This window comes from Juglans microcarpa x Juglans regia, chromosome 8D (assembly GCF_004785595.1).
Source record: "Juglans microcarpa x Juglans regia isolate MS1-56 chromosome 8D, Jm3101_v1.0, whole genome shotgun sequence".
NCBI lineage: Eukaryota > Viridiplantae > Streptophyta > Magnoliopsida > Fagales > Juglandaceae > Juglans > Juglans microcarpa x Juglans regia.
Window position 1 is genome coordinate 16,743,007 of NC_054608.1, and position 51,381 is coordinate 16,794,387.

Sequence of the window (51,381 nt, forward strand, 5' to 3'; positions counted from 1 at the left end):
AGAAATACCAAAAAAGAACTTGAAAGGAAAATTGTCTATATTAGTTCTTCGTGCATTAGAGAACCAAGAAATATGCCCCCAATTGTTGCAATGCAGGTTTGGGGGGTGATATGAGAATTTTGTGTTTTGTTTGAGAGTTTAAAATATTGTTTTTTAATATTATTATTATTTTGGGATTTGAAAATTGTGAATTGAGATTTGAAAAAGTTGAATTGTTTATTATATTTTGTATGGGGATTTGAAAAATGTGTAATGATGAGATGAGATGAGATGAGAATTTTGTGTCCCATCCCACCCCCCAAACCTACCTGCGATGCTTCATCAATTCGGATGATTCAACTAAGCCACTTAATGTCATTCTGATGTCTGAGTTCATGGATGTCGTAGTAGATTCGCCTACAAGCGCAAATGGTATTGGTAAATATAATGTTTAGTCTATGTTTACATGACTAAATTATATGAATTCATTTAGGGAGGTATTTGATTCTCCATTTTTGTTATAATATGGTGATTCATGTAACCTTACCTACACTAAAACATGAGCACGGACTAGCTAAGTGCACCTCCTTTGAAAAACTTCAAAAGTACGGAAAGATTTCTTTGAAGATAAAAGATGGTGAGAGAGCACCTTGTTACGATCACTATATGATGTTTAACAACAAGAGTTACATGGATACTAAAGCACCATGGTGACTTAAATCATGCTAGTTGGCACGATGTACCAAACAATGAGAAAGATGAATTGGTTACTCGTGTTCAGATAATATCTCACCAAATCCGTTCTTGTCCCAAAAGAGAAGTTGACTTGAAAATGCCTTAATAAAAAGGTAATATGTAGATACATTTTATTAACTTTTTGCTTTGGCTTTTATTTAGGCTGACTTCATCCTAGACTAGTCGAAGAAGAATATCGTATAACAATAACAAATGCACTGGATTCCTCTAATTTAGTTAGAGAATTGGATAAGCGATTATTGGAACCGATTGAACTTAGCCTATTAGTGAATCAACTCACCCTTTTTGGCAACCAGCTCCTAATTCACCTTAGCAAGTCTCGCTTGACTTTGCTTAAGTTGGCAAGTCTCCCCAAGCTCTCAGGCTTGATTCATGAGGCAAGGGTAGGCGTTTACAAATATTTCTTTTTCATCATGGTAGAAACAATTGCAACCTGTCTTCTAGTTGAGCAACTAAGCATACATGGCCTTTCCGAGATGGCCAATCTTCAGAGTCCTTATACTCTTAAAAATGGAGTCTTGTTTCGAAAGGGAAGAATATATGTACTAGACCAGGCTACCTTCTAGTAGAAATCCTTCCTTTGGTGCATGATGCACCTTCTGCTGGACACTCACGTTTCCACAAAACTTTACATAGGGCTAAAGTTGATGTTTTTTTTTTTTTTTTTTTTTTTTGGCCTGATATGAAAGTTGACATCAAATACTGCATTCGGTGTGGTGAAGTTTGTCAAAGGAAAAAGGAAAAAATGTACACTCTCTGGGTTTGCTACAACCCTGATCCATATCTATCCAGGTATGGACATACTTTCTATGGCTTTTGTCAAAGGCTTACCACACTATAAAGGCTTTTCTTTGATCATGGTTGTTGGGGATCGTATGTCAAAATATGCACATTTTGTGCCATTGAAACACCCCTATATTACCACAATTGTTGCTTCTTTGTTTATGTCTAATATCAAGTTACATGGCCTTTCTAAAACTATAGTTTTCAACAGAGACCCCATTTTCGCTAGTTTCTTTAGGCTTGAGCTCTTTCAGTTGCAATGTACTACATAGGCTAATAGCTCAGCCTACCATTCTCAAAGCGATAACCAAACTGAGGTGGTTAACTGTTATGATCTTGAGGGTTAAAGATTTAATCAAATTAGTATCCAACAATTGTTATCAGAGCAAGGACCACGTCATGAGTTCAAGTCACGAATGGGGTGACCTGTAGGTTGGATTAAAATTTCTTGGTACTATGTATGGGCATGGTGTTAAGTCATTGAATATTGATAGATGAGTAAAGCCGTCAAAAGGGAAAAGGCTACCATCGGGTCAATGTCAATAGAGTGGGCCGCCATGGACGTCGGATTCAGAAACATGATGGAATGTTATAATCTTGAAAGTTAAAGGATTAACCAAATTAATATCCAACAGTCTAATGACTTTTAGATCAATGATTGAGTTTTTAACATTAACAAGACTCTAGAACACTATTTGTGCTACTCTAATGAAAATCATAAGCAATTGGTTGAATGGCTTCCTTTGGCTGAACTGTGGTATAACACCTCTCGCTACTATTTTACTAAGACCACCCCTATGAAGCAAAATATGGTATTCCATCCCCTAATCTACAGTCTTGCATTCTTGGCACCACCCATAGCCAGGGTGTTGAAGACTTATTGTTGGCTTGGGGCTGCATCCTTTCAACTACACAAGAGCATATGAGATTTCATTATGACAAGCACAAAACTGAATGACCATCTGAAGTAGGAGATTTGATTTACCTGCATCTCCAGCCTTACATGCAACAATCTTTGGCACTACGACAGAACTTGAAACTTTCCCTTTGCTTCTATGAGTCAGTTCATATTCTCCAACGCATTGGTCAGGTGGCGTATAAGCTCGACCTTCCCTCGGAATCCTGGATCCACTCTGTCTTTCATGTTTCTCTTTTAAAGAAGAAATTAGGTCACTACAATATTTCCTAACCCACCTTGCCTCCTATTGATTCTAGCAGCAAATTGCAACTTGTACTTGAGCAACTTCTACAACATTGCTATTGGAAGTCCAAAAATCGTGCTACCGTGGAAGTTTAGGTGAAGTGGTGTGGTGCTACGGAGGAGGATGCTACTTGGGAGCCGTGTTGATCTTTACAGGAGTGTTACCCGCACCTTGTGGGCAAGGTGCTTTAATTAGGGAGGATATGACATGTGTTGAGGGAGTGTTTCAAACAAGATTGGACGATAGTGTATTGAGCATTAGAAGAAACGACAGCTTATTGATAACAGAAGATGAAAGTAACTTGTTGTAATTGACAACTAACGTGGGCCTTGAGGCCTATAAATACATGTACAATAAGAAAGGATGAATAACAATAATAAAAAAGTTTATTCTTAAGTCAGTGTGTAAAATATATCTAATAAAATATCTACATGACATTATTTCATTTGAAAGATAAAATTTAAAATTAGAATATTACAAATCAAATCTCTTACTGTTTAAGTGACATGGATGATGTGCTCTACAAAATATAATAACTTGGAAAAAATATTCAAACTCAAATCTCTATTTGTTCTATTTTCTTTCTTAGTCACGGGAGAGTGACGATCTCAAATTCTGTCTTTATCATTCGTAGGTCCACTTAGGGCTGCAACCCAACCAAACCGCACAGTATCTGGGCCTGACCCGAACCGACCCGCAGTGCATGCCAATTTGGTCTGACTCAACCTGCTGAAAGTCGAGTCCGATGAGCACATCCCTTCTTCATCTTCTTCCCTTTTTTTTTTTTTTAATGTTCTTATTTTTCAAAGATGGCAGTGTTTCATCAGACAGAAAATTTACAAGCTCTAGATTTCTTCTTTTCAACGAGAGTTCGGAATTTATGCGGATGCGAACAAGGCCTGCAACCTATGCCTCTGTCTGATCAAGCAAACTCGATACACCAATGCAAGAATGGTTCTTGAAGATGTACTGCAGGATAAACTCTTAGGGTCCTCGGATTCCAAGTCAAGAAAACATGCAGAGGAGCTACTGCAGGAGCTAGAGCAATACCAATCTCAGCTATCTTCTTCGAGCCTGTCATCAATATTAAGTATAGAAGATGATTTCAAGGAGGGGGTTGAACAGTTGATGAACCAACGGGCACCAATCAGATCAAGGAGACTTCCCATCTTTGAAGAGATCTCTCCATTTAGGAATCAATTAGCTTGTTGATTCTTTTTTTTTCTTTTTAGTTTTTCCCCTCTTCGTTTGTGAGAATTTGTGTGCGAGCGTCAGGATGGTGGATAGATTCACTTGGATCAGGAGACATGAGCCTTTGAAAGTAGCTGTATATTTTTCTTCGCCTATCAAGAAATAAAAATCAACGACGAGCTGGTTCTCAGGCAAGACTTCCTGTCGCAGATCGCTGAAGAAGATGCATATATGCGGAGAAGATGGGTTAAAACCGACATTTGACAGGTTCGACCCGCAAATACATTTGGCCTGCATTTTATCGGTCGGGTCGGGTCGGATTATTCGGACGGGACGAGTTCATGGGCTTTCTACCCAGACCTAGGTCCACTACACACATGCAAAGCATTCCTATCAATAAAATCAGAAACTCTAGGTTTAGCAACGAGGGATACAAAAACCCTCCTAACTTTTTTTCTCCCTCCTGATTAGATAGCATCACGTGTCAATATATTCCACAAAGACCTATGCAAAATGCTATTGCAGATAGAAGCACTGATAATGATGAAGTCTGTCATACGTATCCATTTGTATACACAATTGTGCAATCTCTATATATAAATTCAATAAATTATAATAACACGTTTGGCACAAGTTTGAAGACCAGCACATTTATCATCATTCTGTATATATACATATATATATATATATATATGTATATTGGAAAAGATAGGATTGTATGCTACTGTTTAGATGAGCTTGTTGATGTTATTAGCGTTCGGTACATGCCGATCGAACCAAATGCTACCCATCCATTCAGCTAATCGTGCTGCTTGCTTAGCAGAAGTGGTTTTTACTTTAAATCACTTGGTGTTTGCCATACATTTATCTATGAGCTGAGTTTCTTCGTTACTGGCAGTTTCTATTAAAAAAAAAAAAGAATTGCAACATCTTTTTTCTAGATTTTCATCTTATTAAATTCAAAAATATGAAAATTATAAACTCTACTATGTACCAAATAATTATAGTTTTTCTCATTTCCTATAATAGTTAGCATTTATTTGAGTTCTATCCATTTATTACTTGAAAAAATCTTAAATGTAAGTTGACCGTAGAAAAATGATCTCTCTAAATGGGTTGGTTGAGCAATAACAGCTTACAAGGTATTGCTGCCTCTTGAAAAAATGACTATACACTGGTCAACTAATTTTGTCACACAATTTGGTGAGAATAAATTGACAAGACAAGTCTTTTGAGAAGTATAGACTAGGTACCAACTACATATTTTTTTTCTCTCAATTTTCCACCCTACCAAACACAGAAGGTCAGCAATAATTTCATAAAATATATTTTCAACCAAAACAAACGCAACAAAAGATTTTGAGCCTTTCGAGTTTCAAGATGAATTTCACCTCTTGATATTTATTTCATAGACATTAGTTTCCCATTGACAATATATATTTTTCCCAAGTACAAAATTTCCATATATTTTATAATCTCCCTTAAGGTGTATGAAAAGCATACCACACACTGTTACCCAGAAATACAATATTTTTTTTTATGTCGGAAAACCTCTCCAAGGCAGGACCCTTCAAACCACCCCTGCAGAGTAAACCCCAGTCCCGTGCACCCGCACCCTCCGAAGTTTTCCTACACGGAACTAATTAAATCGCTAGCTTTTCATCAGGAGGTGTAGCTCTAAAAGATTGTTTGCATCTATGAGATATTGAATCTTGGACCTTGAAGTGAGTGATATCCCAAGACCAAACTCTTCAACACTTGGACCAGCCCCTTGGGGTTTGCCAGAAATACAATATGATAAACATCAGACAAATTTAACGAATCCGCACAAAATACCTGAACAGTTCCATTCTATCCATGCAGTAGGACTACATTAAGCAAAAATCATCATGAATTCTTCTAGATCCAACCTTGCATCATGACAATAGTAGTAACTACTACATTTCCCGTGGCATTTGGGGTTATATGTATTTAATGGCAATGATACTGAAATAACCAATGAAAGACTGCCCACCTTAAAAATAATATGTAATATATTGAATATTTACAGCAATAACCCAATTCTGTTCTAGAATTAATGTACGTAGAACAGAAAACTTATAATTGCACTTAGAATACAAGGTATAATTCCTGCGTTAATATATACAAACTTCATAGAAAAAATAATGAATAAAAAGAAGAAGCCTTCTAAGTGAAGAGAACAGTCATCTATTCCATCACAAGCCTGGATGGCTAGTTGCTAAATCAACAGAATGGAGGAAAACTACTGATTCGGTAATCAGCAAGAACTATCTATCTTATGACTAATTGCTTAGATTTCCTTCTGAATGCTAAATAGGGAGAAAACCTCTTTCCTACGTGTAAAACAATCCCTAAAGCCTAAGATGAATGCATATCAGGCTAAAATAAATGCTATACGGCAATATTTGCAGCTTTGAAGATTGCAGAGATTATTTACTTTTGATGCTGGACGAGAAATTGTGCACAAGGATACTCGGACAAGAATGTTGGAAGTTCAATATCTGAAGTATCGATAGCGGGAATCGCAATATCTATATCTTCAGTAGAGAATGGAATGCTGCAATGTGAGAAAGAAATTTAGACTGAAGTATATAAAGAAGGGGCACAAAATTTAATAACTGAGTTGAAAAAAAGACAATGACAAACATTAAATTTTGGTAAAATAAAATTTTTATCAAAAGGAGCGAATTATCCATTGCTGAATTATTTCTTTTTAACAACAATTATGTTATACATACACTACCCATATGATTGGAACAGGCAAGCATATTACCTCAGATCATCATCCAATAAGAAGGAATTGGAGGTCAAATTTTGATTGTCTTTGTTCAAGATTTCCCTCATTTGTGCAACCACCTGCTAACACAAAGGATTTAAAAGTGTATACAATGCATATTAACCAAATTTACTGAACTAGAATGGAAAATGAAACTTGCCTCGTTTGACACACTCTGAGTACCATATTTGTCATCCCAATACATGGTACTTATTCGATAGATTTGCCTAACAGTTAATGCCTGCCCAAGGATCACAATTTCAATAAGTTGTTTATAACCCAAAATGGTTTTTCCAAGTCAAAAGAGAGGACGAAATGAAGAAATAGATGAACGAAATGTGACATATTACCGGACAAAGATCCTGCCTTATCTCTTCCAAAGATTTTTTCCTCTTCTGATGTATTACCTAAAAAAATTCAGTGACGCATTAAGTGTAAATAGCATATCTGCAAGCTTTTAAAATTAAAAAACCCATCACTTATACCAGAAACCCAACAGCTTGTCTGATATAATTTAGCTCATGCCAAGACGTTCCTGCAAACTACAGTTTAGAAAAAGAATCAGGCCCTTAAACGTATAAATTCAACTACTGTAACAGCTCCCATGTCAAATCAAGATTTTATTTACCTCTTCTTTTGCACATACTATCCACTTCTCCAGTTCTGCTAGACCAGATTTCACATATTCTCCATTTGAAAATGTGCAACATTCACGTCGGAGGAGAAGACTACATCAACCCCGACCAAACAGAAAGAAAACCAACTCAATACACAAACTAATTATTCACCCGAGGACATAACAAACAACACAATAAATGATGATTACCTGTTGAAAAGTGAGATATTGATGAAAGAAAAAACCTGGGTAATTAGCTTACGGATGAAAAATGAGGGTACCTGAATGAGCATTTGTCAGAAGGCAAAAGAAACCAAGTTCTTAAATGCTGTACAAATGTCTTTATGATGCAACCAAATTGTAGGAACTCTTCGACATCTAAACTTGTCTGACAAGTTTTAGTATCCTTCACTTATTTTAGACACTTCCCCATCACAACTCCGACATGCAACAGAAGCTGCCAAATATTTATTACTACGATTCTAACACTGACATTTGAAAAAGAGAAAAACTAGCACAATCCAGCAGATTCCAAATCAGAAAAAGTGCAACGCAACAAAGGTATAATGAGGGATGAGGCAGAGAAAAACTACTGTCCAGCAGATTCTAAATCAGAAAAAGTGCAAAGCAACAAAGGTTTAATGAGGGATGACACAGAAAAACCAATACTGTCCAGCAGATTCTAAATGAGATGAAGTGCAATGAAACAAAGGTTTCATGAGAGATGAGGCATTAGATCTATACACACATTGACTTCGACCTTTTTTTCCAAAAAATGAAACAACCTTTAATTAATGCAGAAGTCTTCACAAAAGCTTTTCTGCCAAGTACACATTGACTTAGAATTTATGTCCATACAGAGCATGGCTTTACATATGTTCAAATAGAACCTTAATTGTCGTGTTCCTACTTATTTGTGTTGTTCCAAACCAAATATTTTGCTAAAATATTTTTTCAGTGTTCTGCACCTGCTTGTCATTTTTTACAGGTAAAAGAGATTTTATTAATACTAATAGAAGAATAGGCATAGCTCAAGTGCACAAAGACGTATACAAGAGAAAACTTTAAGTTAGAACTAGTATATGGAAACCATCTTCCGCACAACTGCAATTTGCAAGATGCCACAGAGACCCCTCCAGATGGCAAGATCTAGCACCCGCCCAAGCATAACCCATGGTAGCCACACTTTGCTGAAGAAATCATCCCACGTGGCCCTAGCAACCTCAGAATAAGGCAAAAAGTAATCACTATCTCTATTTTTTCTACGCATGCAGCACCAGTCAATTACGACGATCCAGCCTTTCCTTAAGTTTGTTCATTGTCAAGATCTTCACTAAAGAAGTTGTCCATACAAAGAAGGCAACCTTAAGAGGCATCTCATTCATCCAAACGCTTCTCAAAGGAAAATGATTATCATCCCGATTTGTGATGACCTCAACAATGGAGAATTTTCCTTTCCTAGGAATCAAAATTTTATCTACCTCTTCGTATCTTATTCCTATGGAGTACAGTAAGTTGAAGAATTATGAGCAAACAATTCCCAATCTGATGATAAAATGCCCATTGGTTTGGGGGCAGAGAAATTAAGGGGGCAGGATCGTCCCCAACCACAGCGCCACCAGCAGGTACTCTCCCCAATCATCCCATTTCAGTATACAATTGGAAAGCACCAACACCCTTGCTCCAATTTTATTTTCTACCGTGTCTAATCCCACACGTTGGACAGACCTTAGCTTAACCATTTCTTCCAATTCAACAAACCATGCACAAAGTTCCTGAGATTGGGGAGTATGAGGGCCAGAAACTCCCGCCAAAAATACACCGACAAGCACTTGGTTAAATTTGCAATCTTTTGCTTCATCACACATCTGCATCCTCCCTCACCAACATGGATTCTGGCAACAACACTGCCTAGGCATCATTGCCAGCTGACAAACATTTCTGTGTGAACCAAGGGGGCTGCACAATCAAGAGTGTTTGCGAGAAGACACGAGGTAGATTTCTGTTTGTATATTGATGAACTGACACCATCATGATCATGTAATGTACCTATGTCTAAGGTTGATGCCCGTGCATAAAACATCTCATGTGAAAGATATGAAGACCATATTCAATCAAATTGTCTTTGTAAATAATTGCGTTTAGTTCTTTGAACTACTGTTGTGCTAAAGCATGTTATCTAACACAAGTAGATATAGTGAAGAACAGACAGAAAGTGAAAATTATACTCCCAGATGTGTTTATCAAATAGACAGATACAAACAATAAGCATATATAAAAACAATACTGACAAAGGGAATGTTGCTTTGAACATACATGATTACAACGTAATCGACTCATAAGAGAATCCAAAAATTTGATGATATTGTCCCACTGGCTACTAGGTAGTTGCTGAGGAACACCTCCAGGTGATCTAGATGATTTTCCAGCATGTACTCTTGCTTTGGGTGCCTTAATAATTGACAAAAGAAAAAAAGACAGAATGTAATAGGTGACTTGCAAGATTTTGCAGGTTATCATAATAACAAAAAAAAGGGGCCAAGTAAGATCAATCGTATAACGTCAAGACTAAGCCTTGAAGAAACTGAACTCATATGATGATAAGAATATTTTTCCACCAGATTTCCTCAAAACATAAATGATAAATTCCTGCAGATGTCCACCCCCTTTGTCATTAACTAAAGAAATCAAAACTGCAAAACAAGCCAACCTAGCAATACACTAAGGGATTGCTAAAAGTTTATTTTATAGCCTTCTAATAATCTAAACTTCTGAACACAACTCAATTAACCAACTCAGAAAGATAAGCTCATGTATGGTGAATTAAAAATAGATAGCACATGTAGCCTAATGTTAATGTAAACAACTAATGAATATCAAAATATTTGAATTGGAGTAAAGCATATCAATACCACCAGGAGCTGTACACCTTAGCTTTGGGTGCTTTGTAAATTCATTACCATATAAAATAATCACTACATGAAAATACTAACAAGTAATAGCCATTTGCAGCCATCATTTTAAACACAGTTTTCCATGTGCGCACTGAAACTGTCACTTAGATTATGTATTAAGCACCAAAAAATAAAAATGAGAAAATAAAATAATAATTAAAAAGATAGCTGACATATGACACACTTTGGCACGTATCATTCTACATCAAATCCAACATAATGAGAACAATCACCTGAATGCATGAGCCCAATAGTGGAGATAATTCTTTTTTCAAATTGTCACGGATCAGACCAAAAATCTTCTCCACACAAGCAGTCAACTGTTGTTTGAATAGAATAGCAGGATATCTTGCTTCTACATGTGAAATGCCATCCTCAAATCCACCAATAAATTTGAAAGGAGATTTCAGACCCTGAAAACAATCAGATTTATCTCATATAAAAATTATTCACCATGTACAAATAGTACAGCAATATTGAAAACCAGAAACACACATGTCTCTATGCAAGAACTAATTAAGGCAATGAGAGACAAAACTTGTCTTGATTCACCATTAAAGGTACATGAAGTTCTAAGCTAAACATAGAAAACTTACATTTACAAATACAAAATCAACTCCATAATACATCTGTTATCCTAAAAATGCATGTCAAACATTCGAGAACCAGCATGTCAATATCTAAAAATAGAATAAATGAATAATATATATCTTTAATCATTAGTAGAAAGACAAACTACTAAGTGACTTATAAAAAAGTATCATGATATGCACATAATGGAGTAGCAAAAAATGCTAAAGTTTTGCCCCAGGCAATCAGACTCTCTTCTTCTTTAAAATAAAAGATAGCATATATAAATGGAAAGAATTACAATACCTCAGTCTAAGCCATTAAAATGTGTATTGGTTGAAACCTACCCAGTTCAACTGTTCCTGTAAACTCTTTAGCCAGATGCGGTCTTTCTTGTCTTTACTGCAGTCCTTCCAACACCCTCCCCCATCCCTCCTCTTCTCTTACATCTTTCTCCCATATCTTTATCCCATGTTTCTTTCTTGTAAATGAAGAAATAACATCTTTCTCCCATGTCTTTTATAAATTTGTTTTCAATTAGTCATTTTAAATTCGGGAGGTCCTACTTAATAAATAACTACCCGGAAAATAATAAGTCAACAAAGAATTTGTTATCCAACACCCAAAAAATAAAAACAAAATACATTAATCATATCGACAAGCTAACAACTCGAAACCAATTTTGTTGCTAGATTGGCTATACACACACATAACTTAATCGCATACAAAATTTGCTATAAGGCCATGTTTGTCAATATACACACACACACACACACACACATATACACATAATCTCTTTCAGAAGATAATGTACTCATGAATATTCCCCAATGTTCAATGTAAATATACGCATATATAATCACATAACTTAAACACAAAATTTGCTATAAGGCCATGTTTGTCAGCATAAACTCACATGCCCAACCCTGCTAATTAACCCAGAAGACCCGGCAGAACGCTGAGTAGTTGTGGTCAGAAAACCATTGGATCTTAAATTTCTCTGAAGGAGGCATAAAAGTGCCGAGGCATTGGACAGCCAATATGGCAATGTAACAGTCTCATCCCCAACCTGAAACAATGTTGATACCTCAGTTCACAAATCTTTGGAAGCAAATACATAAGATGAGCCCCACTCATCATTCAGGATTGATAAGATTCTAAAATAATTATCAATCCTGAATGATGAGTGGGGCTCATCTTATGTATTTAAAATAATTGTAGCTATCTAATTAAGTAAAGAAAACAAAATAGGTAAACCACATTGTAATATCAATCGGACTAATATCATCCCAGTTTATAAATAAGATTAAAAAATGAGAATTGAAGCAAGTGAACCACCTTCAGGACTTCATTAATTCCCTCGATTATGAAGTCAAAAATTTGTGTCCGCTCAGACTCAAAAGCATGCCAGTGAAGAAGGCATTTATATATGATGCATGCTGCCAGCGGTTTACCATCTTTAAACCCCAAGTCTTCTTTAATACACCTTGAAAGGAATTCATAATTCTCCTGCACCTCAAATGTATATTTCAAGCCCCATGAGTGACGCGTAAAATTAAAATTTTCATTGTTTGGGAATGTTATCTATACTATAAACAGTAAGCTGCAAAATCTAAATCAGAAGGCTACAGGAAAAAGAGAGGAAACCTGGTGCCTCTCCACAGTTAATTTTGATCGTCGTGACTCAGACAAACCATGTGAAAACGGTGCAATTAGCTTTGTAGGTGTGGGTGATTCCTGCATCAAATACAACGTACATTAAAAGAAAAGAAATAATAACAAACATGATGCAATGTGGATCATCTTCAACAAAAACTGATAGAGATGTTATCTTACAAACACAGGCTTCCGGTCAATTTGGGGAAGAACAAGTGCACCAGAGTATTTCTGCCCCATTTAGAAAAATCACAGCTTTAGAACAACGGTACATAGCCATTCAAATAAACACACTGAAACAAAGCTGAAAATACATTTGTTGTGAAACAGTTAATTAGATGAAAAACCCACTTACCTCTGAAAATGACTTTGCAAAACCAGGACGGCTGTGCTTCGGAGACACACTCAAAGCTTTTTGTCGTAGGACATGATTCTCATCCTCTAAAAGTGAGAGCTTCTCCTCAAGACTATAATTCAAATAAACAATGTGATTGATATAATCAGGATAAAAGAGCACAAAAACCATTCAAACTGAATAAACATAGAGGAAAAAAATTAGTTAACATTGATGTCAAGAGTTTTTATAAGCGAAATGAGATAATGAACAAAAAGCACAACAAGATAACAAAGTTCCAATCCAAAATTCTAGTTTTATCAAGCACAATAAAATGTGAATTAAAGTTTGAAAAAACATAACCAGAAAGGCTTCCATCAAATGAAACAAAACCTTTTAACATTCTGTTGGAGCTCAGAACACTTATGTTCAACTTCCTGCAGCTTTTCTATGCTTTCAATACCATCTTTTTTAGCCTTTACAAGCTCAAGTTCCAATGCTGAGTTCTTCTTTTCCAAGGCATCCAAAGCGCTCTGACAGAAAACAAAGAAGCAATTTTCATGGAAATATTTCTCCAAATGAAAGCAAGATATGGCATAACTGGAAAATAGGAAATGTGATAGACTTATTGAGGATCTGTGGTTGCAGGGCAACCCGATCTCCCCATGGTGGCCAGAACCGGTCCACCTTTTCAGTTTTATAATTTAAAACTGTTTTTTAACTAAAAAATAAATTTATTATTTCATAAAGAATATTATTTTTTCAAAAAATAACTTGCCATGTGGCACTCTACGATTGGTTGACATGGTTTCTGTTAACGGTGATGGAAGGAAAAAAGAAGGGAGTGTCTTATTTCTAATAAAAGTGTACCACCGGGGGGGGGGGGGGGGGGGGGTTATTGCTAAAAGAAGGCAAAGGTGCTAGATCAAAATAATCCAAAACTCAAGGGGTGTCCCATAAAGATTTTGTACTTTATATAACAATATGTACGAACTAGTACATATGCTGTTATTTTGACCTAAAAGTAATACTTTTGGCTCTAAAAATTGATATTTGTGCTAAAACAATATACATTTGTGTCAAAAAACCAACCATCCCAACATAAAAGGGCCAAATCGAATACCCCTATAAAACCGAACCTAACCAAAAATAAACCAAAAAAACAATCAATTCAATTTTCTTGATAAACCGGTCGGTTTTGGTTTTGATTATTACAAAACCGACCAGTTCAGTTTGGTGCAGTTCGCCAGTAAGCTTAAAACCAAACCAAACCGATTATAGCCCTATTCATCATATGCCTGGATCACATGCTATGGGCAGAAATATGGTATCAACTGATCCAGAAAAATATAGTCAAAATCATAAGCAAGCACCATCATTAGCTGCTTTCATTTGAGTTAACAAATTGTTAAGTAATTTAAAAAGGCTTAAATGGCTCGACCAAGATCATCCTCAATGGCAATACAAAGTATTTGGAAGGACCAACTTTTGCAGGAATGCTCATCTTAAAAAAGGAACCATTAGTGTAACCAATGAGGAAGAAATCAATCAAAAACAGGACTTACTTTTAAAAATGAATTTTCCTTTCGCAGTTCAGCTGTTCCAATGAGTTCTCTTTCCATAGCAGATTTCTCTTTCATCGAAAACTCCAATTGATTGTGCAGCACTGCATTCTTGTTGCACTCATTGATTGTTGCCAATTTAGCTGCATCTAGTTCAAGGTTCAATGATTCCACTATTTTCTGAAGTTTTGAAATTTCTACCAACTTGGACTCTTCATGAGAAACCTGCATTCCAAAGTACTCCCAGTAAGGATTGTACTTCTAATCAGCCACATGACCCGTCAACACAAAATCATATGGTTTAATACAAAAAAAATAGGGAAATAAGTTTGTTATGGCAAAGCTAAAAAATACTATCATGTATTACTGGCCTCTTCCAAATGGATTCTCTTTTTTGAAAGGGATAAATACAAAATCAGTAGGTTTTCACATTTTACAAATTGAGTCCTAAGTTTTCAGCTTTTGCAAACTTGATACTTGAACTTCCAAAAACTCGCAATTAAGTATCTCTGTCTATCACCCATTACAAAACTAATAGAAAATTGCCACATGGCATACTAATGCCACATGTCAATTTTCGATTGGCTAACGTATGGCATCAATATGCCATGTCAGCCAATCAAACGGCAATCTACAGTTAGTTTTTATCAATGTTATGAAAGTTGAAAATTAATAGAGAATTGCCACATGCCAATTTTCGATTGGCTAATGCATGGCGTCAATATGCCATGCCAGCCAATCAAATGGCAATCTCCCGTTAGCTTTTGGATAGATTCCCAAGTGAACGTTCGGGAGATAACAGGCTGCAACCAGCAATGACAGAACTCTCTGAATGTATTTTTTACTTAAACTTGGTGGACCTTCCGCTCATGGGGAGTACTTTCACGTGGTCTCGATTGGATAGATTTTTGGTCTCACCGGAATGGGAAAGTCATTATCTGGATGTATGTCAAAAGAGACTGCCCCCATCTCTGTTTGGATCATAGGAGGATGTCGGTACTTTAAGTTCGAAAATATGTGGCTGAAAATTGAAGGCTTTGTGGACAGGATCAGGCAATGGTGGTCCTCATATCAGATTCATGGTACCCCTAGCTTCATATTTGCAAGTAAAATGAAAGCTCTAAAAAAACATTTCAATCTTTTGGTGACATAGGGGAAGGCAAGAAAGTCAAGTTGGAGGAGATTCAGGAGTCAGAGAGGATACAAGAGGAAAGGGTTCTCTCCCAAGAAGAGCTATCTCAAAAGACAAGGTTGGATTGGTAATATATCTATGATTACTACCTTATCAGATTCTATTTTTAATTTATAAACAGGAGTGATCTTAAACTGTTTAGAGGGGAATATTTTATTAGAGGAGATTTCTTGGCACCAAAAATCAAGAGCATTGTGGTTGAAAGAAGGGGATCAAAGCATGAAGTTCTTCCACAGAACTGCTAACTCGCATAGGAGAACCAATACCAATGAGATGCTGAAAATAGATGGTGTGGAATGTAAGGAAGGCCAGGTGATTCGTGAACATGTTGATTTTTTTGAACATTTGCTTACACAACAAGAGGGGTGGCGGCCAAAACTTGATGGCCTCGATTTTGAGTCTATTGAGCAGCATGATGTTTCTTGGTTGGAGAGGTCTTTTGAAGAGGCAGAGGTGCATAAAGTAGTGAGAAAAATGGTAAAAGACAAGGCACCAGCTCTGAATGGTTTTCTATGGGCTTCTTTCAAACATGTTGGGAAGTAGTGAAGGAGGATCTAATGAAGGTGTTCCAGGAACTGTTCTCAGCTGGAGAATTTGAGAAAGCCTTAGCGCTACTTTTATTGCATTGATACCTAAAAAGGTAGGGGCATCGCAAGTAAAGGAGTTTCGACCCATTAGCCTAGAGAATGGTGTGTATAAAATAATCTCCAAGATGCTTGCAAATTGCCTACAGGGATCCTTTGTAGAAGATTGTTACAACCTTCGCCTAAGGGAGGTATTGGAGAAGATTGTTACAAAACCAAAAAATGCATTTGTAAGGGGTAGACAAATCCTAGATGCAGTTCTTATCACCAATGAATGTTTGGACAGTAGATTAAAAGCTGGCACTACAGGGATCCTTTGCAAGTTGGATATGGAAAAGACCTATGACCGTGTTAACTAGGACTTTTACTGTACCTACTTGGGACGTGCTGATTTGGGGAGAGATGACAGTCGTGGATCAGATGGTGTATATCAACGGCAAAATTTTTAGTTTTATAAACGACGGTCCAATTGGCTTTTTTAGTAGCACCCGAGGCTTAAGACAAGGGGACACGTTGTCTCCTCTTCTCTTTGACCTTGTCATGGAGGCGCTTAGCAGAATGATTTCAGTACTGGTTATTAATGGCTTTATGGTGGGTTTCCCGATTGGTGGCCCCAATAGGGGTACTATTAACATTAATGTTTTGTGAGGCAAACCAAAACCAGATTCGGACACTAAAAGCCCTCCTACTCTGTTTTAAAGCAGGGTCCAGTTTGAAAGTAAATTTTGACAAATTAGAAATGGTGCCAGTTGGCTAGCATGTTGGGATGTAAGGTTGCCTCTCTCCCCATGGAATACCTTGGCCTCCTGTTGGGGGATGCCTCAAGAGCTATTCCAATATGGGACACGGTGATCAAGAAGATAGAGCAGAGATAGAATACGTTGTTTAATTTACCTACTTACTTCCTATCTCTATTCCCTATTCCTGCAAGTGCAGCATCCCATGTGATTTCTTGTCGAGTGAAGTGGGAGATGAATTCAAATTCCATCTAGTCAATTGGAACAAGGCATGCTCCCCAATCTCCTCCGGTGGGTTGAGTATTAGAAATATTAAAGTTTTTAATCGAGCATTACTTGCAAAATGGTTGAGGAGATATAATAAGGAACTAGAAGCACTATGAAAGTCGGTAATTGAGTGCAAATACGGAGGTTGGGGGGAGGGGGGTACTAGAGAGGTGTGTGGGGCTCATAAAGTGAGAGTTTGGAAGCACATTAGACGAGGATGGGGGGTCTTTACTCGACATACAAGATTCATTCTGGGCGAGGGCACTAGGGTTAGAATATGAGCTACATATGGTGAGGAAATAGTGCTCCAAATGAAATATTTCCTTCTGTGTTCTGGGTGGCATGTGAAAAAGAAGTTTCAATGGTTGATATGATATCAGGGGAACAAGTCCAATGGAACGTCAATTTCAGCAAGACAGCCCAAGATTGGTAAGTGGGCAGCTTTGAGGATTTTTTCAGCCTAATGTATTCCATAAAACCGAGCAACCAGTGAGCTGATGTGTTGTGGTGGATACCGGCAAGTAAAGGTAAATTCTCGATTCGCTCTTTTATAAGTCTCTCACACACTTGCCAAATAATCAGTTTCCATGGAGAAGGATTTGGCAACATAAGGCGCCTCTTAAAGTGGCATTTTTCACATTGCCAGCTTCCCTAAGAAAGATCCTGACAATAGATACCTTGAAGAAACGCAGGGTGATTATAGTGGATTGGTGCTGCATGTAAGAAAACCGGAGAGACAGTGGATCATCTATTACTACATTGTAAGACTGCTAGAGTGTTATGGAATGTAGTGTTCAGCAGATTCGAGGAAGCTTGGGTTATGCCCGCTACAGTGGCTGCACTATTGGCAAGATGGATAAATTTGAGAGGTATTCAACAAATCAAAGCTGTGTAGAAGATGGTCCCAATATGTATTCTGTGGTGTCTATGGCAGAAGTGCAATGAACGGACGTTCGAAGACAAGGAGCGCACAATAGAAGAATTAAGAGCTTTGTTTACTAGAACTCGTACATGGGCCATAACTGTAGACTTTAATGGCCACGACTTTCATGACTTTCTTGTCTCTATTGCTTCAACATAGATAGGCATACCTTTGTATATCATTTTGTGTACTCGAGCTATGCCTATCATTATTCAACAAAAATGTTTACTTATAAAAAAATAAAAAAAATAAAAAAAAAAAAGAGATTTTTTATCAATGTTATGAAAGTTGAAAACCTAGGCCTCGATTTATATCAGCCTTAACAATTAAGTTTTTTTCATCCTTTTCAAGATAGGGCTATTACTTTTTTTATCGGTAGTTAGGGTTCTTATATACTTCCTTCGTACTGCCATTTCACCTGTTCCACTTTACAAACTTTAACCAGTAATAGATCATCAAAACCCATTATTAAATGCTGATTGCCAATATTGTGAAAAAATTTTATTGCCTATGACAACAACTAAATTACTAATCCAGAAAACAAGATGCATCCAACAAGAAGCCAGCACACATCCAACAAAATGTATCTTTTTTTAGTCACTAAGCCACTGCATCATATATTAGCTATATCTTTAAAGATTGTCAGACATTTAAATTCATACACATGTTACAGAAATTGGAACCAAGACAACATTTCCATCTAACTTTTGAAGTGAATCCATTGCTAACAAAGTACCAAGATAGATTTTCACAAGCAGAACAGCAATAGGACTTTCTGATACAAACTTTTCAGATACCGACAAAAGTCAAGGTCTCATCCAAAACAAAAATATTGAAATCAAAATCAATACCCGCAATCTTTTCTCAAGCTGCAACCTCCATGTGAAGTCTTCTAATTGCTTCTCGAGTTTACTTTTAGCCAAACGCAAGGCGCCAGCTTCATTAGCCTCCTGCAGAAAGTGAATGAACAAAAGGCTGAGAACATATAGAACTGATGATGTATGGAATTACTTTCAGTAAACAATAAAGTCTCACTTGTTTACGTCTCCGGAGCTCTCTTTTTGCCACTTTCTGCCTCCAAAGACATTGTAGGGCAATAATAGAAGTTTGGCGATGTTGGTAAGCAAAACGAACCTTGCACATCCTCCAGCGAGCCTTAGAAATGCATATTATATGTCAATACATATGAGAGTGAACTCAAAGTACGCAGACAACCGGACAATTGTATACAATATCAAGGCAACTCAAAGATTATAAAGACAACTTCACCAGATTTTATCAACAACACAACAGCCTGAGTTGCACTGTATATTGAACTTTTGTTCACTTAAACACAAGTTACAATCATGACTGCCAAGCAAGTCTCATATTTATTAAAAACAATGAGATCAGAACAAGAGCATTGCATGTGCTCCCATAATTTTTTTCCAAAGTAAGGAATAATCTATGCAATTTACCAAAAAAACTAAAATCTGCAGTAGGACAGAAGAAAAGAACACCAATATAATCCAAGAAATGGAAAATGCAGCAAAGTAACCATAAGATCACTCACACACAAATGGATATTAAGAATGATTTACGGATTTCAACAACTGCAAATTCTACTACACAAAACATATATATCTTCAGTTAGGTTTACCTGAATTAGAGTGGCAGCCCTATGTTTCTTTTCGTGCAAAAATTTTTTGCGAGTTGAGAAACCACGAATGTTGGACTGTATGATAATTGCAGCTGAACCTAGTTTCAGATAAGAACGTCTTAACAATGAACTGCGCACATATTTCTGTATTGAAATAGCAGCTGCTGTCTCCCGTTTTGCAGTATACATCTTTCGAGCAAGGCATCCTGCACAAATATTAGCCATTTGGAACTGAAACAAAAACGAATTTTATGCAATGAAGTATGTTTGTGTGAGACTATGAAGCTAATTATCGTTCCACTCAGCAAAACAAACAAAAACACAATGATTCATGATAAATGCAATTTAGACACCACACATAAAATCAAGAACCCACAAATTATGTGCAGCGAAAGAGCCTTCCACCACTATTAATAGCAATTTAACAACCTCTCTCAATGCAAAACCGGTGTGCAGTAAGTCAGCAAAACCATATTTTACCTCAACAGAATAACTTTTGTAAAAGTGTGATAAAAGCAACTCAAACTCTTTTATGCCTTAATCCGACGATAAAATAAATCACTAATATATGATGACTACCATTTCGTCACCAAAACTACAACCAGTTTTACAGCCACCCTCACATAGTTGGGGCCCAACAGCCACGTGAAACCTACAGCAGGCAGCAAAGTGCAAAATGGACGTGAAAGTAAGACCATCATTAATGCAAGAAAATAAAATAGCACAAAACAAAAACCAATATTTAGGTAGTGATGACTACAAGATGGCCATGGTGAAGTTGCTTGTGCTGTAAAGCAACAGAACTATGCATTTTAAGGAACAGATAATGCTGGCAGAGTGCAAATTAGTGACATAAGTAATGGTCATTTGGTAGTAAAGGTGGCATTGGAGGTGTGGAGATAGATGTGATGCAAACAGTAACCAAAAAACTGCCAATAACAAGTATGTTGCATGTGACCAAATCATGAAGACGTGACACAAGCCTTGGCGATATTGATAATGGGCAATCAAAACACCATATTTGACATGCTCATCATCAGCTCCACTTTCAACCTCAATCCACATAATGACGAAGTCCATGTTAACAAGGTTTTCCTTTCCTTCTATCTATGGCTGGGAAAAGGATGGGTAGGGATTTTCCAGGTAGAAAAGCAACCAATAACGAACCTAAAATTCAACGAAAGAAAGATGTTAAATCAGATAAAGAAGGTCCAACTAAAGCAAGTATACAGAACCTCTACAGTATGCTTGGAGAGCAGATGCAGCAGCTCGAGTTGAAATAAAATCTCTGCGAGATATATATGTTTGGAATCGACGCTGAATCCGTTTTGCAGCATTGTCCAAAATCTCAGCCCGCCGGGAGTCTAGAATGCCAATTTGACCAGCTCTAAGAAACACTTTTGTCCTGCCCAACTGCAAAAGAAAAAAAGAGATTTGTATACATTTAAACTAGTGCGCACATGTATCGCAAGAATATTTTGAGAACGGGTTCACTATTAAATTTTAATCATACCTGAAAATTCTCAAGCTTCAACTTTCTTAGAACATTCTCCGTCACAGCTTTTTCTTCATAACTGTAAACACATACGGAATGTTTCTGAAAGGAAGTTCAGAAAGAGAGAGAGAGAGAGAGAGAGAGAGAGAGATGCGAGAATGGACATAAAGATAACCACATGATCTCTACAGAAGGGGAATATATAAGCAAATAGAAATGTATAGAGAATCTTTGGAATACAAATGAGAACTAAGGTGGAGTACTATAAAAGAGACATTATTAAACCCACCTTCCATCCATCAGCTCAGGAGCTAATAAACCAAAACGATCTATAAACTCCGAATAGGTCCTTCGAGTAGGATAACCAGCCAAACTTATCCGGACAGCCTCTAAAACACCCTGCACCATCGCAAGCCATCATCAACAATTAGAGTTGTAATTGCCCAGTTGATAAGCACTACATTAATAATAGCTGTCATCTTATCCTCTAAGCTACAAGCCCTACCCCTTCCCCACCGGATCTATTCTAGAGAGGACCCTAAAATTTAATTGTGTTGTGTAATCGAATCTCTCTTTTTATTCCGAGTTGAGCTGAGAATTGAATATTCAAGCTATGTTAATTCAATTTTGTCTTGAACACAAGCCAAGCTCAAGCTTACTAACGAACTAAATTTTACGTTCAAAATTGATTTATTTATTCGTTGAACGTGTTCAACATTGTTATAAAGTTACTTATTTATTATTTTCTTGAGCGAAATCAATTTCATTATGAAAATCTTGTGCATTTTTATAAATTTGTAATGATAATTAGTTATTTGTATACAAATCCTATGACTGAACTTCAACAACAAAAATAATATTTGTATACAAACATTTTTATACATTCAATACATACATGCACACATGATTATGTATGAACTCTTCCATTAACTTTATTTGATTCTATTAGTTTCTATACCAGTGATGAGAAATCACTTAAACTTTCTTTAATTGGGGAGAATGACCTCTTCAATAACTTTTATAGACCTTTTGGTGGGCATAAGTTCAGAAAAACGCATTATGAAAACCAAAAGACAAATGAAACTTACTAATGCAATTAGATATAATATTAATCATTGAATATCACAAGCTCTAATTACATATTGGATTTCGGGAGAGAAATGACAAGAAGATATAGGAACATCAATTTGGAAGAGATGATGGAAGCAGGAGTTTATATTGGTCATGGTACTAGTAAATGGAATCCTAGAACGGCACCTTATATCTCTTCAAAGCGTAAAGGTATTCATATTATAAATCTTATTAGAACCGCTCGTTTTTTATTAGAAGCTTGTAATATAGTTTTTGATGCAGCAAGTAGGGGAAAACAATTCTTAATTGTCAGTACCAAAAATAAAGGAGCTGATCAGTGGCAAGGGCTGCAATAAGGGCTCGTTGTCATTATGTTAATAAAAAACAGCTCAGTGGTATGTTGACGAATTGGTATACTACGGAAACGACACAAGTTTAGGGACTAGAGAACGGAATAAAAAATAGAGAGTTAATAGCATATAATGGGAGTAAATGAATTGGTTAAAGAGGAAGAAAACTCTCCTGAGCAGAACCATATAATCCTCTTTTTAATTGTGCATAGAATTGAAGGGTCTTTCTCCAGTAAATCAAATAAACTGAACCAAAAATAAATGGTTACAAAACTTTAGACTTTCAAAATTGTTTGAAGTTTAATTATTAAATTTATGAGAGAAATGTGATCAAGAGCAAAGCTCCTACTTTGAAAATTATATATGTTATAGACAAAAAATGTTCTCATTGTAAAGTTAAAAACAACATTATAAAATGACGAATATAAAGTTATACGAGCTTATATAAGTCGAGCCAAATTTAAGAGTTCAAAAAATTTCCTAACCAAGGTTAAATTTTCGTTCAACTTAAACGAACCAAACTCAGGTTGAATTTATACGAGTCGAACCTGACCTGTTCATGAACAACTTAGTTCATTTACGGCCCTGGCATCAATGACAACGCAATTGGAAAATATAATTTCAAACTTATTCAAGCTATTGAGGTATTTCACAAAGAACAAATTGCTACAATATTGAATAAATTATTAAAACCATTTTTTTCTATCAATCTAAAATTTTGAAACAAATAATAATATAACATGGTATCAAAACGAATGATTATGAGTTCCCTAACCCAATCTGCTTTTTAATTAAAGTTAAAAAAAGTCATGTGATCTCCCCATCTATTGAAGGGATAGAGGATTGTAAGAATAATGATTAATTGATTAAAATTCTTTCCTAGATGAGCAGTAATTAAACACAAACATTTACTAAATAAATCTTACAAAACTAAACACAAAGCATAAGGAATCGTTGTCCAATACAAGTAAGCCACAACACTGATGTACATTGAAGACAAAGACAAGGTCAGACCGGCACTAGGTAATCATACTACTCTCTTCATATTGGGAGAAAATGCTAAACTATTGATAGAGAACAAATGTTACTCTAAAACAAAGATGAGAATCTTGCCAAATTCATATTTCAACTCAAGCATATTCGCTTTCTTGACAAAGTTTAAGCATGCTAGTTTTTTGGTGATGAGTCTAATTTTTTAAAGGTAAGATAAAGGTGTATTAATTGAAAAAAGGGGACAACCCCAGTACAAGGAGTATTTTAAGTTGGCACTCTTTACCAATCATGTAACTAACTCAAGTACAACGATAACTCTTCATTTACCAGGAAAACACCAATTTTCTATTTACTATTAAAATTTAAATGGAAAAAAACTGTAACAATAATGACCACTACAATGGAGGATAAGCAGAGGTAAGCATAAAAAAATAAGTAATGACCACTACATGCACAGCTCATGTACACAGAACGTATACAGGAGAAAAAAGTAAGTAATGTAACTGAACAATACAAAATGTGGAACCACACAATATGACTGCCATGCAAAATGCACAAACGAATGACTACATGGATGCTTATATGCAGTTAATCAATGCATACAATTTCAGTAAAGGCAGATAGAAGTTTGGTGTTACTAACCCCACAACGTAATTGGTGTAAGATACTCAGATTCTCAAATTTTTGAGGCCGATTCAAGGAGTTTGGCTTCACACAACGAATGTAGTGAGGCTCTGTTTGGTTGAGGGTTTCCATGAGTGCTTGGAGTTGTTGCTAGAAAGACAAAAAGATGGAAAATAAATCCATTCAATCAAAAAAAGATTGGCCATCTAGATTGAAGATAGACGCGGACGAAATGTAGTATTATTTCCTTCTTTTGGAACAAAAAATATAGACAGAAATAAGCATCATACCTCGGCCTTGTAGTCATCACAGAAACAAAATCCAACAAATAATGGTTTTTCTTTTTTTTTTTTCTTTTTTTTTGTTAGTATAATGGATCTAGGCACCCTTGCAACCTAAAAGGCTAAAACTACAAAGAAGTAAACATAAAGCCAAAAAATCACCACTGTATTCTCGTACTGTTACCTAATCAAAATCATATGCAGACAGTAAAGGTTAAACACTTTTTTTATAAGTATAAAGGTTAAACATAGATACAATTTAGAATACCTTAAATCTGGAGGCCACAGAGGAAAATTTATATGAGGATCTTGATGATTCCTCTGGCGGTGAAGGGAAAAGACCAGCAACAAAGGGGCATTTGGAAGAAGACAATAGATTGCAATGTTCCGCCACAACATAATCACGGTTTTTATCTAAAAAGGTATCGGTGTGATAGGTAACCTATAGGGGAAAAAAACTGAGTGAGTGAATCTTTGTTAAGATTCTCTATATCACAAGACTAATTGTAGAAGTACCGTGACATATGACATGCCTTTCCAGCATAATGTGAAATGGTAAAATCTGTTTCGGAAAATTTTGCCTTTTCCAACCTTAGATGGGCCCGAAAATTCTGAAATAACTTGGTTGAAAATGTTTCATGAGTTGATTTTGGGAACATGCTACAAAAATGAAAAAATCAGGATAAGCTTTAAGTGCAAATATACTATTTATAAAGCAACACGCACCAATTTATATAGAAATCAAACTGTACCAAGCTTCATCCAAGAGAGCAATCATCCCCATAGGTTTCTGCAAATGTGTATAAAATAGCATAAGGCCTATGAGTAACTGAAATTGAAGCCATATCAAAGGAAAAAAGAGAGAACAATAAAAAAAAAAATATTAATATGCAACACCAAACATTTTAAATCAGCATCAAATGCAAGCTTGCCTCTGTCCCCTATACATAGACCTTATTATATAAATACTTGCAAGATACTAAAAGTAAATAGGAAAACCGAACAAGAAACCACAAAAGAATATATCAATATTTCGGGGGGAATGAGCAAGAACCTTCTCGATCAAATCTAAAACATCTTGGTTGTCTATAAATTCAATGTAGCTCCAATTAATTTCTTCTTTGCTATATTCCTCCTGCTCCATTTTGAATACATGCTAGACAATGGGAAAAAAATAAGTTAACAAAGCATCATCTTGGAAATACTGGCTCCCAATGGACCAGTTGTATGTATATGTACATCTGTTAAGCACTTCACAGAACATCACTACACACCTCATTGAAATGTTGCTGAAGCTTTTCGTTGGCAAAATTAATGCAAAATTGCTCAAAACTGAGGGATGAAGTGTTAATTAATCAGCAAAAGGGACTTATCAAAAAAAAGAAATTAATCAGCAAAAGGGAGGATACAACAACAAGATTTAATCCAATGCAAAAGAAGATTAAAAATGATAAAGCGAATTGAACAAGTCCAACCAGAATTTGAATAATCGACAATGCAAGTGCAAATACCAACCAAATCAAGCACACATAAAATAAGTATAGCAAAAGTATGTAAAATTGGCCAATTCTGTTTAAACTAAACAAACAACAGATATTCATGCTTTGGAAAATATGTCATAAAACCCTGCAACTATATTCAATACACTAGCAAACAAACTATATTCAACAGTACTAGCAAACAACACAGATGAATTGGATTGAATAATATCATCCACCTCTAGAAAACAAATACAGAGGCAGGATATCTCTTTTGGATTTGGATCCCCTGGAGTTCTTACCCAAACTATGGGCACAGAGTAGGAGAGTGACAAACACATAAGGTGGGTCCTACAATGTTTATTGAGAATTTAATGTTACCCGAGAAATTCACTCGAGCAGCCATAAGTGTTGTAGAACCCACTTTATGTGTCTCTCTCTCTCTCTCCTACTCTAGCCCTAGAGTTTGAACTCTAGGGGATCCAAATCTCTCTCTTCTTATAATACTCCAGACTGAATGGAGGAGTAGGTGAACAAGATCCCACATTGCCTAGATGAAGCTTGGACTTTCCTCAAATCATTACAAATGGTACCAGTGCCAAGTTCCCGCACAAAAAGTGTGGGAGTTCAGCCATGCCACCTACAACAAAATGGCTTGACAAGTATGTCTACAATTTATGGAAGCGACACTGTAATATCCGGAATAGAATATAGGTGATGAAAACGATCTCATGACCTGGGAGGGAGAAATTTTTATCCTTTAAAATAATTCCAAAAGGCACTAATTGTAACATTTGACTAAAGCTTATGGAGTATAAGCCAAGATCTGACAGAATCCTTGGGTCATTACACTTTAGCATCAAATTCAAGCCGCATGCCTATAACCTCTAAAAGGCATCTCTGTAGCAAATCTTTCTTTTATTTCATTTATGTAATGCAATGGTAATTCTAGGAAAATATTCAAATCCTTTGTGAAAATTTCTCCAGATATTCGACAAAACTATGCAAGTGGAGCATTTATAAAGGAATATAATCTAGGGATAACTATGAATTCAGCTGGAAAATGATATCAAAATCAGAAGCTTGAGACTATGCTGTGGGAAGTTTCATGCCCCAAAAAATTACAACTGCTGCTCCTGCTCAAGCAAGACAACAGGGCAGCAGCCAAAATGCATTTATATTACCTTTCAATCCCTCTTTTGGACCAACCAAAAATCCCAAGCATCATCACTGGAAGGACAAAAGGCCAAAGCTCTCAAGCTTCCGATTACAACGGAAAACCCACCAAGTCAACATTTATCTTTCAATGCAGTACTAGTCAAGAAAGGTCTTAGAAACATTTTGCAGTTAACTTTTTAGAGCCTCCACAAATGTAGTTTCCAGGAGCCATAAAGGGGTAGTATATTTGCATATTAAAGAACTCCAAATAATCATCCATACAACAGTTATAGAGATGTCCTCCAATCCCCTTTTGCCAGGCAGTTTTTTTATATAGATCTTTCATAACTGTGTTTCTTGTATATCTTTGTCAAGTCACAGTAAACTTCATGAACTTTGAACCAACATGAAATCTTTATCTATTTCATTCCCTGTGATTTATTAACTGACTGCGTCACCTCACTATCAGTCTTAAAAAAAATATAGCACAATATTTTCTTCCACCTCTTCTAAACTATAAGAAATGGGGTAGGGGATTATGGGGCCTAAAAATTGGGAGAAAATCATAGCCAAGGATAGAAGTTAGAGGGCATGTTTGGATTATTAAATAAAATCCTGTTTTCTAAATTTAGAAGGAAAAAAACATTTTCCATCCAAAAAAGTTTAGAAATGAAAAAAAATGATCTCACAAAAGAAATCATCTCTTCTATAGCCCTTGTTCGTGAACAAAAACACATCTCGCAAAAATCTTCTTCCCAGCCGTACTTATCAAAAAAAATTCTTCCCAGACATTCTCTACGGACCTGCCACTTTCACAAATACCCAAACACTACTCTAAAAAATTATCTATTTGAACATATTTTAAATTGTTCTCACCACTATCACAAGCACCACAAGAAAAAGTCTCAAATCAAGGGTTGGTAGCACTTCTCTTAGCTTCAATTCAAGCGCAGGAGGGTGGCTGGAAGAGAGGAAAATGAGATGAGGAACTAGAAAGCATTGATGGGACTTTACCCGAGACATCAAACGCCCAACACTGCCACAAGGTCTACGTCCCTTGAAGCCAATGACAGCAGTGACCGTGATGTAGACGAAGAACATGTGGAAATGAATAGGCAATGAGGGCTCGGCACCAGAACAACACCCTGAGTTCAGTAAAATTCAAAGTGGTACTGGCAGTGGGTCAACATAGTCCTTGCTATGATGGTATTTGCCCAGGTCCAAGAAGTATGAATTCTTATCTGGCTTGCATTGTTGATCACTCTACTTTGCTAATTTTTCATTTAAAAAATTATAAGGGAAATGAAAATATAGTTTAATGAGTGTGCAAATAAGACTATGGCCCCAAAAATAGGACTAGTAAAAAATATAAAGGGGCAGAAAAATGGCAGCCAATGCACGCAACTATACAGTTTACACACAGAATATCCTAGAGACAATATCACTGAAAGCAAATACTAGAAGCTGTTACCAGACCTACATGGTCAAGAATAATCAAGAGACCAAGCCAATCAAATAACATACCAGCATTCAATAATAAGTTAAGATGCACCCCAAAGAAGCCTTTGTTGTTATAGGAAAACAAGTCAAACAAAGCTCAAATATGTTAATAATTACCTGTTATCCTTAAAGCATTCAAACCCATAGATGTCCAATACTCCAATTTGCACTCGGGAATTCAGGTCTTGCCCAACAGACCTGTTGATCTTATCCACAAGCCTGAAAGGAATATCAAAATTAGTAATAGATTCCATTCCAAAAAAACATTTGCATAAATTACAGAAATGGTTCTTGATTGTACAGTGAATAGAAGCATACCAATCAAACAGCCGAGAATAAACAGTTTTTGCCAATGCATCCCGACTAGCAACAGCAGAATTACAGTCGAGAGCTTTAACAATACTTCCTTCACGAGTTTGAATTGAACGAGTACAAAGTGTAGCTAGCAAGAGGTTTACATCACACCTGATTCAAGAGGTTCACTTATCAACGAGACCAAAAGCATCAATCGAACTCCAGGGTTATTACATTGCAAGAAAGAATCACTCTAGTCCCCAACTCAGCGTGCTCCTATGGTTCACAACCCAAAATGGTGACCAACACTTATGTGTGTTCCACATAATGACCAACTTATCCATTTGTTACTCCAAAGTCCTGTGTCACACAAAGGGTTTTAACATACAATTACAGAACAATATCCATATTTCTTGCTCATAAAACTGCGATCCCAATAATTGAAGCCAGTCACTTATCAATAAAACCAACTTATTCTCTCGAAACCTCTCCATATTTTCACTTGGATATCATTCATATCTTCTGCCTCTGAAACCGTCCCTCAACAAATAAGAAAAAGAGATCTGTAAAAGCTCCAAAGGATTTAAAAATTCCAATTAATACTAAAAGTCAGATCCTGGAACTGTATTTAACAACTCAGTCTGAACACTGATTCAAGCAAAAAACATTTCCCATTCTCTTGAAAATCACCAACCTGAAAAGATTAGCTGCCATCTGCATATGAAAGCTAGATTTCTGATCCTTTATGACGGAAGAGTCATGCTCCTTTCCAGGAGAAAACTCAATGTTCCCTAAGTGGAGAATTGCAGCCAAGGTGCGAAATATAGCCTCCTAATAATGGAGAGTAAAGGATAAGAATTAAGAAAATAAACAAACAATAAATTTTTAGTGAAATATATGATATGAAGATTGATCAGAATAGGGAGGATAGTCTGTTGTGGGTGCAAGCTAATAACTCTAGATTTTCAGTGAAATATTTTTACAAGGTGTTAACTAATCAGGGAGCTAAAGACTATCCCTGGAAATGTATTTGGAGGGCAAAGGTGCCTAGCAAGGTTGCTTTCTTTTGTTGGCTGGTGTCTCTTGGGAAAATATTAACCACGGATAATTTGAGGATGAGAGGTTTATTGGCGGTTGATTGGTGTTATGTGTAAGAAGGATAGTGAATCTGTTAACCATATTTTTCTTCATTATGACGTTGTGGAATGAGATTTTTGCAAGGGTAGTTATTGCTTGGGTGATGCCTATGCATGTGGTGGATTTCTTGGCTTGCTGGCAAGAACCAGTGGGGAGTAGAGGCAGTGCAGCAGTGTGGAGGATGATCCCCTTGTGTTTATTTTGGTGCCTATGGTTGGAGAGGAATGGGAGGTGTTTTGAAGATTGTGAACGTTCTATGGGGGAACTCATGGAGTTTATCTTTAGCACTTGAAGTTTTTGTAAGGGATGGGAACATTTGTAATGTTTTGCTTTAGTTGTGTTTTGTTTTAGCTTGTATTTAGGTGTACTCACTTGTATACATCCTATGTACTTGGGCTATATCTATTTTCTTGGAATAAAATTCTTTTATTAACTATCAAAAAAAAAAACCTCGAAGGGAAAAATAATTATGGAATTATAAGAACCATGCTCCATATAGTTTTTCAAACCTGATCTTCATAACTTATACCAACAATGTCCATAGCCCGCCTGGTCTTCATGTATTCCTCTAAGCTGCTCACGCCATCTAGCTCAAAGGTCTTGCTTTGATTTAAGTAGTGAAAGTGGCTTGGATGATCTAACTTATACTTCTCTGCATCCTAGAATTAAAGATACATCTCAAGACAATGTCCATGACTAAAAATCCAAGTAGAATAAGATTAGACCATCAAAAACACAACTCAAAAAAGGCATAAGCAAAACCATGCACACTTTATAAGATAATATTAACATTTACATAAGTACAGTATGGGCATGTAGAGAAGGATAGAGAGAGAGAGAGAGAGAGGGATCACCCTTCCAGATGCACACAGCTGATAGAAGCAGTGATAATTCCTTTCAGGATCTGTGATCTGAACAACACGGGACCGTTCCAAAAGGTAAGTTCTGATCGCAGCACCTGATATTCTACCACTTGCATCAAATTGGATTTCAACAAACTTGCCAAAACGACTGCCATGGAAAAGAATCAAAATGAAGTAAAAAATAATTATTATAGGTGAAGGATAAATAATGGTAGACAACATAAATGGATAGAAAGATATAATAATACCATATCGAATGAAATATCATCCATGGATAACATGATTGATTCAATATATTTCACAAGTTTTGCTCAATCATTTGGGGTCTGTTTGGAAACACAACTGTTTTCAGATATTCTCAAACTATTTCACTACTATTCACAAACTATTTTTTTTTTACAAGTAAAATTTTATTGACAGTAAATGGCACAGCCCAAGTACACAGAGAGTATACATCGAATATGCCTAATTACAACTAAACAATAATGAGAGATACAAGCAAATCATGAAAATTATCCCCATTACAATCAATGGCCAAAGCCCAAGAGAGTAAAGTATTGAAAAAGAATCTCTTCAGCTCATCGAATGAACGCTCCATATCTTCAAAGCACCTCTTGTCTCTCTCCCTCCACAAACACCACATAATACAATGAGTAAATCATTCACCACACAACAGCAATGTGGACATTTCCCCTTAATACCTGTCCAGTGCTTAAAAATGTCCATAACTCTTTTAGGCATAAGCCATGCCACCCTAGTCCGATTAAATACCTCATTCCATAAACACCGGGCCACTTCACAATGTAACAAAAGATGATCAACTGATTCCATCTTTCTTGCACAAAAAGCACCAATCTAACACAATAAGACCACATTTCCTCAAATTATCCAAAGTGAGAATTTTCCCAAGAGATGCAGTCCATATAAAGAAATCAATCTTGGGAGGTACCTTGCAATACCAAATTGCCTTCCAAGGATAACCATGATCATTAGGAGATCCAAAGAGGACCTTGTAGAAGGAACGCACCTAGATTTTAAATTTCCATCTGGAATCCAAACCATCCTATCCTCCGACACATTACCAAACGACATAGCAACATGTACAAAAAAAACAAACAAACAAACAAATCTAACTCCCAATCATGAGCAGCTCTCAAAAAACTAACATTCCAATGGATAGAAGCATTGGAAAGCACCAATAGATCAGCCACAACCGCCTTTGTCACTAGAAATCTGGTAAAGCATAGGGAAAACCTCCTTAAAAGCCCTTTCACTGCACCAAACATAATGCCAAAAATAAACATCATGACCTCTTCCAATTGCAAATCTGAAAAACTTAGGCTACATTTGGTTGCAAGATTCAGCTGAGCTCAGCCTAATTTTAAACTGAGTCTAACATCCAAACGTTCAACTCTCAAATTACTAAACTCATATCAACTCAAAACCTCTTTATACGTGGGACACAACCTTTTTCAACTTAACACATCTTTATACGTGGAACCCACAACCTTTTTTAATTTTTCATAAAAAATTATACTCATCTTAACATCCAAACACACATTAAACTCAGTTTAGATGGGTCACACATAACTCCCTCCACTACTCAACTCACTATTATTCATAAAGAACTGAACTCAGCTCAATATCCAAACGCAGCCTAAGAAAATCTATCTCATCCAGGGCGAATATATTTCCACAACCCCACTCTATATGTCCCCCTCGCTTCATTAAAACACCTGCCCCCACTAATACTCTCATATTTTGAATCTATGACTTCTCTCCACAAACCCTCCCCTTCCCTATGATATCGCCACAACCATTTACTCAAAAGTGCTTTGTTGAAGACTCTTGAGCCTTGTTTGGAAAACAATCTCATTCCAAAATTATCATCTCATCTCATTCCATCGCATTCTCAAACTAATTCAAATACAAATATCTTCAAACTAATCATTTCAACTTTTTCAAATTAATTATTACAATTTTCTCAAATTTTCAAATAAAAAATAAAAAATAATTCAACTTTTTTAAATTCCAAAACAAAAATAATATTATAAAACCATATTCTAACAATATTTTAATATTCTAAAAAAAACAGATAAATCACTATATTGAGAGGAGAGACCTGCAATAGTAAAAGCGAGAGAGAGAGAAACCTGAACACCCAAACCCGCCGCCACCCCTCCCCCACCCTAGCCGGCATGTGGCATCTCACCACAGCAACAGACTTGGTCGACGAGCCCCGATGCTACCGTTAAGGGTCTGCCAATGTCGGTCCTCCCTCCGGCGACCGGATTTCACAGCTTCTGTCTCGGTTTCCATTGCCTATGTAGTCCTTATGTGCCGTATGTCGCCGTCGTCTGTCCCTGTCTATCTTCGTCTCTCTGTCATCTGCCTCTGTCGTCAAAACCAAATCTGTCTGTCTCCCTACATAAACATCGCCACCCTCCCCCACTCTAGAATGGCGAGTGACCCCTCATTGTCGGCACAGATACGATCGATGGGCCCCAGCAACTTTGCCGAGGGCCATCCAACATTAACCCCCTCTTCGACGATCGGGTTTTTTTGCAAAAACCGACCTAGATGAAGTTCTGTTGTTTTACTTTAAGAAGATGAAGTTGGAACAGTAGGGAGCGGTGGACACAGAGGGATTTGACGATGACGACACGCGATGTGGACTCGTCTCAATTGGAAGGCGAGAGATGGTTGAAAGTGGAATCAAAAACTTTTGTTTTTACGAAAGAATAAATAATTTTCATATTTCAAAAAGTAGCAAAAGGATAGCTAAGTTCATGTGTCTAGGGGGGATGACAGCTCCGTGGGTGGCTAAGAGGATTGATTAGTTTGGGAGAGGTGGAAGGGGTCTTGTGGGATGTCAAAGCTCAATTGAAGGGAGTTATGGAGTATGTGAGAGATCTGATGATTAAAGTGGATAAGGGGCTGGACTTAGTCGTGGGTTTTGGCGGTGGGCCGAGCATGGATGAGGGAGGGTGGGGGGTAGATCCTCCAGGTTTGAATGCCACAAGTGTGCCGGCAAAGGGCATTTCAACTCCATCACAGATAGGGTCGTTGGACGCTAGCATCTTTGTCCATGTCAGTGTCACTATGCCTCCTGAGGGAGCTGTAGGACCTCAATCACCATATGCAAATGGGGTTGGTACTTCTGTCCAGGGTTTATCCTTAGTTGAAGACGGGGGACCATCCAGGGTCTCGAATATTTTGGAAGAAACAATCAAACCTCTTTTGGAAAATGCAAACGGGGTTACAAAAGGTAGTGCTTCCCCTTCCTGTGCTACGGAGGGAACAGTAGGGCCAGACAAAGCAACACGACAAGGATCGTTGGGGAGTGGTGCAAAATCAAGCAATGTTGGTGGAGGGGAGGAACCTGTAATGGTGGCAGAAACAATGGACACTAGCGGTTTGTTGTTGGTGCCTCATGTGGGGTAAGGTTTGGAATCGGGAGTGCAATTCGGTACGGTGGCTAGAGATAATGTCATTCCCTTGGTTTCTATCCCTCCGTTAAACGATATAGCGGGTTCACCATCAGATTGGGCTTTGAATAAAGTTAACAGACTTCAGCAAATCATGGGGCTTTCATATGGAGAATAGGGAGAATATGAAGATCAATTTAAAGCTTTACTCACTGCAATTGAGGCGAGTCGCATGCTTGAAACCAAATCACATTTTAAGAAAAACAAGGAGTTAAAGCGTCTTCTATGTACAATCAACTACGATGCTAAAGAAGGTAACTCAAGTCGAGGGAATAATAAATGGAGGGCATTGTGAAGACGATCTCATTGTGAGATGTTCGGGTAGAGAATTAGTTTTATGGAAACAAGGGGTTGGGGAGGTGTCCCCAATTCGGGCTTAGTGTATTTTGGTTAGATTTCATGGGATTTTTGGGTCATTAGGAGCTCTCTTGTATGGGTTAGGTGTTTTCTTGTATACGTTCAGTGTACTTAGTTACTCCTATTGATTTATATATATAATATTTTTACTTATCAAAAAAATATATTTTTTAACTTTATAATATTTTTTATTCAATTTTTTCTCCTTCCCAAAATCCAAAAAATACTCAACTCAAACTATCTCACTACTATTCACAAATTATCTTCCTCTTATTCACAAAATTCTCATCACATCTCACTCCCTAAGCATACCCTTAATGTTTTATGAGATTTTGGGAAAAGAGAAAAAAAAATTGAATAAAAAATATTATAAAATTAAAATATTGTTAGAATGTAGTTTTTTAATATTATTTTTGTTTGGGGATTTGAAAATGTTGATTTTTTTTTATTATTTGAAAGTTTAGGAAAGTTGTAATGATTAGTTTGAAAATATTTGTGTTTGAGTGATATTTGGGAAGTAGATGAGATGAGATGAGTAAGAAACTTTTTCCAAACAAGCCCTTAAATTATGCACCCTCTAACCACCACAAGATATCGGTGAACAAACTTTATCCCACCCAACAAAATGAAACTTTGTTTCCTCCTTGATAACTCCCCATAGAAAATTACCAAAAACTTTCTCAATATGAGAAGCCACACCTACAGGTAACGGAAATAGAGATAGAAAATATGTAGAGGTTAGTTAATGTGCTCTTAATGAGGGTTAATCTGCCCCCCTTTGACAAATAGATTCATTTCCAACCAGCCAATTTTCTGTTAGTTTTTTCCAGCACACCCTCCCAAATAGATTTTGCCATTTTTTACTATCAAGATGTCCAAACACCTCGGCATTCCACATCTTCAAATCCCTCTTCAAAAGGTTTCAATTTCCTGGCCAATATAAAGCTTGGTGAACCCTCTAACTGATACAAAGACCACCACGATCTAACTTTTTCCACAAAACCATCAACTTTCAACCACATATTTCAAACTTGAAAGTATCTTTTACCCTCGTGAATGCCTCCACAATTCAAAACAATAGGGAAATAATGCGAACAAACTCTATCCAATCTCTTCTGGAGCAAAGTAGAATAATGAGCCTCCCATGAAGGACACCAAAATCTGTCCAAACGGGTCGAAAACTGATTATTGGACCAAGTGTGCACACCACCAAAGAGAGGTAGATCCACCAAATCCATTTCAAAAATAAATTCAAAAAACTCCTTCATTGTACAGCTAAGCCGAACTTGTCCCAATCTTTAACTAGGGAATCAAGTGATATTAAAATCACCACCAATATACCACGGTAAGGTCCACCAGCTGCACAAACCAGCAAGCTCATCCCATAAATCCTTCCTATACTTGTCCACATCTAGCCCATACATGCCCACAAAACCCCAAATAAAGCCATCTGCCACATTTTTAAAATAACAAGCCAACATATAGTTCCCAATACGCTCCTCAATAGCCTCAACGACCCTCGAGTCCCACATAATGAGAATACCCCCAGACACACCATTAGAGGCAAGATACACCCATTTCACAAACGAACAGCCCCAAATACTAGTAATGATGCTTCGATCATAAATTCAAGCTTTGTTTCCTGCAAACAAACATTATCCAATTTCCACTGGCGTAAGAGATTCCTAACCCAAAGACACTTATTGGGATCATTAAGACCCCAAATATTCCAAGAAATGTTTCTAGGCTTCATGGGAAGACATAGCCTTTCCCTTAGATCTTCCTCTGTTGACACTCCCCTCCCGCCCATCATAATTAATCGAACAAGTGAGATCCTTCAGCTCTACATTTTTACTCAAATTGGATTTAGGGGATAGAAATCGGCCCACCTCAATTGCACTGAGTAATGCCCTAAATTGATTCTCAAACTCTTCACAAGAAATCCCCACACAATCCTAAATATCCTTAACTTTCTTAAGTCACCCAATCCGATAAACCACCCTTAGCAAGCTATTGGGACAAGGTACATAGCGGCTCTGGATCCACCTTAGCCTCCTCAGGCACCAACTGAAGATTATAATCCACATCCTGATACTCAGACAAAGAGCAAAAAGGATCAGAACTCTCCTCACAGAACCCCATACCACTCTCTGCCCCAACTACATGGCCTTGGACAGAACAATCAGCCACCATCACATCTTCCAAAGGGACACCCACAAAAAGGGGCCTAGTGATAAACATGGGAAGAGCGCTGACTGAAGGATGCATAGAGAACAATGGGCCAACAGGGGATAAGCATCATCAACACACTTAGATCCAAGAGACCCCAAAGGCACAATAGTTTTTTCCTCTGACCTCGCATCCATGATCCCCAAATTTAAAGGAGCATCTCCTCTCTGCACCATCGAACCACCCTCACTCATCGATGGCATCCAAGGATCTATAAATGGAACAGATCTCACTTAAATGAGGGCAACCCGTAACTCCTTGTCGAGAAACTCAATCCCCGACAGCAAAACCAGCATGGGGACTACCGAAGAATGATCGGATGTAACCGTCAGCGAATTCTAGGTCAAACCCAGAAGCAGTGGGCCACCCATCGAAGAGTTGGGCCCTTATAATACCCGAAGGCCTATATCGGCCCTAGGAGGGTTGACGGTGTCTTTGACACGCCACATGGGCCTGGATAAACTATTTCACTAATATTCACAAATATTTTGAGATATTCATAGTATCCAAACGAGCCCTTAGTTTTCAAAGATGAGATGAGATGAGTTGAGATTAAAGTTAAAAAGTTGAATAAAATATTGTTAGAATATATTTTTTAATATTTTTTTTTTGTTTTGGGATTTGAAAAAATTAAATTGTTTATTTTATTTTGTGTGGGGATTTGGGAAAGTTGTAATGATGAAGTGAGATGAGATATTTCCTGAAAACAAACAATGCCTTAGTCTACCTATTCTAAGACTTTTTTAGTAAGTAGTTTCACTATACTTAGATTCTGAAATTATGAAAAAAGCATTATCCAAGTAGAAAAGGGAGTATACATTATATACAACTAATTGTAGAAAGCAAAAGAAAATACTAAAAGCTAAAGCTAGAGAAACATCAATGGGTAACCATCAAAAACTCTAGCGTTTTAAAGAATAAATCTTTGAGATCCTCTAATGTTCTTGTGCTATCTTCAAACATCTGATCATTCCTTTCTTGCCAAAGGCACCTATTAGTCATATCAAAATCATTCTCCATAATAGCCTGTTGTGATCACTCCCAAATCGACCTTTGTTTTTTTGAATTACCTGAGGTGCACTTATCTAAGCATCACCCAAGTTTGCCATAAAGTGCTACCTACCTTAAAATGAAGTAAGAGTTGATCCGAAGTTTCCCCCACCCTTTTGCACATGCAAAACCATTTAAGTACCACAACACGTCTTACATAGGTTCTCAAAAGGAATTACTTTTTTTTATTGGCACCGGGTGTCCAGAACAACATCCCGACTAATCTCGAGGGTGCACAAGCTCTCGGCAAGGAGTTTCCAATAAGTGCACCTCAGGTAATTCAAGGAGAAAATTCTTCAATCTAATGGCCCCTAGAGATTGTTTGCACCCAAGGGGATTTAAACCTTAAACCTAGGGGGAGCATACCCCCAAGCCCAAGGCCTTTACCAAGGTTCTCAAAAGGATTTACTTTTTTTTATAAGTGGTTCTCAAAAGGATTTACTAATGTGTAATATATCCAGAAAAGCCCTTTAGAAGGCTGATCTCTGCACCCCATATCATATAAAAGATTATCTTGATCCATCACCTACCTCATATCTAGTATGCTACAAAAACTCCCCCCAAGTTCCTTCGAATATTTTCATGGCCCAACCCCATAGGGCCCATTCACCTCATTAGAGCTCTATCCACCCCCATGCACTATTATATTTCATATAGATCATTGCTCTCCATTGACTCTTTCATTGGCACACCGTCATAGACACTTTTCCAAGAATGCTCGATTGAATGTCATTAATTTCCTGAAACTCAACCCATCCTCAGAGATTGGGGAGCACAACTGGGGCCAATTCACTAGATAAAATTCCAGCTCATCCTCACCAACCCATGAAAAATCTCTTTGAAACTTCTTAATGCAATTTGCAATACCTCCAGGGGAAGGGAAATAGAGACATGAAGTAGGTGGGTAGGTTTGAGAGAGTGCTCTTTATGAAAGTTATTCTACCCCCCTTAGACAAATGCATCATCCAGCCAATTTTAACATTCCTCAACGATAATAGTTATAAAAATTTACGACTTGACATAAAGGAAAATAGAAATGAAATACTAACATATAAAGCATTTTCTCACAATGCAACATTTTGGATGCATGCAAGTCAATAAAGAAATCACTAATTAATAAGATTCTTTTATCATCTTCAAACGGAATATGATTAAATAGTGAATATCAAGCTCATTTCTTAGTTTGTTCGAGATGGAATGGGTAAACACCATATGATGGCAAGCAATTTAGAGCTGCATCTTAGTGAAAAATGAGTAACAATGGAGGGGAAAAGGAATAAAAACCACCTTGAATTGTCATTTCTCACAGTCCTCGCATTCCCAAATGCCTCCAAGAGTGGATTTGACTGAATCATGCAGAAAGTGGAATCAAGACATGTTGAAATCAAAAAGTGCAGAACACCAAAATTTCAAAATTGTTAGAGAAAAAAGTGGCCAGTCGCTTATCACAAGCAAACAGGACCCACTCCAGGTTCAACAAAGGTTCAAGACAAATCGGGCCATTCTATACAGAGTCCCTAGCAACCTAGCCATAACTTCTTAGCTATCAATTTTTATATGCAGTGACCAAAAGTACTCTACCAACAAACAAATAAATGAATATATGCTAACACAAATTGTAAACAGGCAGCTATGCTTGCTAATTCATTTGATACAAGGATAACTCTTACTTCAAGAACTTGCTGCTCGACTGTTCGGTCATCTCCAGCAGCACGACCACCGACATAAGTAAGATATTGCATAATCAATTTCGTAGTCTCAGTCTTTCCGGCCCCACTCTCTCCACTAACCAGTATAGATTGACTTTTATTGTCATACATCATTGCTCTACAACATATAACCAACAAAGCATAAAAAAAAAAAAAGAGCAAAATCTATCAGAGATCACCACTCAGTTTATACAACATTAGAAGTAACAGACCTAGACTGTTCAAAAAAAAAGTAATAAACCTATATGATGCATCAGCCACAGCAAAAACATGAGGGCTTAGCTCTCCAAATGGAGCCCCTTTATACTGCTCCATCATATGAACATTGTACAAGTGGGGCAACTTTGTGAACGGGTTCACAGCAATCAGAATGCTCCCTGTGTACGTCTATCAAAAAAACAAAAATAATTCACATCTCAGATCAAAAAATTAAACTTCCACTTATTCATCTGAAGTAACAGCATGTGTAACTGCAAGATGATGTTCTCTCATAAATCAATCAATTTGAAAAACTACAAATTATATTGAGATATATCAGGCTGCATACTAGAGGCATCAGATGAGTGCTGTTAACCTTTTTTTAGAGGGGATGATGTGCAGAATCCCCTTGTGTTTATGTTTTATAAAAATGTTATTTTCTTGATGATTGTACCATCACATAATTGATGAAATGATATTTCTCACTTTACCCAAAACAAAATCCAGTAAAACAGCTATAAGAATTAAATTGTGGTTTAAAAAGATGATCTACAAAATCGGGACTCTGAAGTATTATATTTTTTTTACGAGTACTATGAAGCATGGGCAGAACTAGGATTTGGTGCGTGGGGGGAAAGTGTGTTGTACATAGGGGTGAACAGTAACCAACATTTTAGGTAGCAAAATGTGTAACCAACATTTAACATTAACCATATAAGGTAGCTATTAAAGCCGTCAATCTGAACCTCTCACTTGAGCTCCATGGAGTTCAAGTGAACGATAAAATAATTAAGATAGAAATAGCCATGTAAGATTTGTGGAAACTAACGATAAAAATTAGTTATGTGGTTATATCTTTGCATTCGCTCCTAATTGTTAATTCCATGCTAGTATCTATGTACTTACTAACAAAATTAATCCAAATTAATAAATTAGCCAGTAGAAGACATGAAAAGAAAAGTGTAAATAAATAGGAAAAATGAGGTTGTAGATTTATCAAATAGCTTATAAAAAGAAACACCTCTTATGAGATGTGAAAAAAATGAGAATGTGAGATTTTATTAATGACAAAAAATAGGCGTAAGTATGAAAAAATTGTTGAAAAACTAAAAGAAACCTAGACAACTAACTACTATGTCTGATTAAAAAAAAAGTACTAAGTGAAATTTTTGAAAATGTTTTTGTTTTTGTTTTTTTTTTTTTTTTGGGGGGGGGGGGGGGAATTATCTTTATATTAGGTCCACCCCTGCTCTGAAGTATTATAAATTTTTTTTACGAGTGCTCTGAAGTATTATAATTAAACTTGAAAGATATTTGGTCCTCAAATATTATTTTATTTTTCTAGCCATTTACCAATCAGGGAGGACAAAATGCCATGCCTGACAACCAGAATATGCACTTCCATTATTTTAGCCATAACTAAGAAGTGTCAGCCCTGGCAATCATATCAGCATTCACATCTCATTCCTAAAATTTCACCAAACTTTTAACTATCAAATCCAGTTTTTCTATTTTAGCAAACCACTATCCAAATACATCATACATCCCATTCCCTAATCTTTCCGCACTCCATCTAATTATTTTTGTATTTATTCTTTTTATCAAATGTTTAAATAAAATACATAAAAATTAATATTTGGGATTGCTACAATGGCTCTCCAGAGTCACTGTAGCAATCCTAAAACTTTTCCCTAAAAAACAGAATGTGATGTGAAGTTGTTTAAGACGTTTTTGTCAAAATTTAGCTAAAAAACAATTTTTGGAGACCAGATGCTAATAATCTAACTACTTAAGATGACTAAATTGAGAGAGCAAGACAGTATTAGCTAATACATGCATATCTATGCACAACAGAATTTTGACAAGGAAAAGAGCTTCCTTCTACACATGGCTGTCTGTAAGCCAAAAATTAAAATACAAGAACACCAACTTGGCATGCCAAATCAGAATTTACTAGATTTCACGACTAAAGAATTTTGCTATTTAACTTATCAAAAAAAAGAATTTTGCTATTTAAAAAGTACTCAAAGAAATGAAGGACTGGTAAACGTCGTTATAACTAACAATTGAGATTAAGAGTAGAAGACGTTACAGCATTAATCACATCCATAACTCAAAATAGAAATGGCAAAATGCCGATCTGCCATGTCAGAAACCAACTCAGACTTCAGACCCTGATTTTGACTATATTTTAATCCAATCTACTTGAAAATTTCGCCCTTTTTCTGTCACTTTAACTCGAAGAACTTGAATTCGAGCATTTATCAGCATCTATTTAACCACTACATACAAATTGCATTAAAGGCGCAATGACCAACAAATCCACAATTAACTAGACTTGGCCATTAAAGTAACCAAGCCCCCCCATCTTTCAACTAGCATTAACACCCCATTATTGAGACTATTACGACTCACATATATGTCATTAAGTGAATATCTCCTCTGGAGATTGTAAAGCACCCCAGGCTCATTCAAATAGGTCAACTTGGTCATGTCGTCCACTCCACCATGGTCCTCCTCATCCGCATCCCTCGGAAATAACTTCTCCGGAGAAGCCAAGACCTACAGAAACCCTTCAATAAAGTAAGTCCAAAAACCACACGAATTTCACAATACCGTTAGAAAATACATCCTCCGAGAAAAACAAAATTTCCACCTTCTTTCCCGAAGCGGTTAGGACCCGAACTTGTTTGCCAACAAATTCTATAGCTTCAGCGGCCACCCAGGCCAAATCTCTGTCCTCGACCCAAACCTTGGAGCCCTTACGGAGGCTCATCTTTGGTTCCTGAGAAAGAAAGCAGGCAGCGTGAAGAAGAGCCAAAAATACCCCCCCTTCCCCACACCCACCAGAATTTTGTCGGTTCTGGAGGAAACCTCCGAGAGAGAGCAAAGATAAAAGGAGATAGTAGAGTTTGAAATTGAAAGTTGAAACCCTAGGAAACGAGAGGGGCAAGAGAGAGAGAGAGAGAGAGAGAGAGAGAGACTTACGGGCATGTCTTTTAGGTGAAATTTTGGGTTCCCGCCCTAACAGGTGTGTAATACTAGGCGTCAAATGGCGAAACTTCAGAGTATTTATATGCTATTAGGACACGTCGCCCCTCCGGTACGGCATTTGTATTCGTATGCGTATTTCTCCAGTACAGCCACACGATTCGTTGTTTCCTTATTTGCTCACTGTTTGGTTATCGAGAAAATTTAAAAATTTAGAAACAAATGGAAATGGCAGTTTACACTTTCAATAATCTACCATATCATCTTACTTTACCTTCTTAATTTGATTGCTCATATATTTAAATTTTTTATATTTTTTTTATTTATTAATTAAAGAATTGATTATTAATATATTAATTTTTTTTATATTGTTTATAAATATTTAAAAATATTAAAAAAATATGAATAAAAAGCAGCACTCTTACACCTTTGGTTACGGTCTGATTCTAATAATCAGTTTTTTTCATTTCAACGGTTATGTCTGGATTGAAGATTCAAGTTTTTGAAAAGTATTGATTTAATATATAAATTTACAATTTTAATAATTTGAAGTGTAAATTAAAAAATAAAATTGTGACTATTGTGGAGTACGAAGTCTATTTATTTTCTAATCATTTTTTTAATATTATTGTTTGAATTATTTAAGAGCATAAATTAGAGAATAATATTAAATATAGTCTTATAATATGCAAGTCTCGTTCTTTTATAAAAAAGAAAAAGTTATGTTTATTATTAAAAAAATTAATTTGTTTACGTAAATTTTAAATTTTTTTAAAAAAAGTGCACAAATCTTACACAACTAAAATTACAAATATTATTTTTTAAAAATTAGAAGGATTAGTAGCGTTGTTTTTCGTTTTTAAATTCTTTTATTCTCAATTTACTTCTCGATATGTTATATTTAAAGAATAAATCTATTTATAAGCTAATGTAGATAACATATTTAATAAAATATATACAATTTAAAAAAATTGTATTTGCAATTCTCCAATATACAAATCTTGCATGTTCTTTAAAGAAAAAAAAAAGTAGATAAATTTGATAATCAAGTGAAAATTTTATTTTTTTTTAATTGTAGACACCACTTTTATTCAAAGATAATGCATAAGTCCTGTATATTTAGAACTATATCTAATATTATTTGTATATTTTACACACTATTTTAAAAACAGAATAATTATATCTTAAATGAGTTATCTCTCAACCATTTAAACGGCAAATACTTATTGGGAAAATTTTTCACACTTAAAATATAGAATATATTTATTAATGCTACTTCTCATTTCAATTTTCATCATTTTTTGATGTAGTATTAGAAGATTGGAGAATATTTATTATATTTTATTTATGAATTTATCATCTAATATCATATCATAGAATAATGAGAGAATGATAAGAAAATAGATGATTAATAGATTTTTTTCTAATAAATATAATAAAAATTCATAATAAAAACAATATTTCGCTTTCGTTCTATGACTTGTTTTTCACTGCTTTTATTATTACATTATCAGTTCTACTAGGGGCAGTCTGCCCTTGCAAACGGTGGGCAATTGGAGTATGCCACGTCAAACATTATATTTTATTTAAAAAAAAAAAAAGAAGAAGCAGAAGAAGAAATGCGAGAAAGATGAAAATGTTGGCTTGTTCTTCAAGTTTCCAAATGAGCTCTACAGAAAAGTGGAAAAACTGGAATGGGCTCTTCTTACTTCATATTGTACTTTGATTGTTAAAAGAAAGTGGAAAAAAACTGAGAAAAACTCTGATCTTCTGCGTTTAGTCTTCTTCTGCCTTAGTCTTCGGGGTCATCGTCTGGGTTGGCTTGGTAAGAAATCTCCGTTTGGAAAGGAGGCGTGTGCAATCCTATTCGATTAAAAAAAAATTAACCTGTATTTTCTCATAAAACAGAGGGAAATGGTCTTTTTTTTTAATGTAATTGTTGGTTGGCTGCTTTATTTGATGCGCTTCATTTTGGGGTGTTTACCTTTTACTTTGTTGAGTTGGTTTGCACTGGTTGTTATCTGAGTTTTCTTTACTTTTGGGATGTTGTTTCTGTGTTAATTGCTCCATTTGCAAAGGTAAGGAGATTTGCGATTTTAAAATTATGTCTTGTACTTGTGTTAGGATTGGGACCGTATTCTTCTTGGGTATGTTAGTGTTGTTATTTTTGTTGTTGGATGCCTTAACTATTTCCAATCTATCAAATTTTTTTTGTAACTCGTTTTATGAGTTTCTTTGTTATTTGAGATTGGTCGTCCAGAATCGGATTCAAAATATGGGTTTCTTTAGAAGTTGTCGTTGATGATTCATGTAATCTAATATATCTAGCAGAACTCTTACACCTAGGAGTTGTCTTCAATTACTATTTACATGGATTTTCTTGTGCTATATAGGTTATTGTGGAGAAGGCTGAATGAAGTGTCGGCATTGACAAGAAGTAGTTAGTTGGCTATTTTTTTTTCCCATTAATTATTCCTAGCATGGGTAATGCTTAGATTATGATTATTAATGTCTTCTAATAGGCTAGGACTCCTCAACCCAAAACTCATCTTTTAGATTTTCAACTTTAATATTTTTAATTTATGAAAACTAAAAATATTTTCTTAGTTTTCACTTCAATGCCGGTTATAGTGTGTTTCTACATTCTACACCTTCATGTACAAGAGATCCAAGATGTCACCCATAATTTTTATGGAGCTAAAAATTATTTTAGAGAATAAAATGTTAAAGACAATGCACCAGCATAGATGTCATCAATCCAAGAGATCCAAACATTGTAACCATGCATTTAGAAGTTAGTGATTAGAAAAAAGTAATAAATACCCAGATAAATGTATATTATACAGAATAAAAAGATTTGAATTTAGGTCCTAAGTGGTTTGTTACACAAACTTTGGGCTAAGAAATCACCCTGGACATCACCATCATAGTTCTTGCACGCTCATACATAACCTTCTTCACTCTTGAGAGCATAAGCCACCATATCATTAATGAGTCGGTGCTCGTACCTTATAATTCAATGGTACAAGTAAACAAAATGGTCATCTGCATATCAAATAATTTTTAAACAAAAATTGGTAGAAAGTTCATCATATGCCAGTAGCCTCAAACTTCGATTTCCAACTGGCCTCATAAACTTCTTTAAATATGTCCTTGAATCTTCATTGAAATAGGACAGAAACATGGTTTTAACAATATTGCCACAATATTAAATCGTAGAAGAATGACATTCGATTTTACTTGTAAAAAAAAAAAATTGAATTAAATTTTTATAATAAGTAGTAATATTTAAAAAAAAAAAAATCAACACAACAAACAAGTCCACATACCTTCCATCATACTTCCTTAGAATAGTGTTCTTTATGCTAAGATAAAGTGGCCACTTCTTCTAATAGGCAGTATTCATGGAAGTCTCAGCAAAAGCATGGATATCAAGTTCAATGTGATAGGTGGTAAATTAGTGTCTTGCTTCTCCTGTTTGATGCTATAAGGGTTTGCTCACAATCCTCCATCCTGATATTGGAATCAAGTTCATTCTCATTACAAATTTCTCCAAAAAAAAACCTCCATTAGATTATTGTGGAAGCTTGCTCCTGTATTTCTCTACTTGTCATTGGTATGATAGACATTATAACTCTGGTTGTGTACATGAAATAATTACTCTTGGAAGTAAATTAAATGTTTGAATTGTTGTAAAGTTTAAAAAAATCATTATTTTTCAAACATGTTGAATTTTTTGAACTATTTTGTTCCTATAAAAATGGTTGTACATTTTTTTTTAATGCAGCATGTTAGTATGGGAAAAGAGGAAGAAAATCCATCCCTCTCAATACCATGTAGCTCAAATCTCCAATCGCTGTATGTTATATGATTGTTAACATTTGTTAGGAGTTTATCAACCTCATACTTATTAATTATTATTATTATTGTTATGTTAGGTCATCTCAATAACTGCTTCAAACTTTTCAAGAAAGTCTTCAACGAAATAGTGTATTTTTGTTTACGCTACGTTGGACTCATTTGCCCCGCATCTACACGAGGAGACTACAGCCAGAGTTTTTCTACATAAAATTATCTGACAAAGACAAATGAATATCTCTTATTTTAAACGATAACGTGAGATTTGGTTTTATAGGGAAAAGGATCGAGATTCTTCGTAAAAAAATGTAAGAGAAAACTGTACTTCAAACATACAATAATTAAATAAATAAATTACACATAGCCTAGTCAAGCAGAGTGTTTTTTTTTTTTATCAAAAAAGCAAAGTGTTTTTTGATCAAAAAAGAAAAGTGTTTTGACATTTCTTTTCAAGCGGACAATGATATCCTTATATTTTTTATTATTTTTATTTTACTATTCAGTTTTTTTTTTTTTACTTTTTATTCTTAAAATTTGAATTAAAAATCTTAGAACATGACATTTTTATATAATTTAAAAGAAAATAAATTCAATCAACTAACGTAATTATATAATTTAATTAAAAATAAATTTAATTTTATAAAAATTGACATTCTTCTATTCTTTGAGTCAATTTTTATAAAATTGAATTTATTTTTAATTAAATTATATGATTAGTTAGTTGATTGAATTTATTTTCTTCTAAATTATGCAAGAATGTAATGTTCCGAAATTTTTAATCCAAATTCAACTAGCAAAAAGAAAAAAATAACTTAGTAGTAAAATAGTAGTAAAAAAAATATAAGGATATCATTCTCCTTTTAAAACACCCGAGTAATATTATAGGAAAATGATACAAGAACAACTAATCATAATTTAGAAAATACTAATATTTTAATATATACTAGTAATTGAGTTGTAATTTTGTATCATTGTCCAATATTATTAGTGGAGCTATCAAATTTAGATTAATCTTTTTATAACTTGTTAAACTGTGATAATTAATCATATAAGAAAGAAGAAAACTCAACACCTTTCTTATCCTATTAAACATAACATGATACTTCAAAAAAAAAAATAAACATACATGAATATTAGGGGTGTAAAAAAAATCCGCAAAACCAGTCCGGATCAATTCGAAGCGGTCAAATAGGTCCAATTTTGGATCGGTCTGATTCCAAACCGGTTTTCGGAATTGAAAAATCGGCCAAAACAGGTCTAGTTTCAGTTCCGAACATTTTTGGCTTGGACTGGACACGTTCTATTTAATATATATTTTAAATTATTTTTTTAATATTATATAATATGTTTTATATTATATATAGTTTTTATATATAATAATATAAAAATTATAATTATAATTATATTTAAGATAATGTTAATATAATTTTTAAAATAAAAGTTTAATCTTAAACATGCAAATTTAATTGATCATATGCTTTAAACATATATATATATTAAATTATTAACAACATTTTATCATAAGAAGTAAGAACCAAAAAAGAAAAAAAATCACTCAAATATTATTACTAAATTTTGATGGCCTAATAAATTCTCAATATATTTTTTTGATATGTACATAAGACATTAGTAGATTAGTAATAATAATATATATTAGTATATAATTCATATTAATTACAATTTACATTTTATGACCTAATACTAATAGTCTAATACTATATTACTATTAGTAATATACTTTAAGTTTATGTATAAAATAGTATATAAATCACTATGCTAAATAATCACATATAAAATAATGATATAGTAATACTAATACTAAATTACTATACTAATACTATCACTATATTCTATCAATAATTTAGTTATAATAAATTAAACTCACTTTAACAATTAACAGATACTAATATATAGTTATTCTAATCACGATAATTAATACTAATATTTATAATAATACTATAATCTAATACTATATTAATAACAATAATTATAATAAATTACTATACTAATATTATCACATTAATACAATCAATAATATAGTTATAATAAATTAAACTCACTACAACAATTAACAAATACTAATATAACAATTAACAAACTCATTGTAGCTATAATTATACTTATACTAATATAGTTATACTAAATCACTATAACTAATACTAATCTATAACTAATACTAATATACAACTATACTAATAGTCTAATATTAATATTATTATATAGCCTAATATATTATTGGATAGGGCTGAAAAGTTTCAAAAAACTTTTCAACAGCTAGAGAAGGAAGATTCAGATATGTTAAGAGCGTTGGGTATGATGATAGTGAGGATGATGATGGTGTTAGTGAGTTGGATAAAGGAGGGGCATCCAAGTTAGGGCCTCCAACCATGGATGATTGGAATAAAAATAGGTTGTTTGTAAAATTTTTAAAACTTTTTTACGATGCAACCTTGCATTTGTCGGGTGCCAATTATGTCACTTGTAACTGTTTTGTATTTGAGCTAGCGACAATTCAAGCTGTAATTAATTTGGAGTGTGTGGAAGGGGTTCATAGTTTTAGGACAATGACATTTAGTATAAAATCTAAATGTAAGAAGTATTGGAGAATTTTTGAAAAAATGAATCTTTTGTTGTATGTTGGGTTGGTTCTTGATTTTCAATATAAAATACGTTGTCTAACATTTATTTTTGAAAGAATATATGAGGATAATAGTTCGAAAGTTCTCATATTGGTGGATGGGATTAAAGTTGCATTTACTCATTTATACGATAAATATTGTGAAAATGACGGAAGTGATGTGGTAGCACAAGATCAAACTATGAGTCAATCAAGTGAGGGAGGGGCTAGTACTACAAGTTCAACTGTTGGGGTAGGTCAAGGTGATTTCAGATTATTTATCTGTGCACAAATTAAGCAGCATTTGAAGTTGGAGAACTCTTTGGAGAGTAAATTTGAACTGGAGAGGTATTTATCTGAAAAATATGAAAAAGTGATGCGAAATTTGGCTTGTTGACTTGGTAGAAGGTTAACTCCATTAGATATCGTGTGCTTTCAAGAATTGCGTAGGATGTTGTTGCAGTTCCGATATCTACAATGGCCTTTGAGTTGGTTTTTAACACAACAGGTTGAGTACTTGATCTTTTTCACAGTAGCCTATCTCCACTTATGGTAGAAGTCCTTATGTGTACAAAAAATTGGCTCCGTTCTTCTGCCCTGATTAACATTCACACTTTAATGGATGATGTTGAGGAGTTTGAGAAATTTGATACAGATATGTAACATCATTTACTTTTTCTTTAACTGTCTCAAAAATGTATATCATATTAGTAATCTGTTTTAATTATTATGCTTATTATTTTTTTTTCCCTTTTGTGTAGGGCTCATGGAAGACCTATGGAGTTCTTCAATACCTACTTCTTTGGTTGGAGACGATTAAATTTAAGATATGTCAACTTGTATAATATCTTTCTTTGAGTTTTTTTTCCTGTTCCATTTAATGTAATTACTAACTTTTTATTAGGATTAACTGCTTGATTTATTTTTATACAATTGCAAGATTTGTTGAATGAACTATTTGAGTTGATGGCTTGATGCATAGCTATTTATTCTAGTTATAAAGTTTTTTATTGGATGTTCTTATAATTTGGACTTCTAATTTAGATTTGTAATTTGGATTTTTAATTTGTTGGACTTTTGGACTTGTAATTTAGACTTTTAGTGTTTAGACTTGTAATTTGTTAGACTTGTAATTTGTTAGACTTTTGAACTTCTAATTTAGACCTTTGAAATTTGAACTTGTAATTTGTTGGACTTTTAGACTTCTAATTAGACTTTTGGTGTTTGGACTTGTAATTTATACTTTTGGAATTTAGACTTGTAATTTGTTAGACTTTTGGACTTTTAATTTAGACTTTTGGACTTATTTTATTCCATAGCAGAATTTTCTTTTTATTATAGATTTTTTTTTTCAGTTTTTGTAGTAATTATATTTATAGGTTTGTAATAGATTTTTTTTAGTAAAACAGATTTTTGAAAAGCAATTTTTAGTAAAACAGATTTTAGTAAATCATACTTTTTTTTATAGTAAAGCAAATTTTGGAATAAAAGTATAGAATAGATCTTTTTAAAGCAGTTTTTTATAAATAGATTTTTAATGACAAACTTATATTTTAAAAAAATCAAAAAACCAGACCGGACTTGACTGGAAATCAGTAAAACCGGAGATATCGGTTTAGGATGGTAACCGGTGTGAAATTGGTCTTGAAAAATAAAAAAATTGATACATACCAGTTTAGTCCTAAATTTTGTCCAAAATCATATCGGACCGAACCGGTTACACCCCTAATTATAATGATCAATTTTCGAAACCATCAGAAAAAGATTTTTAATGATCATTTAAAAAAAAAATATTTCCCCAACCAATAGGAATGTGATTACTAAATTTTTATTCAAATGAACTACTTGATTAAATTTAAGGTAGGTCAATTAGTATAACATCTTTCCCTAAGTTTTTTT

At 35.2% G+C, this 51,381-nt stretch overlaps 1 protein-coding gene across 2 annotated transcripts; it reads right to left on the bottom strand.

Annotated features, from left to right (window-relative positions):
* Positions 1-5,926: 5,926 nt before the first annotated feature.
* Positions 5,927-43,163, bottom strand: LOC121242554 (myosin-15). 2 transcript variants are annotated; one of them, XM_041140432.1, is made up of 39 exons: positions 43,005-43,163; positions 42,673-42,801; positions 42,432-42,578; positions 40,060-40,205; positions 39,780-39,936; positions 39,397-39,455; positions 30,977-31,133; positions 30,632-30,781; positions 29,680-29,816; positions 29,010-29,156; positions 28,809-28,910; positions 25,830-25,887; positions 25,610-25,711; positions 25,308-25,345; positions 25,089-25,215; positions 24,824-24,997; positions 24,293-24,424; positions 21,526-21,635; positions 21,255-21,315; positions 20,977-21,154; positions 19,742-19,947; positions 19,138-19,257; positions 18,954-19,052; positions 14,404-14,625; positions 13,232-13,371; positions 12,860-12,971; positions 12,685-12,735; positions 12,496-12,585; positions 12,187-12,357; positions 11,765-11,917; positions 10,512-10,691; positions 9,641-9,775; positions 7,535-7,605; positions 7,337-7,436; positions 7,194-7,250; positions 7,059-7,115; positions 6,869-6,949; positions 6,706-6,788; positions 5,927-6,489 (listed from the first exon to the last, which is right to left on the bottom strand). In XM_041140432.1, exons 1-39 carry the CDS (start codon positions 43,008-43,010, stop codon positions 6,366-6,368), a joined length of 4,569 nt encoding a protein of 1,522 aa, XP_040996366.1. In that variant the 5' UTR covers positions 43,011-43,163; the 3' UTR covers positions 5,927-6,365. The 2 variants fall into 2 exon arrangements, with proteins under 2 accessions (XP_040996366.1, XP_040996367.1); XM_041140433.1 differs by lacking the exons at positions 39,397-39,455; positions 39,780-39,936; positions 40,060-40,205; ... (1 more) ...; positions 42,673-42,801; positions 43,005-43,163 and adding an exon at positions 31,234-31,311.
* Positions 43,164-51,381: the final 8,218 nt, after the last annotated feature.

Bases quoted from the DNA above. Each gene is read 5' to 3' on its own strand.
- LOC121242554 (XM_041140432.1), bottom strand. The intron at 39,937-40,059 runs GTTTATTACTTT...TATATGTTGTAG, and splicing joins GTGGCTGATGCATCATATAG to AGCAATGATGTATGACAATA. The intron at 19,948-20,976 runs GTTCTGTATACT...ATATTTGTGCAG, and splicing joins TCTCCAAGCATACTGTAGAG to GATGCCTTGCTCGAAAGATG.